The 72,089-nt window shown below is 44.7% G+C and overlaps 1 protein-coding gene across 1 annotated transcript; it reads right to left on the bottom strand.

The window, feature by feature from the left end:
• Positions 1-1,810: 1,810 nt before the first annotated feature.
• SLC15A5 (solute carrier family 15 member 5) lies at positions 1,811-49,361 on the bottom strand. Its single transcript, XM_083402170.1, has 10 exons — positions 49,335-49,361; positions 46,098-46,546; positions 44,127-44,349; positions 33,271-33,440; positions 29,078-29,298; positions 27,746-27,932; positions 21,397-21,585; positions 17,863-17,994; positions 4,450-4,558; positions 1,811-2,691 (listed from the first exon to the last, which is right to left on the bottom strand). The coding sequence occupies exons 2-10, from the start codon at positions 46,468-46,470 to the stop codon at positions 2,544-2,546; spliced, it is 1,752 nt and encodes a 583-aa protein (XP_083258296.1). The 5' UTR covers positions 46,471-46,546; positions 49,335-49,361; the 3' UTR covers positions 1,811-2,543.
• Positions 49,362-72,089: the final 22,728 nt, after the last annotated feature.

Genomic DNA, 72,089 nt, shown 5'->3' on the forward strand with positions numbered 1-72,089 from the left:
GGATAGCTTAATCCCTGCCACTGATCTCTCTTCTCTCGCCCCCCCCCCTCATTCTACCTGAAACAATGTCCCACATGCTTTATCTTGCCGGTAGTACCTGGGAAATGGTTCAAATTCTTTTTTTTAAAGAGCACTTCTTAATGTCATCCAGCAGATACATTTAACTCATTCAGAGTAGGCTTGGTAATTTACAGGGTGGGTGTGTTTTTTAATGAAGTTTGCTTTGCTGTGCAGGCTGAAGGGGTTTAGCATCTGGTTCGTGGGTTTGGGTTGTGGTCACTCAATAATGGCTATCGTCGTTGTTTAGTCGTTTAGTCGTGTCCGACTCTTCGTGACCCCATGGACCAGAGCACGCCAGGCACTCCTGTCTTCCACTGCCACCCGCAGTTTGGTCAGATTCATGTTTGTAGCTTCGAGAACACTGTCTAACCATCTCGTCCTCTGTCGTCCCCTTCTCCTGGTGCCCTCCATCTTTCCCAACATCAGTGTCTTTACCAGGGAGTCTTCTCTTCTCATGAGGTGGCCAAAGTATTGGAGCCTCAACTTCACGATCTGTCCTTCCAGGAGCACTCAGGGCTGATTTCCTTAAGAATGGATAGGTTTGATCTTCTTGCAGGATTTGTCTTTCCAGTGAGCACTCAGGGCTGCAATGGCTATGGCTACACTGGATTAGTCGGGGCTGTAGCTCAGTGGTTACAGCACCTGCCTGTGGATGCAGAAGCTCCCAGGTTCATTCCCTGGCATCTTCAGGTAGGTCTGGAAGAGGCACCTGAAACCTTGCTATCCTCCTGCTGCAGTCCAGTACAGAGCTGATTCTCTATTTCTATTTCCATTTCCATTGCTTTCAATGTTTGAAATGTCTCTGAGTGGCTCCGGGCATTACATAATGACTTGAAAAGACAGGGAGAGGAAGCATGAGACCCTCAGTGTCAGGCTTCAGGGTATCAGCTTCCTCCCCCATGGCAGTAGATAAGCAGAACAAAGGAAAAGGAGTTCTACCCGGACACTTAGGTCCAGCTCCGAGGGCCTTCTGGCGGTTCCCTCACTGCGAAAAACCAAGTTACAGGGAGCCAGGCAGAGGGCCTTCTCGGTAGTGGTGCCCTCCCTGTGGAACGCCCTCCCACCAGATGTCAAAGAGAACAACTACCAGACTTTTAGAAGACATCTGAAGGCAGCCCTCTTTAGGGAAGCTTTTAATGTTTGATGCATTACTGTATTTTAATATTTTGTTGGAAGCCACCCAGAGTGTCTGGGGAAGCCCAGGCAGATGGGCGGGGTATAAATAATAAATTCTTCTTCTTCTTCTTCTTCTTCTTCTTCTTCTTCTTCTTCTTCTTCTTCTTCTCCTCCCAGTCAGAAGCTTTCACTGCCCCCTCCATCCCGATTAATATATGTCACTCCTACTTCTCGTAATCTGAGCTTGGAGCCGCTGTGTTTTCTATTCTGACACTTTCTGAGCTCTCTGGGACTTTGGGGAAGGGTGTGTGTGGATACTATCCAGAGACTGTGAATCTGTAAACTCTCTCCTAGTGTTCCTTCTGCTAGCTCTTCCCCATCCAGTATTTCCTAGTTTCTGAAATACCGTATTTTCCCGTCTATAAGACGCCCCCATGTATAAGACACCCCCTATTTGGGGGGGACTCAGATTTAAGAAAATGGGGGGAGATGTATTCATGTATTAGGCGCCCCCTAATTTTTGACATTATTTTTTAGGGGGGAAAACCTAGTCTTATACACAGAAAAATACGGTGTGCCCCTCTGCAAACCACTGGTCCAAATCTATACTGTCCTCCTGCTCCTGGGAAGATTCAGGATCAGGAGGAGGGAGTGGCTCCAAACATTTTTCCTCAGTGCAACCCTCCTCAGAGGACACTCAGCTACAGCCTTCTCTAACCTAGTGTCCTCCAGGTATTTTCAACCACATCTCCCATCAGCCCCAGCTATGTTCCTGCTGCTTCTCATGCGCAAGTGGACATCTGCCTCTTGCTGCTTTGCATACCATCAGCAAACACAGGTTGGAGTGGTTGCTGAGAAACTTATCAGCCACTCAAATGTATTATTAGTGTTATTACCACTACTTCATGCTTCCTACTCCTTACTGCTGACTGCCCTGCCTCAGTCGCCTGGACTTTTTGCTCAACAGACACAGATTCCCAACCTTCTGGAACAGGAAACTTACACGGCATTGTGACGCAAGAGATTTTATTATATGCAAACGTCATTTTCAGAGTGAACTCTTGCACACACATGGAACACAAAGTTGTAAGTATTCCTCTTGCCCACTTACAAGGCACCTGTTGGGGTGTCTCAGTAAAGGGAGCTAGGCATATGGAAAGCTAAGGATCGGGGCCGAAGTCTGAATGCTCTCGCTGAGATTCCAAATGTTATCTATCTTATGAGGACATGAAAAGGAGAAACAACAATCCATTTATTGTTAAGTCAGTTCATAAACACAGACAGGAATGTATCATTAAAATCTGACAGACAATACTCTGGTGACTGACTGCGCCGTGTGACCAACCAGTCATTTTCAGAGCACGATTTCACAGGAGAGTCTCCACGGGAGACAAAGGAGAGGGACAATCCAGGATGCTGTCATAAAATATAAGCGATTTCTCATGCTGTAAAAGTTGCTCTTGAAGAAGACTCCCTCTGTATCCTTTGTCGTAGTCCTGCTGTAGATTAGTGTACCTGCAAAGCAAAAAATAAATTAAATCTCCTTTGATGATGATGATGATTTATTATTTGTACCCCGCCCATCTGACTGGGTTGTCTCAGCCACTCTGGGCTGCTTCTATTGTATAAAGACATTTGAAGTGCAATGTAATACTGTCTGGATATACCAGCCGTGTTTAATGCCTTCAAGAGTCCAAAAGGGAAAGAGTGATGATGATGATGATGATTAAGATTACTATTACAGTGGTACCTCAGGTTACATACGCTTCAGGTTACAGACGCTTCAGGTTACAGACTCTGCTAACCCAGAAATAGTACCTTGGGTTAAGAACTTTGCTTCGGGATAAGAACAGAAATCATGCTCTGGCGGCACAGTGGCAGCAGGAGGCCCCATTAGCTAAGGTGGTACCTCAGGTTAAGAACAGTTTCAGGTTAAGAACGGACCTCCAGAACGAATTAAGTTCTTAACCCGAGGTACCACTGTATTAAATTTGTATACCGCCCTTCATCCAAAGATCTCAGAGTGGTTCACAGCATAAAAAGACAAGATAAAAACACCAAACACACAATAAAAACAAGAACAAAGCAACATTCCTCCCTCCCACAACACATTTAAAAGGGCATTGGATGTCAACCAGCCCAAGGCCTGGTTGAAGAGAAACTTCACAAAAAAGGAGCCGCTGCAGAAAAGGCCCATTTTCATTTTGCCATCCTCTGGACCTCTTGTGGAAGAGGCACATGAAGAAGGGCCTCCAATATGTTGAACTGCCTCATGCAGAGTCAAGCCAAAGGTCTAACCATCTCAGGATTGTGACTGACAGCTGCTCACCTGTTACCTAAGATGGGGATATCGGGGACCTGTATGCGAAGAAAGTCCCTATTTCTGTTTGTGTTAAGCCTATTTCAAAAGGAATGTTTAAGCCCGTCTGATACAGCTGTGTATTCAGGACCATTCGGCTCTGTTTCCCATCCCTGTTCACTGTAGCACATGTGAAAACCCCCAAATCAACCTAGAACACAGCAGCTAAAACCAGCATCCTTTGCAGCAAAGGCACTGTTTGGTGCATGAAGCACTCAATAGATTGTAACTGAAATTACCTAAATGCATCTAAAAGACGGGATTGTATGCCCCAGGCCAGCATCTCTGCAGAGGGCATTCCACACACACACACACACACACACACACACACACACACGTTCCAACAATCATTTAACTTAACTTCTTATCTTACACAATATTTTAGACTTCTGTCAAGAACCTCTGAAGATTTCCCATTCTTTCTCACTTGTTCTGCATTTCTTAATTTCTCTATTACTTTTAATTGTCCTTAACTAATAATTCCTTTGAAAGTCTTCCTTGCAATATCTCACCAAGTCCTCCTTACAGAACTTCTTGCAGTCCTACTTGCGTAATCTGTTTATCACAATTGCTTTTCAAATAATTCAAATATTGCTCCAGTCCTTTAAGAATCTCTGATCCCGCAGGTTTCGAATCCTTCCTGATAATTTATCTAACTCTGCATAGTCCATTAATTTCATTTGCCATTCTTCTTTTGCTGGTAATTCTGCAGAGGGCATTCCATCAGGAAGGGCTACCACTGAAAGGGCCCTCTCTCTTTCTAGTGGCTTCTCACTTGGGAACTTGGGGAAGGCCCTCCAAGAGAGATATCAAGCCCCTGTCTGAAAATGCAACATCACATGTGAATATTCATTCCCTCCAGGCTGGTCCAACCATGCGTCAAGATTTCATGTGCTGAATATGCAAGGACTTACCTGTGTGAGATGGTCCAGAAGCCTAAAGTGTTTATCATCATTAGTGAGGCCAAAAAGAAGTAAAACCGCTCTAGTCTACCTTCATTTAGAACATTTGGAAACCAGTCACCTGTTGGGGAGAAAGGAGAAAAAACTGTATTTAGATGAGCTCCAAGAGAGTGGAAACAGAGTGTAGAGTGTCAAGATATTTGAAGATGGCTAACATATCTCCTCTCAGTCTCCTCTTTTCCAGGCTAAACATATCCAGCTCCTTCAAGCACTCCTCATAAGGTCCATTTTCCAGGCCCTTGATGTTGGTTGCCCTCTTCTGCACTCATTCCAGCTTGTCAACATCCTTCTTAAATTGTGGTGCCCAGAATTGGACACACTAGTCCAGGTGTGGTCTGACCAAGGCAAAATACAGTGGTACCCTCAAACCTCAGAAGGGTCCCTTGACACAAAGCATGAGATTGCCAAATGACATGCGTGTTTCATCACAAATAATAATAATAATAATAATTTTTAATTTATACCTCGCCCTTCCTGGTTCAGAAAACCGGGCTCAGGGCAGCTAACAACAAATTTAAAACAATTGATGCAACAAAAAACAGCATAAAATACAGTATAAAACGTTAATAACAATAAATTCAGAATTCAAAAATCAATTTAGGGGGAAAATCATTTCCATCATTTCACTTGTAGCGTAACAAATACCATATGGAGTGATTTACAAGTTAGAGCAGGGGTCAGCAAACTTTTTCAGCAGGGGGCTGGTCCACTGTCCCTCAGACCTTGTGGGGGGCTGGGCTATATTTTGAAAAAGAAGAACGGATTCCTATGCCCCACAAATAACCCAGAGATGCATTTTAAATAAAAGCACACATTCTACTCATGTAAAAACACGCTGATTCCCGGACCGTCCGTGGGCCAGATTTAGAAGGTAATTGGGCAGGATCTGGCCCCTGGGCCTTAGTTTGCCTACCCATGAGTTAGAGCGTAGAAGAATATGCAGTTGTAAATGTTTAAAATGGGACTCCATGGAGGGGGTGTGGGGGAAGTCGTGAGATTCGGAGGAACCTCTGTATATGGACTTATATTTGGATTTTTATAACCTTGTATTTGTAAAATCAAATAAAAATTATTTCAAAAAGATCCTCTCTCTGGCACCCCTAAGCATGCATGGGAGGTCTTAGCAGGTGCCAAGGAACATGGCCCAATGGCAGCACAGTGCTCACGGGCACCATGTTGGAGAATCAAATTACATCTTGAATATACAGGAACATTTGCAGTGGCAAGCACAGTAGAGGTAGGAATGATGACCGAGTTTCCACTCCACGACTTGAGGTAGACACAGCACATCATTGTAGGTTTGGAGGTGCTTCCATTTGGCTTCCTCTTTCATAACGTGTACAATATTTGTGTACATACAACCCCACTTGTCATGCGAGGCGTGGAGGTACTTCAGAGCCGGGAGAGACTTTGGAGGGTCCCCTCTTGTTGGAAAATACGTGCAAACCAGTTTTGCACACCAGTTCGTGATGAAGGCCAAACTGGGAGGTTTTTTTTTGTGATATATGATTTTATTGACATGTGTATACAGGCTGAGCATCATGTTACAAGTGTGTACATGGATTCCCATGTGTGCAACCAGCACTCATGTTTGTTGATACACACACTGCTGAGAAGTTTAGGATCTTTTGCTGGAGTTCTAATGCACACTTGTCTACGGACATGTGTTTCACCCTCAACTCCATGCCCACAAGTATAAGACAGGAGAGCTCACATCATAAACTCTCCAACAGATCTTGGTTCCTCATTTGATTTCTGGGTGAGTTCCCAAAGTCATAGCTTTGGTTTCTGAACAAATCAAACCTCTGTTTCTTCCCAACTGCAAATGAGCCTAGATAATCCCCATGATGTGTCTTCCATTCAGTGAAGGGGAAGGGGGCAAGCTTGCCCTGTCCTTCTGGAAGCATCACTACCTGGTTGTTTCTATGGCAACACACCCAGTATCTTACCAACTCTTTAGACATGTACAAAGGATGCTTAAGAGGCTGGACTAGGGCTATGAATTTAGCAAACAGACTAGTTTGACCACCAGGCAGTTCCTTATACTACAGACTCACAACGTACAGAAATAAAACCACAGGCTTGGAGGGAACCCAAATATATCAGTCAAACAACTCCACAATTCTATAACAGTGCAACCAATATTTTTGAAAGGCCAAACTGGGAGTTAAGGTGTAAGAGCAGCTGGGCCTGTGGGGTGAGATGTTTCTGCCCTTCTCTTGGACAACCGCAAACACAACTTTGTTAAGCAATCTCCTCCACTGGATCAACAAGAATAAGCTGTCAGTTGCCAGCCGGGTGCCAGCAGAGTTTGCTCTCGCTCAGTTCCTCAGACAAAAACTGCCTTCATTTGTCAGGGAGCAGAACAGCAGCACCTCCTCCTCCACTCCCCTTGTCTTACTCCTCAAAGATGCAACAGACTGAGCCGAACTCCCAGAGCTAGGTTTAAAACATATCATTTAACACTGTCAGCTGACTGAGAACCTAGGAACTATATACTTCCCCCTTTAGTAGCTTATAAACTTTTAGAGCCATCATTCATAATCAAGCAGCTTTTCATTTTACACATCCCAGCGGCTGCAAGGACTCGAGAAGAGAATAAGTGTGTCTGACGGCAAGGAAGGGTTTTATATGGGTCCCTGTGCTACAGCTTATGGGTGGGAGGGAAAATCTATTTTTTGTTTGCATATTAATGAGAACTGACTTAAGTTGCACTTCTCAAACCAATATGCAAAGCGAAGCACAGCTACCTTTGAAATTCGCACACTTCTGAATTTTGCGACACAGTTCTCCAACAACAACAAAAGGCATATAATTCAGAAAACAAGAAACAAAAATGCATTGTGTTGGGGGAAAGTGTGTGCATTAGGAAATACTGCATACAAAAATGTGACCATTAGGTGTAATTTGCACTGATGCATGTTCAAAAGGTGTTTCTTTTTCTTTCTTTTTTTTAAAAAAAAGATTGCTGCAGAAATGCAGAGAGCTGAATTTAAGACTTCAAAAAATGAGAAGTAGAGAGGAATTGAAATAGACAGATTTGCTCATCCTTAGACACAGTTCATTTTGTTGAGTTCAACAGAAACTGGCTAGAATAGGGATCAGGGAGGAAATAGTTTGAACCACTCTTTGCTGTGGACTGACTGAATTTGACATTCTCAAAACTACTAGTGGATCAGAAGGCAACTTCCAGTCAGATCACACGTTCCTCCAGATTTTGCAATGCATTTTTCATGCGTCAAAGTCATGCTCAAAAATACATATTTTGCGTTAATGTACATGGAAGCATCTTTTTTTTTAGAAAAGTGTGTATATTTTATTTTAAACATGGATATCTTATGTAAATAGTGCACACAAAATAGATACAATGAACAGATCCAATGCACTGGAACAAATAAGACCCAACAAATTAAGCTGCAATAGGACGAAAATAGGATGGAATTAGATGCCCAGTCCATCCCAAACTGAAGTTTAGGAATGGGAACTAGAAGCCCCAGGGGTTGGCATGTGTGGAGCAAAGTGGCAGAATCTTCACACCAAGTTGTGAAGCCTGTTTGTTATAGACTCACTTTGAGCTCACAAAAAGTATTTGAAACAGATTTAAAATGCTCATAAGAATAGGCAGCTCTATGGGCGGAAGTGACATGCATATGTTTGGAAGTGTATATCAGAAACAGACCCCAGACTCAAGTTTTGAAGGTTTTCTTAAATTCAACTAAAGGCCAACAATTATTGTTCATATTAACTTTGCTCTGGAAGAATCATTGATATTTGTGGATGTTCACATACTCCTAAATCATAGCCCTGCAATGTGAGGACTAAGAGACGGGCAACAAAAGTAGATTCTGTTTGCCCTTATGGTGGCAAAGATACATATACTGCAAAGCTGGAATGACAAATAACCTCCCATTCACTACTCAGTCATCCGAAGATCTCACTGCCCTTTCTACATTTGAATACAAGGCTTATAATTGCCAATCTAATTTAGACATGTTTGGACATATTGACTTCCTATATTAATCTAGGCTTTTAAGTTAGGATTGATGGAATATTCCTCCTGTTAATGTTAGATGGCAATGTTTTTAATCTGGCTTTCTCCCCTCTTTCCTTCTGTTTTCTTTTCAAAATAATAATCATCATCTTTTAAAATATTGATCTCATTTTTAACCAATCTGGCTTTTCAGCAACCATGTAATTCCACTTTAGGAAAATGCTGGTAGCCAGGTTCAATCGGAGACTGAATGAGAGGATCACCATCACACATAGCTATATTTTTATTTCAGAATTTACCTGTCATTGTAAAGTCTATCAATGGTGGCTCACACCCAAATGGAACATAAAAACAATGTTAATCATATTCTCATTTTTAAAAACCCTCCACACATTATAAAGATTTTAAACAGTAGCAGCTAACACAATACACAGCACTACACATATTATTTAGGTGTAGCCCAGAGGATAGCTCAGTTGGTAGATCATGAGACTCTTAATCTCAGGGTTGTGGGTTTGAGTCCCAGTTTGGGTGAAAGATTTCTGCATTGCAGGGGGTTGGACTAGATGGTCCTTGTGGTCCCTTCCAACTCTATGATCCTATGAAAAGCAGTGGGGAACCGCTTGAAACCCAGTAAAATAGAGACCACATAGGGATGGAATTCTACCGATATGGGGCCACCACTGAAAGGGCATTGTTTATAATTTGATGGATCTTTTTGGTACACCCATGCAGAGTGCTTCTGAGATTGATTGTAATGCCTGGGCAGGTTCATATGGGTGTAGCTGATCCTTCAAATAACCTGGTCCCAAACTGTCTAGGGCATTGAAGGTTACCAGCAGCACCAGAACATAGTAAGCTGCCTTATACTGACTCAGACAATTGGTCCATCTAGCTCCGTGGCTCTGCAGATTTCAGACAGGGGACATTCCCAGTCCTACCTGGAGAAGCTAGAGATTGAAGCTGGGACCTTCTGCTTGCAAGGCAGATTCTCTACCATGGAGTTGCAACCTTTCCCTGAAATTTAAACTGGACACAGAAACAAGCAGGGGCCAATGTATGTCCAGAGATTGCCATAAGTCCAGATTTTCCCAGACATTACTGGGATTTCAAAGGCGGAATTGATGTCTGGAGGGAATTTCCAAAAGGTGGTGCTTTGTCCTGGATCTTAGGCAAGTCAAACAAAAAAAGTGTTTGGGGTCTTCCTAAAAAATCTCAACAACTTTCGGAAATATGGCAACCCTAAATGTACCTGGTATGCCATCTGGTCCCTACAAGCACCCAAGCAGTTGCAGTCGGTACCAGTGTAAGTTTCAGAGCAGTCTTTAAAGGCTGCCCCATGTATGGGGCATCCCAACAGCCTAGCATGAATGTAATCGGGCTCTTATAACCGAGGTGAGATGGAGTCAAAAAGGAACCGGTTCAGGGCAGTCTCCTTCACTCTTAACCTCCAACCCAAACCCGAATGTACATATTTGCACTTCAACTTTTTAGAAAAAAAAACTTCTCTCCATAACAAGTAGCACAGGGGGATAGGTTTTGTCATGTGTCTCATTAAAATGTCAAGGGAGGTAGAAAGAGCCTTAAGAAATCCACTTCCCCAGCTTGTACTGAAATATCACTGTCACCCGTCATCTGTTTGCACTCATCAAATTCCCAAGAAGTCTTATTTTATCATATTCACACCATCCTTCATAGATACATTTTAAAAAATGATTAACGCCACTTAAGGCGCCGGGTGACTATCTTACCCACTTTGCCAGAAAAAATGCAACTCTAGACTAACAAGATTCTACGGGATGCAAATGAGGCTGAAATATCCTTGTCTGAAAGTTCTTCAAAATTCTGCGCCATTGTGGATCTGGGAAATTTGGGTTCCAATCCCCAAACCAGAGTGCTAGACCCGTTGGATGGACCTGGAGATTTGACAATATGCTAGCATCCCTTCCGTAGCAGGACAACCAACATAGAGTTAACTGTAAGCCTTACTGTAATGCACAGATGCATGAATTAATCTTTGGCACTGGTGGCTGGGGACCATTTGTACTGGCAGGGTGGAAGGTAGGGAGATGAACAGTAGGTGGCGCCAGAGCCAATGCCATTGTAATTCTAGTTTCCCCCTCATCCTTTCCTCTGCTGAATTGTACAAGATCAAAAGGGAGACTAAGGAGGAGGAAGCTTATAAGCAGTGCTACCCTCTGGACTGGTTGTAATAAGGCAGGCAAGTGGAGGGCGGTTGAAAGTTGGCGGTGCTCCAAAAGGTCGGTCTCAATTGGCCTTTATCACTCAGCCCTGTCCTTTCCCACCAACAACATGAGTAATGTATTATGTTTACTATGGTTCAGGTATTGGTGCTGGAGGAGACTCTTGAGAGTCCCATGGACTGCAAGAAGATCAAACGCATCCATTCTTAAGGAAATCAGCCCTGAGTGCTCACTGGAAGGACAGATCCTGAAGCTAAGGCTCCAATACTTTGGCCACCTCATGAGAAGAGAAGACTCCCTGGAAAAGACCCTGATGTTGGGAAAGATGGAGGGCAGAAGGAGAAGGGGGCGACAGAGGACAAGATGGTTGGATAGTGTTCGTGAAGCTACCAGCATGAGTTTGACCAAACTGCGGGAGGCAGTGGAAAACAGAAGTGCCTGGCGTACTGTCCATGGGGTCACGAAGAGTCGGACACAACTAAACGACTGAACAACAATAACAACAATGGTTCAGATATTAACAAAGTTAGTTGCACTGAAGATCCACTTAAATTAATAGGACTCTTTGCTCTAGGCAGGAAAAGCCAGTGCATTCCCCAGCAGAAGGGTCTCCTGCCTCTGCCTGAAAACATCCAGTGAGGGAAAGCCTACCGTTCCACCAGATAATTGGTGTTAGAAGTTCAACAGCAAAGATATTACAAGTGCAGCTCAAGGGTTAATTCTTTTTGTGTTAAAGTCAATGAGGTAGGAGGCAGGCAGATGGAAGTGTGGGTAAGAAACCAGCAGTGAAATAAACTTCACAGATGTAATATATACCCTGACTGGTTATGTAGTTCTGTGAGAGTTTTCCCTCTGTATGTTTAGTTGAATGTCTCCTTGACCTGTACAAGGCGTGAAGTAAGAAAGAGGGCTGCATTTCTTTCTGGGCGACCTTCCAGGTTCCGCATGCCGGTGGTGGGTGACGACAAAGGCAAAAGTGGGCAGAGCAATGCATGTAAATTTTGTACACAGGCGCTCAGCACACTCCTGTTTTTGCTACACCCAGGCCAGCAAAAGGCATTATCAGAGTTCAAGGACTCATTCAAGCTGGAAGAAAAACACTCTAGGAAGGTTGCAATGCTATTCTTCCAATAACAAAGGGAGGTAAGAGATGGTGACTTGCCCATGAACACTTCATGAGCTTCATGGCCGAGCGAGGACTTGAACCCAGTTCTTCTGGGTCCATGCCCAACATTTGAACAATTGCACTGTAACGGCATGGGTGCACGTACTGCAATACCTGAAAGCACAAACGGCTCCTCTGTCTCAAAGTTATTTCCCCTCTGAAGTGCCTATAGGGTGTTAAGAATCCTTAATTGCATCAAAGAAAGAAAGAATGAATGAAAAAGATCTTGTGACTCGACACATTTGCAGAGCAGCAAAATGGCACCGCATTAACATTACTTAACATGTAACATTTGCAACACACGCCCGCTCTCGCTACGCCCACCTCAGCTGGCAGAGGATGCATTACAATTTCTTGGCACCTTGGGGAGATTTTTGACCTTAACATTTAGCAAAGAGGAGAGCAGTAAAAATGATAAATTAATTTAAAGGTGGGGGGGGGGAGAGAAGAGGGGTGAAAACAGTTGGGAGCGATCAGGTATCAGAAAGAAAAGAAGGTGAAAAGTGAGCGGGGAGTTGGACATAAATTCTCAGATATTTAAAAAGCCTGCCATAAAGCAGATTCAAAGACAACACTTCCCCGCAGTTACTGATCCTTCTTGCCCCAAACACATTTCCCCTGCTTGGGGAGAGCCATAGCTCAGTGGGAGAGCATTTGCTCTGCATGCAGAAGTTCCCAGGAACTCTGGAATTGTAGCTCTTGAAGAGGAATAGGGGCTTAACAAACTACAGTTCCCAGAATTCTTTGGGGGAAGCCATGACTGTTTAACGCAGGGATGGCCAAACTTGGCCCTCCAGCCGTTTTGGGACTACAATTCCCATCATCCCTGACCACTGGTCCTGTTAGCTAGGGATGATGGGAGTTGTAGTCCCAAAAACAGCTGGAGGGCCAAGTTTGGCCACCACTGGTTTAACGTATCACAGTGCTTTAAATGGATGGTGCAGAAGCAGCTGTTAGGACAACTAGCTGCTAACTTGGTCTGATTTGGACTCTTCCCTGGCACAACTCTTACACCAGGGACAGTGTTCCTCAGTGGTCAGTTACACTGTCTCACTAGCATACCTTCCAACATCCTGCTGATGAAATAGGAGCATGGCTGGGCCACTCAACACTCTTTAAATGACCCACCCTCTGCCAATGCCTCTCTGCTTCCTCCTAAGTTACATCCACTCCCCTCAGTGACCCTACCTTCCCACTGGACAGCTCAACCTACAGGACCGCCTCTCCTGGTATGCCCCACGGAGGACCTTAAGGTCCATAAATAGCAAGACTCTAGAGGTCCCGGGCCCTAAGGAAGTCAGATTAGCCTCAACCAGAGCCAGGGTCTTTTCAACAGTGGCTCCGGCCTGGTGGAACGCTCTGTTTCATGAGACCAGGGCCCTGCGGGATCTGATTTCTTTCTGCAGGGTCTGTAAGACAGAGTTGTTCCACCTGGCCTTTGGCTTGGAATTAACTTGATTCCCTCCCCCTATTTCTTTTTCCCTTTTTCCTTCTGTGATGGAACTCCTACTTGGGGACTTCCCTGGCTTTTTCTGGCCCACGTAGGACCAGTCTGGATAGTTGGCCTTAGTGAAGACTTGACGTTTTCATCCCCAAAAAAGTTTTAGAGTTTCTGCTGAAATAAGGCTGCATTTTAATCTTGTTTTTTTAAGTTGTGTTTCAATCCATTGTTTTATATTTGGTGTAAGCCGCCCTGAGCTTGGTCTTGGCTGGGGAGGGTGGGGTATAAATAAATTATTATTATTATTATTATTATTATTATTATTATTATTATTAACAGAGACCCACCCCTCCTCACTTGGGTCCCCTGTCACTCAGATCCCTCCTCCCTCAGGGCTCACTACTCCTCCTGCCTCTGTGTTTGCTGTCATCATCACTTTGGTTGTTTTGTCCCAACAATTGCTCTCTGGCTCTCTCTCCCACTCCACCCACATGAAGGCTGCAGGGTTTGTTTTGCTTCCAGGTGAAGTTTTGATAGGGGTGGGGCTTCTGGAAGTGGGCACCACTTGGGCCACATGGCACAGAGAAGGAGAAAGAGAAGGGGGCAATGCACAGGCCCAAAGAGAGAGTATGGAATCCAAAACACGTATTTTGGTCCCACGCTCTGGCAGGAGCCAACTGACTTGTGTCAGAGTGCAGGAGCCCAAATGGGACATCCTGGGAAAGAATCAGAAGCTGGAGTGTACAAATATCTGTTGGAAATGTAAAGAAAAGGAAGGCACCTTCTATCATATGTGGTGGAAGTGCAAGCTAATAAAAGCATTCTCGGAAACCAGAGGCATATCCACTGGGCATAATAGGGAGTGATATCCCACAGAATAAGAAAAGAAATTTTATATGCCACAGCAGCAGCTAGAATAGTTTCAGCCAGCAAACGGAAAACCAAGGCAATACCTTCTAAATAAGAATGGATTTATAAGCTAAGTGAATACATAGAGTTGGCAAAACCAACAGCAGCCATAAGATCCCAAACATATCAAAATTTAAAACTAGGATGCTGCTAGCCCAGAGTTGGAAAGAAGACAAGTCCCTACCAGAGAAGAATGGCAGATCAAGTTGTTGGACTACGCTGAAATGGCAAAAATGACTGGAAAAATCAGGAAGACAAAAATTTTAATAAGGAACAGGGGAAATTTACAAGTTACCTTGGAGACCACTGCAAACAGTTAAAATTGTTAGCGGGCCCGCAATAACACTTGTAATGTAACGAGAACTATGGATACAATGGAGATATATATATTTTTTTATTATTACTGTATTATCAAAGATGCAGTAGAAAGGGTTTGACAATGGGACCCACAGAGGGGGAGGAGGGAATTTCACAGATTCGTGGAAATCTTGTACTTATGGGAGGTGTTGTGGTATGATTGTAAATTTGAATATGTAAAATAAAAAAAAACAATTTTTTTTGGGGGGGATTAGAAGCTGGAGTTAATTCTGGGGTGTCCCATTTAAATCAGGACAGTTGAGCAGTATGCACTAGAATGAGGAAGGCCCAGGTTCAAATCCTTACTCAGAGACACAAAGCTCACTGGGTGACAGTGCCAGACTCCCTCTCCTCCTCCTTTTCTCTCTCAGCCTACTCTACCCTAGGCTGAGGAAAGGTCATAGCTCAGGGGTAGCACATACACTTTGCAAACTGAAGGTCCCAGGTTCAATCCTTGGTAGGGCTTGGAAATCTCAAAGAGTCCCTGCCAGTGTTGACAGTTCTGACCTGAAGGGCCCATGGTGTGGATTCAGTATAAGGCAGATTCCTCTGTTCCTACCTCACTGGGGGTTGGTAAGATAAAACGGGAGAACCATAAGTATGTTGCCTTGAGAGAGAGAGAAAAAAAAGTTTAACAGTTTTCATCCTAAATTTGTGGATGGCCAGTTTGCAGGGTTGGCTAGAGAGGCAGGTCAAATGGGTGATTCAAGAGGCAAATGCTGCAGTGGTTTCACAAAAATTGCTTCACATTTAACAAATAATTGCATGTCAACAGATATTTGATACAAACAGTACCTGGTACTCTCAGAGCACCGCCTCCTCTAACATTCCACCATGTGAAAAATAGGTAAACTCTGGGTTGCCCCCTTTGTTAGTGCAACCCAACTCCCTGGAACCACTCTGGCATCTCAAGATGATCCAGAGAGTTTAAGAGACAGTGCTCCTCTAAAAGCTACGCAACTTTAAAAAGCTGTTAGTGGCTTTTTCAAAATTTCTATAAATCAGGGCTGTCCAACCGGACGACCGCAATCGACAGGTGGATCCCCGGATGATCGTGGTTGATCATGGGATCTTTATCGCTTGCATTGTTTAGAATCATGGCTCCTCCCCCCTTGGTCATTCCCTGCGTCTAGTGCAGGCTTCCTCAACCTCGGCCCTCCTGATGTTTTTGGCCTACAACTCCCATGATCCCTAGCTAGCAGGACCAGTGGTCAGGGATGCTGGGAATTGTAGTCTCAAAACATCTGGAGGGCCGAGGCGGAGGAAGCCTGGTCTAGTGTGAGTTCCTTTGTTGTCTGCTGCGTTTGTCTGTTAGCAGTTGTGTTGTTGGTGAGCCCCCAAATCTCAACAGCTTTGACCTGCTCCCCTAAAAAAAGCTCAGCAACTCCCCCACCAATGGGTAGATCACTGGCAGGTTTTTTTCCTGGGAGGAGACGTCTGTCTATGCTGTCTCTTGGGAGTTGGACGTCCCTGCTATAAACGAAGAGTGAAGCTGAAATAGATGTGCAAGGGTACACTCAAGTTGCTAAACCGAAATGTGATGGACACTTCTTGGTAAGGGAAGGGTCAAAGTTGGCAGATGATTGGTGGAAATCTCCTACAGCATAGATATGGTTACTTTAAATATAATTACATTTCTTGAAATGTACGAATTCCAGGCTTCTCTATCCAGCCGCCAAGACTCTCTTCAGAAGGTCAGCCCCACCCTCAAGGTATCCTCCAAACTGACCTCACCCCTTGCCAACTTCATAATATTAGTGACTTTAACATAAACCAAGTTGAAAGAGTGATCCAGCAAGCTCTTCTCAGGTTCTTAACACCACCCGTCCTACTATACCATGGTGATGCTTAATCAATGCTCATCTTTTTTTTAGTAAAGATCTCCACTCCACTTTTAGAGCTTGTGTTTCTACATTAAGCTGCATTTTCTTGTTGTTAAAAAACCCACCTCTCAAAATACATATTTAAATGTGCATTTTGATACACCTAAAGTACTAGGAATTGCATTGCAATATTCAGAGATGTATAAGGGATGCAGGTGATGCTGTGGGTTAAACCACAGAGCCTAGGACTTGCCGATCAAAAGGTCGGCGGTTCAAATCCCCGCGAGCTCCCGTTGCTCGGTCCCTGCTCCTGCCAACCTAGCAGTTCAAAAGCACGTCAAAGTGCAAGTAGATAAATAGGTACTGCTCTGGTGGGAAGGTAAAGAGCATTTCTGTGCGCTGCTCTGGTTTGCCAGAAGTGGCTTAGTCATGCTGGCTACATGACCGGAAGCTGTACGACGGCTCCCTCGGCCAATAAAGCGAGATGAACGCCGCAACCCCTGAGTTGGGTCACGATTGGACATAATGGTCAGGGGTCCCTTTACCTTTACTATACAGAGATATGCAAAACTTGCTCGGCAGCGTAGATCCAATATGCACAGGAACACAGGGGTGCCCACTGTGGTGCTCTCCAAATGTTGGAACTTTGTTCGACTTCACCCCCATAAGCCCCAGTCAGCATTCAGGGATGGTGAACATCTGGAAGGTACTGTGCCTAAGAGGTGTATATCAAAACCTTTCCACTTAGGAATTTGCAAATATCCTCCCTAGTTTTTAGTCTAGGACTACTGCTACTATTTTGGACTATGTCTCACACCAATCTGGAAGGCACCAGTCTCAGGAAGACTGGCTTAGTTTCTCAACTTTAGCATCCCTGGTCACAGAAATGCAACTGAAATGAATTAAATCAGAATTGTCTATAATAATTGAATCCAAAATAACGTAAGAGTGGTAAAATTAATGCACCTCTGAATACACCTTCAAGGCAGTTTTAGGTTTCGTAAGAAGCTCTGAGAAAAGAATGTGATTTCTGGTATTTTGCTCATCCTTAGCTCAATTCTCGTTTAAACAATTATTTGGCAAATAAATATCCTTTGTATACATATGTGAGGGGAAAAAACCTGCTCCGGTATTCTAGTGTAACCCGAGAATCCCTAGCTCATTTTCCAAGTGGAAGAGAAGGAAGTCCTGTATAATATATAAATAAATGCCACCCACACTAATTATTCTACCTATCAAAATAGGAATGATTCATTACATTTTGATGAATCCGGCTGCAACTTAGTGACCTACCTTAATCACGAAAAAGAGATCAATACGCTGCTGGCAGCTAGATTTTGTTATGTGCGTCTAATGGAAGTCAATGGCCAATAGGAAGAGGGTAAAAATCCCTACTGAGAGAGCAGTGCTGGGTGGGGTGGGAGAGAGGGAGGAAGGAAGGCACCCATCTTCACTCGGCTTAAAGGCTGTTTTACCTTGTGAGGCGGTGTAAGCTGCTTGAACAAGTAAAGCCTCCATGATGCAGCCAGCTCCACTGAAGAAAGTCAAGGCTTGCAAGGCAACTCCACGAATTCTGCCCGGCACAAACTTGTATGTAATGAAGGAACCTTTGAAGAAGAATGAAAAGAAATAGGTAGGGCGTGATTCCCTGGTTGGGGCGCAATGGTGCATTATCACAACTGCCTGCTGGGAGCGATATTTTATGTACAGTCATACCTCGGGTTACAGACGCTCCAGGTTGTGGTTTTTTCGGGTTAAAAGGTAAAGGTAAAGGTACCCCTGCCCATACGGGCCAGTCGTGTCCGACTCTGGGGTTGCGTGCTCATCTCGCTTAAGAGGCCGGGAGCCAGCACTGTCCGAAGACACTTCTGGGTCACGTGGCCAGCGTGATGAAGCTGCTCTGGCGAGCCAGCACCAGCGCAGCGCACGGAAACGCCGTTACCTTCCCGCTATAAAGCGGTCCCTATTTATCTACTTGCACTTGGGGGTGCTTTCGAACTGCTAGGTGGGCAGGAGCTGGGACCGAATGACGGGAGCTCACCCCGCTGCGGGGATTCGAACCGCTGACCATGCGATCGGCAAGTCCTAGACACTGAGGTTTTACTCACAGCACCACCCGTGTCCCTTTTTTTTGGGTTACGGACCACCAAAACCTGGAAGTACCGGAACGGGTTACTTCCGGGTTTCGGCAGTCACGCATGCACAGAAGTGCTAAATCGCACTTTGCGCAGAAGCGCCGAATTGCAACCTGTGTGTGCGCAGACGCGCCACTGCAGGTTGCGAATGCTGTGGGTTGCGAACGTGCATCCCACACGGATCACGTTTGCAACCCAAGCATCCACTGTATTGGATTTATATCCTGCCCTTCCTCTGGAAGGGCCCCAGGGCAGCAAACAAACCCCCAGGGCAGAACAAATGCCCAGTGCCCAAGTATTGCTTAAGGTAAATTAAGCTCCATGTACTCAGGAGGGGACAGAGGCAAAATTGCAGTGCAGGGATCGTTCTGGGTGGGGGACCTTTGTTTGCTCTTGTCAGGGTTGGAGTCAGATGCAGGTCAGCCGAAAAAGCAGAGCCAGTGAAGTTAACTTTTTATTTAAGGCAACAACCATACACTCAGCAACAGGTCTTGCCCTGTGGAGCAGTTGCCAGGATTGATGGCCCCTGCCTTCTACCCCCTTTAAGGCTCCTCCTCTGCCAGATGTTTCCCAAGCAGTCTCAAACTGCGTCTGGGCATCTCCAATCTCTGTTGCATCCTATGCATCGCTCTGCAAATCCTTGGAGACAAGGGAGAAGGGGAGCTTGTCTCAGTAGGAGAGGCAGGCTCCCTGTACTCTTCAGCAGCCTCTTGTCTCCTCCTCTGCTTCAGCCTCTGAGTCAGAACTGCTCCCTGTCACAGGCTCTCCCTGCTCACTAAATCCCATTGCCCCTTCAGCAACTATTCCCACTCTTCTCCCTCTGACTTCTCCCTAGTGTCCCACCACCAATCCCTGGGCTCTGAGCCTTTCTTAGGGTTGCCATACGTCCAGAATTTCCCAGACATATGCAGGATTTGGCTGTTGGGAACTGCGTCCAGGAGTACATCCCTGAAATGTCTGGGAAAATCTGGACATAAATCCAGACATATGCCAACCCAGATTGGAAGTGGTTTTCTGGGGGGAAATAGCTCTAAAACCTTAAAAAATGTTTTTGCAGAAGCAGCTCAACAACTTTTCTGTCTGGATTTTCACATTCTGAAATATGGCAACCCTACCCTTGTCCTCTGGGGTTCCCCTTGGGGGTTCTGGTGCCTCCCACCACTTCTTGTGATCCAGCCAGTCCCTGACAGCTCTCAACTTGGAACCTGTCCCACCATTTGCCCTTAGAAAGATCAGGAATGAGGAGCCTGCAGTCCTTTGCATGCTGTTGGACTCCAACTCCCATCAACCTCATTCAGCATGGCCAGTTGTCAGGGATAGAGAAGCTGTAGTCCAACAGCACTGGGAGAGCTACAGGTTCCCCTAAAGCTGCGTTAAATCCGTAGCATTCAAGATGGGTGCCGCTGTGTGAGACTGACCCATGGGAAAAGGTCAAGCCTTAAATTGCCACTGAACTATTACACTCTACGTGGGACTACCTCTGAAGATGACTCAGAAACTACAGCTAATCCAGAATGCGGCAGCTAGACTGGTGACTGGCAGTGGCTGCCGAGACCTTATCATACCAGTCCTAAAGGATCTACATTGACTCCTAGTATGTTTCTGAGCACGAGTCAAAGTTTTGGTGCTGATCTTTAAAGCTCTAAATGGTCTTGGCCCTGTATACCTGAAGGAGCACCTCCACTCCCATTGCTCAGCCCTGACACTGAGATCCAGCTTTGAGGGCCTTCTGGCAGTTCCTTCACTGTGAGAAGTGAAGTTACAGGGAACCAGGCAGAGGGCCTTCTTGGTAGTGGCACCCACCCTGTGGAGCACCTTCCCGTCAGATGTCAAGGAAATAAACATCTGACTTTTAGAAAGCGCCTGAAGGCAGCCCTGTATAGGGAAGCTTTTTAATGTTTGATGTCTTACTGTGTTTTAACTTGTTGGATGCCACCCAGAGTGGCTGGGGTAACCCAGTCAGATCATATAAATGACTACTACTACTAGAAGAAGAGGAGGAGTTTGGATTTGATATCCCGCCTTTCACTCCCTTTAAGGAGTCTCAAAGCGGCTAACATTCTCCTTTCCCTTCCTCCCCCACAACAAACACTCTATGAGGTGAGTGAGGCTGAGAGACTTCAGAGAAGTGTGACTGGCCCAAGGTCACCCAACAGCTGCATGTGGAGGAGCGGGGAAGCGAAACTCTTATGCAGCCTAGGATCCACGTAGCTACGGGACCGCCTCTCCTGGTATGCCCCGTGGAAGAAGAAGAAGAAGAGTTTGGATTTGATATCCCGCCTTTCACTCCCTTTAAGGAGTCTCAAAGCGGCTAACATTCTCCTTTCCCTTCCTCCCCCACAACAAACACTCTGTGAGGTGAGTGAGGCTGAGAGACTTCAGAGAAGTGTGACTGGCCCAAGGTCACCCAACAGCTGCATGTGGAGGAGCGGGGAAGCGAACCCGGTTCACCAGATTACGAGTCCACCTCTCTTAACCACTACACCACACTGGCTCTCTACTACTACTCCAGGCAAGGACATCTTCTTGGCCGCTGAGCCCCATGGGGTGACATCTCTGAACTTGCTTTCCGCTCTAGCATGGGAGGTCCTGCCTTTCTCTAAATGGATGGAAAGTCCCACTGGGGGTAGTAAATGAAGGATTTTCTCATGACCGCAAAGAACACTTGTTCGGCGAGCGGCAACCACAAGAATGACAAATTAAACTCTTTCCATGCCAGTGATGAATGAGACTGCTCAGAGAGGCTGTGGAACAGCGCCAGGGGCGAAGACTGCGACGGAAGGTGCTTTGGCTGTCCCTGTTCAAACAGATGTCATCCTGTGCTGAAGCCAGTTGCTTTTTAGGCTAGGAAACGAAACAAAAGAGTCCCCTTACAGGTGGGAGTTGCCAGAGCTTCTGCCAAGCCGAGGAAGATGTATTGTGGGGCCAGATGGATGCACGGCATGGAGGAGACGAGGAGGACTTTGCCTGAAAGAGTCTGTTCCACCAAAGGGAAATGCTTCCTGTGTACCTCTAAAAACCCAGCAACCATCACAGAGAGGGTGGCAGATGCGTAACCTACAACTGGGTACAAAAAGGCACAAAGCAGGCACAGAATCATTTATAAAACCATACCTTGCTTTTGGAATTGCACCTGATATACTGGAAGACAATGAACACACTCCATTTTGTACTCTGATAAATATTAGAAACTCAGAACCGAATGTCTGCAATCCTAGATTTTCAGCCGGCAAAAGGAGGTCATTTCTCATCAAACAGGGCAACTCTAGTCACATGTCTACTTGCATGTAGGCCACCCATGCCTAGCAGGAGTGGGGCCTCACTTCTGGCTTTGTTCCCAAACATCACATCTCCACAGATAAACACCCTCTGACCTTCACCTGGCTACCTACCTACCTACCTACCCATGACTTTTTTTCCACCTAGAACTCACCGGAACTGAGTTCTGGCGCCACTTTGATGCATCACGGCACCTCTGTAGCATTGTGGAACGGTGGCACGGCACCTCCTCATATAGGGCTGCCTTTAGATGTCTTCTAAAGGTTGCATAGTTACATATTTCCTTGGCCCAGGGGGTCAATTCCATACCCTCCAACATTTCTCTGATGAAAATAGGGCCAATGTAAGGAAGAGTGGGACATTCTAGGCTCAAATCAGAAACCAGGACGGCTTCTGTAAATTTGGGGCTGTCCCTGGAAAATAGGGACACTTGGAGGGTCTGGAAGCTTAAGCTTCGTTAGTTTCATAGTAGCTCCACCCCCTAACCCTCCATGGGGCCTTTTGCCTGACTGGAAGGTAGAGACAGAGGTGTGTGCAAGTATGTGTACACACCTACTTGCCTATTGCAGACATCCATTGCCCCACCCACATTCTCCTCTGGCTCCACCCACCACAAGTATGGGGCTCCCCAATAAGGACTGTGGCCCATAAAGGGAAAAAGGTTCCTGCAGTAAGATAACCCAGATAGGGTGGTAGGACCAGATTCCTTCCATCTGAGCCATGACAACTTGACAGAGCATCACATCTTCTCTTGAAGGTCCACAACCTGCCCAGGATTCTTCCACTTACATACCAAAGAAAGCATTCCAGGGTTAGCTTCTTATGCCCATTAACTATAACCTCCCAGACATTCTTTTCTAAAAAGCTTTCGCAGTGCCACGCCAGATACCTTTTGAAATGTTTAACCTCTCAAACTTTTGCAGCATCATTAGACTTCAGAACTTCCAAGCTGCAACTTGGAGAACCACTATCATTGCTATCTGAACGTTCTTTCCTACGGTTCAGTGGAGAAACTGTTTTATTTCAAAATCCCAAGTAATTGCCACCTTCTGTTCCATGCGCTTCTACTTTGCGCAAAGCTTTACAACAAACTTAATGAGGCTAATTCGAGTCAGATTAATACTTCCTGTCTTTTGGCACTGGCTGCACCACATGCAATTGGGGTCCTCAATTAAATACTAGGAGAACAGGAAACATCAATTCCTAAGTGTGCACGTCTGTTTTAAACTGCGAGGCAGGATGGGAAGAGCAGCTCAGTTGTTAAATTCATGCAGAAATGAGGAAATTCGCATCTCTTCCCTATGTTCACTGAATCTTAACACTGAGGTCTGAAGGGGCCAAAAGGAATCCCTGTGTTGGAAACCTCAACGAGGGCTTAGGGCCCTCGTATCTACGGGACCATCTCTCCTGGTATGCCCTGCAGAGGACCTTAAGGTCCATGAATAACCATAGTTTAGAGGTTCTGGGCCCTAAGGAAGGCAGACTATCCTCCACCAGGGCCAGGGCCTTCTCAGTGATGGCTCCAACCTGGTGGAATGCTCTGTCCCATGAGACAGGATTTCAGGATTTAATCTCCTTCTGTCAGGCCTGTAAGACAAAGCTATTCTGCCTGGCCTTTAATTTGAATTCAGCCTGATCTTTTATTTCTCTTCTCTTCCCTCCCCCTCCCCTTTTATGAAGATCACCTGCTCTGAGACCCCACATCTAATACTCCCCTGGCCTCCTCACTGGCCCAAGCAGGACCAATTCAGCCAGCTAGCCCTGGGGATTATCTAATTGATTTTTGATTTTTATTGTTATTCATGTTTTTATACTGTATTTGATGCTGCTTTTATAATTAAGTGTTTCAATGTGTTTTAAATTTGTTGTTAGCCACCCTGAGCCTGGTTTTTGAACTGGGAAGAGCGGGGTATAAATAAAAATTTATTATTATTATTATTGAGATAGGTCAGACAATGCAAGGATGCAAGTTCATGGTCCAAACCAGTGCTTGGAAGGCTCATCTTATTTCATAGATATGGTTTTATTTCTTAAATTTCTGTCCCATGCTTCCTTCCAAAGGAGACCAGGGTGGCAAACACACAAATGATGAGGCATCTTAAAAACAGTTGCAGCACAGATGCAGACTGGTGAAGATCTCTACTTAAAAGCTTGTTGGAAGAGGAAGATCTTCACAGTAGGTGGTCGAAAAGTCAACAGAGATGGTGCCTATCTAATATTCAAGAGGAGAGAATTCCTACATTGTGCACAGTGGACTTTCCGGCATTGCAGGAGGGTCTCACCTGCAGAATGCAGTGATCAGCTGGGTATATAAGGAGTGAGATGATCTTTCAGGTATGCAGGCTCCAGGCTGTCTAGGGATTTATACACCAGAATCAGCACCTTGATTCTAGCCTAAGGGCTCATCTACACATAGAAAGCATGGGTCCTTGAGGTTTTCTGCTTGTTCAGTGCTTTCCAGGCATGGGTCCAAGCATCTTCCTGTTTGCCCTGCCACTTCCCTTACTCTTTACCGCTGGATCGGAGCAAATGTCAACCCATGGAAAAAAATGATTGATGTCCACTCATCAGAGTTGCTCAGAGTGGCTGGGCAACACAATCAAATGAGCAGGGTTGGATACAATTAATAAATTATTGCTGTTGTTATTGTTCCAAGTCAGCAGTAAAGAGCGGATTTTCCCTGGGAGAAAGCAGTGGGATGAGTAGAAGTGTGGACAATGTTTTCAGAAGTCGGAGTTAGATAAGTTCCTATTAAAATTCAAAGTGAATCTATCCCCAACTCTACCTGTAAGTCAGGTCAATGTTATCCTCAAATTGCAGACAGTGCTGGTGGAAGCTGAGACTGAGTCTTGGTCCCAAGGCCACCTTGTGATCATGCAGCAGGAGCAGGATTTGACCCTGGGACTTTGGGGCCTTTGCCACTACCCTATACTATGCATAGGTGTTTGATTGCATCTGTATTGGAGACATTTTCCCCACCTCTAGTTCACCACACCATTGCTTGGATTGAAGTTTGACGGATTATCGCTTTCCCCTCCATACTACTCCTTCATAACTCAACAGAATGGGATGAGGATTCTTTCGTGTAACAACCTTGGTCAACAGTGCAGTTGAAGACCAGGAAGCAGGCCACAAATAGAATCCTATTCTCACTCCCAAAACACACAGCTGCGCCTAAATATTCAGAAGGTTCCAAATTGGAGCAAATATATTCGGTGCTTTAGGCAAGGTCTAAATGTGAAAATTGCATGCAAAAGACTGTCATGCCCTTTGGAGTAGGATCATTCAGTGGATGACATGGTAGTGGTGGGAAGGCAGTACAAGCACATTATTTTGAGAACATCCCCCCCCCCAACATCCATAGTTTCCAATCCAAAAAATACATTTGCCGCCTGGTGGAGCAGCCGGCTGCGAGAAGAAGAGCTAAATGAATGGGTTGGTGAATCATCGAATTCATAGAATCACAAAGTCATCTAGTCCAACCCTCTGCAAAGCCACTTCTGACCTTGGGAGGAGGTGGTGTTGCGGGCTTCATGCCCCCAACACTCACGTGGAGGCTGGCTCCCAGCCCCGCATGAACAGGGGATCCTCTGCCGCATCATTTACCTGGCCAGCCAATAGGCTGGCTCAGGGGGTGTGGCTTGCCGCATTTAAGGCAAGCGCGACAGAGGAGTGTCCTCTTTGCTGCCAATCTTGGAGATCTCCTGGATCACCTGCCGTAGAATGCGTTGGGCAGAATTCCTGCTGGCAGTAAAAGCTAGAGCCCATTGGATGCTTTAGTTATCCAATTGGGAGAAAATGATTTGGCTTATAGGAAGGGCGTGGACATAATGTGGAACATTTACAATGATTTTGATGAATTGAGGATTTCTTTTCCTAAGCTGGTCATAATTTGGTCATCACTATTGGAAAGGCACATTTGGAGGGATTGCAGATGCCCTATTGCTATAAACAAATCCAGAAAGATTCTGGAACGCTCGGTGGCTCGTAGAGTGGCAGAGCTGGGGGGACGAGTCATTGACCATCCCAACATCCAATACAGCAAGGTGGCCCTCTACCGCGAGGATGGCGTACATCTTTCCAATGAGGGAAACTATGTTTGACTGGCTGACATATCTGCTGGGATTAGGGATTGGTTGCAGGTCTGAGGGTATTGGCGGCGAGCTTCGCTCGAGTGGCGGTTAGGCATTGGTAGGGGTATTGTTATGTAGATGAATGGGGGGGAGGAGCGCTATCACCTCCCCCGGATAATGAAGGGTAGTCCGGTAAAGGACTCCAGGGGGTGTGGCCACGTCCGAAACCTATGGAGGCCAGGTGACCCCTGCTGGTGTTAACCCTTCCCGGCCTTCAGGCTGACGGACTGAAGCCGGATAGTTGTTAGGACCAATGCCTAAGGCCAATACCACTCATCACCTGTTGGTTAATAAAGTTGTGGCCAATTTTAGCCCATTAACCTTAATTATGTTGTCTTGTGTCTTTATTTTTGCTGGGGGGAGGCGGGAACTCGCCACACAATGCAGGAATCGCAGCCAAAGAATCCCAGACAGATGGCGACCCAACCTCTGTTTACAAACCTTCCATGAAGGAGAGTCCACCATCTTCAAAGGGAGCCCATTTCACTATTGGGCAGCTCTTGTCAGAAATGATGGGGAGGTATGGAGTGGCAATCACATCCTCTCCCATTTCGTCTACACTACGCTTGAATGGCATTATTGACTGTTGCCCATTGGGACTGATAGGATGGAAGATAGAGTTGTCAACGTAGTCTATGAAGGTCTGACCTCTGGCGCCAATTCTGCTTCCCTGAAAGGTGTTAATAGATCCCTTTCCAGATGATGTTCCCCCCAGCCCCGTACTTCTTCATTCAGGGCAAGGTGGTGTTTAACGAAGCTGGTGGCAAAACACTGGGCTTAGATGCGGAAAACCCATACTTAGTTTTATTTATTTACAGTACTGATATTGGCGGCCCAGCAACAAAATTCTCCATGTAGCTCACAGAAAATGTCAGATCTCTGCTCAGCTGTGAGTTTGCTGGATGGCTTGGGTCAGACCTCACCTGGAGTACTGTGTCCAGTTCTGGGCACCACAGTTCAAGAAGGACACTGACAAACTGGAACGTGTCCAGAGGAGGGCAACCAAAATGGTCAAAGGCCTGGAAACGATGCCTTATGAGGATCGGCTAAGGGAGCTGGGCATGTTTAGCCTGGAGAAGAGGAGGTTAAGGGGTGATATGATAGCCATGTTCAAATATATAAAAGGATGTCACATAGAGGAGGGAGAAAGGTTGTTTTCTGCTGCTCCAGAGAAGTGGACACGGAGCAATGGATCCAAACTACAAGAAAGAAGATTCCACCTAAATATTAGGAAGAACTTCCTGACAGAAAGAGCTGTTCGACAGTGGAATTTGCTGCCAAGGAGTGTGGTGGAGTCTCCTTCTTTGGAGGTCTTTAAGCAGAGGCTTGACAACCATATGTCAGGAGTGCTCTGATGGTGTTTCCTGCTTGGCAGGGGGTTGGACTCGATGGCCCTTGTGGTCTCTTCCAACTCTTCTATGATTCTATGATTCTATCATTCTACCATTATCTCTCAGCCTAGCCTACCTTTCAAGGATTGTTGTGAAGGTACAAGGTGTTTAAGATCTCTTTGGGAGGAAAGGAAAACTGCAAAATGCAGTGAACAAAATAATTGTATTCCCAGCGTAAAAACACACATTGCTCAGGTACTGAAGATGTGCTTCATAATGAAGGCACCACCTTACAGATATACTGTCAAGGAAAGGTAAGAATCAATGAAGCCACGATCAATTATACCCAAGCGTTTTAGTTAACAGATCCTCCGCATCACCTCAAAACAATTCATTAAATTTACAAATACTGTTTGGCTGCCGAGAAACACAAAAACCAATAGCTCTTGCACATGAAAATTAGCGTATATTAGTACTCACCAATACAGACTGCAGAGAATCGTCCACTTGTTTCAGGACTAAAGAGACAAGTGTTGAGACACTCCAGCACAGGAACCAGAATTAAGAATGGCAGGATGCTTATCACATTCATGGCTGCTACTGGCAAGAGAAACCCATTCAGATTCAAATTTGAATTCATTGCCTGCAGATAATATCCTGACGGTATCTACGTCAAAAGGGGGAAAGACCATAACATTTGCTTGTAGGCATAATCGGCTTCTGTTTATAGGGGGAACAGTTCTCCCTGTTTTGTCCATGCCCATTTTAAAGGTGAATGCTTTATTCTAGGTCGATATAGGAGAAATGAGAAGGCTATGGTTGAAGCAGGCACAATTTATTTGCTTTTTTGTAAGGATTGCCAAAGCAAGGGGCTGTCTCCTCCTTCCACGAAAGTGAATTCTATAAATTCAGATTATGCATTGTGTGAAGAACATCCTATTCTCAGTTCTGAAGTCAATGCCAGGCTGCCTCAGCGTAGGACCCCAAATTCTACAATTAGGGATGGAGGAGCCTTTCTCTATCGCCAGCCATAATCCTACAAACCAAAAATCATCTCAGTATCTGCTTTTGTTTCTCTGTACTAAAAAGTTGCAAGCATTTTCGCCTTTTCTCACCAGGAAGATGCACCCCAACCTCTTGATTATTCCATTCCCTCTTTTTTCCTATAGCCATATTTCCCTGCAGGGGGCACTTAACAGTTCAGTTCCAAGATACTTCCATGTACTTCAGAATCTGCTGCTGCATAGTCCCAGCCGCATCGACAAAGAGCCTGCAAGGATAGTTCCTGGTAGAACCACAGCCATTGCCCGCTTTCAAAACTACAAGGCTGTGAGTGGTCACCTTTCAAATTTACGAGATCATGAGCGAAACAGTAGTTTTAGATTGAATCAGACACAGCGTTGAAGTATGACAGGATCTTGTGGTACAATGACCTATAGTGGCCGTTATGCCCTTCAACTGCCCTGGAAAAACAGAGAAATCTAGTTTTTCCCCATAAGAGCATAGCTGCCATTTGGGGTATCACAATACCATGTCATGATCTCACCCCAGAAAAAATGCTTTTTCCAGGCCACAATCCCATGTGGCACCTCAAAACACATGTTTTTGGGTGCCATGCCTGGGAAAAAAAGTTTTTCCGGGGTTGCAATCTCACGTGGGTCATGTGACTCACACAGAAGTGAGGCCCTGGAAGATGGCATTCCCATTTTTCGTTGTGGTGTGTTGGAGGGCATGCATTATATTATAAATCTGCCTGCTCTGGGATTGCAATTCAAAAAATGGATTTAGAGCTACAAGGAGTCACACCCTTACCTGTACAACACATATCCTATAGAGGATTTGGAAGGCAATGAAAGGGAAGAGACGGACAAGCAATTTTGTGCTTTCCACTTGAGTTTCACTGTACTGGCCGCCGTAGTTCTCCTTGGCATGGTCTAGCCAGTTTGTGACATCCCCACTGAAGTAGCGGCATTTTACACAGCATACTCTCAGTGCATTAGCAACGACGCCACAGACTGTCAACAGGCCATTACCTATGGAAAAGTGAGAGAAGCCAATGAACCACAACAGAGTCATTGAATCATCAAACTGTAGAGTTGGAAGCCCAACCCCCTGGGAAAATTATCACAACATTTTCTGAGATTGCAACTCTGGGAAGGAGCTGAGGTCTGCAGACAACACCAAGGACCCCTAACAAACCCTTGCAAAGAGCTGTACGAATAGTGGCGCTATGGTCTAAACCACTGAGTCTCTTGAGCTTGCCGATTGGCGGTTCGAATCTGTGTGATGGGTTGAGCTCCCATTGCTCTGCCCCAGCTTCTGCCAACCTAGCAGTTTGAAAACACACCAGTGCGAGTAGATAAATAGGTACCACTGTGGCGGGAAGGTAAATGGCGTTTCTGTGCGCTCTGGTTTCCGTCACAGTGTCCCATTGCACCAGAAGTGGTTTAGTCATGCTGGCCACACGACCCAAAAAGCTGCCTGTGGACAAACGCCAGCTCCCTTGGCCTGAAAGCAAGATGAGCACTGCAACCCCATAGTTGCCTTTGACTGAACTTAACCGTCCAGGGGTCCTTTACCTTTACAGCTCCATATATAAATTGGAGTTGGCTCTGGAGTAGCGAGTATATATGTGTAATACATACCTACCCAAATATACACACAGTTGTTGGACTTCGGTGGCTACATTACAGGATAAGATTAGAATGTTTTGCAAGAGATACTCCTCTCTTCTCGCTCTTTCTCCTGAAAAATCTTGGCTCCAGTATTCTATTCCTCTGACCTTGAACTAATCTATATTACTTAATTACGGTTCTTAAAAAGTCTACATGGCTCTCTAGATGATTCCCCTCCCCTTCTCCCAATCTTTGGTCAACTGCCAATTGTCAAAATTACAGCTAGGTGAAGAAATGCAAATGAAATCCCTGCTTGACATATGCATGGCCCACATTTGGAAAGGGAGAGAAAAGCTACCTTAAAATAAAATGCAATCATTTCTTTAAGGTCACCTATGGACTTGAATTATTGACTTGGGGGAAGAATTCCAGACGACTCATCTGATTGGAAGAAGCCAAAATAAGGTTATAAACTCAGCTATTAAGAAGAGGGGGGAAAGGAGCTAACTCAAGCTGCCTCCTAAAAGGGAAAGAGTGAAGCAGGAGAAGAATGCCAGCAACAAAAAAAGTACAAACCAAACTGCAGCAAAAACGAAGACTTGCGCAATTCTAGAGGACGTAGTGCTGAATGCAAACCTAGGAAACTTAAATCCCAGTGCCGCTACAACTCCGCAGGCTGATCTTAAACAACTCATTTTTAAAGATGAACTACACTATGACCATTTGGGTATTGAGGCCCCGTGACCACCCTGTTCCCTAAGGTGCAAATAACTAGACAACACACGGCATATTGGTTTGGGATCAAATAAGGCCACAACTTTATTGGCTACAGATGTGAGGTTTGGCCATAGGCATTGTGGTAAACAACTGCACATGTCATTCCCACCCATCCAATGGGAGTGTTTCTGAAGACAGCCATACTTGCCTATGAATGTTGCACCAAAATTTGTTCCCCTCTTTCATAATTTTTCCAATGCAATTTCTGTTCTCATAAGTTTATGAAGAATGGTTGAAATAAAATGTGCAAGGTTTATTTTAATTTTCATTTTTTTGGCACAGTGCTGTTTGTTTGCTACAATAAACCTCCAGTATCTCTTTCCTATATGCCCCATTCTGGTTGGAAGGAACACAGGCACCTTTGTTAGCAGCAGAATCGAAACTGCTCATTTCATCTGCTATATATAACAAAATACCAGATTGAAGGTAACCAAGGGGGTGGGAAGAAACGAGTGGTGTTTTCTCAAGAAAGTCTTGTCCTGTTCTTAGTGGCCAAGATATACTCTATTTGCTGTCTTGAAAAATTAACAGAAATTAACAAGATTTATTTTTAAGCAATTATGGGGAAGAACGCCAAGACATTAGCATATTTGCCGGCAGTCAAAACAACACAATACACAGACTTAAGGGCCTGTTCTGCCATAGAAGTTCTTACTGCCTTCTCTGTCATCCCAGAATGCAAACAGCAAAGGCAGCCAAAAGGTAAAGGCAGATATAATGATATTAAATGGATTGGAAGCAGGCTGGTAATAAACCCGGTCAGTCCAGCACCACTTCCACTTAAGGCAGGCCCTACAATGCGGCAGACAGAGGCTGCCTCAGGTGGCAGATGTTGAGGTGCGGGGAAGGGACAGAAATACCCCTACCCTACTGCCCAGAAGTACAGTGGAAGATACTCTCCTTTCACCAGTATCAGAGTAAGGTTCAACTACAATTCAACTTGGCTTCTGTACATGCCTTATGTAAGGGTGCCATCTTGTCCTTCGCCTCGGGCAGCAAAACGTCTTGAGCTAGCCCTGCTTCCACTGATGACACCACTAGAGTGGCTGGTTGGAATCCCAGCATGCATTGTCACACTTTGACTAGGTGGCCTGCGGCCCTACTTAGTCAATTGTCCATGTCCTCCCTCCATTGTTAGGTTTCTTTATCTTTGAACTGGACTTGGGCCAGACTGTGTTATGAAATTCTATTCAATATTGAGCCAGAGCAAAATTCCAATGCATAGTTAGCAGAGTAAAAACTTAAACACATTGCAAGATTCCCCAGAAATAGACCAGAGGCAGTTAATATTTCATCCAGCAGAGCTTTACTGCTACTGAAGGCAAATGAGCATAATGGTCACAAATCCAATACATTCAGGATTGGCACTGTCCATCAGAAATCCAGTTGCAGCAGACTTAACTTAAACTTACAATAACTTATAATATGTCTAAACATTAACACTAAGCATACTTTGTACAGAACACCACACCAGAAGGAAAAGAGATAGAAAGAGAAAGTGAAACAGAGGCTCCTTCTGGCCTTACTTTTATAGTCAGCAAGACCTTGACAGAAGAGATAAGTTTCAAGTTCAAGTTTTATTGCGGCAAAAGCCAGTAACACTAAACACCACAAAATCAGACAAGAAGAATTCAACAATGACATCAGAAAAGAGAGAGAGAAAAAAAAAGGATTACACAAGGGAACTTCGCATTGTGCCATTCAATAGAGGAGATTTACGCTTCCTGATTACTAAAGTGCAAAATTTGGCCACCTCATATGATATTAAGCATGAGGAATCTTCCAGAAGGTATTTTCGTAAAATTTCAGGGGAGGGTTCCAAATAATGTTCTAGGGGTGTGAATTTTGATAAAAGCGGTAAAATAAGTTGAACTCGTTCTTCACTATAAAATTTGCAAAATAGAAGGATGTGTGTGATAGATTCTACCTTATTAGACATACAAGGGCAGAGACGCGCATGCATTGGTACCTGCGTGAATTTGCCGTACAGCACTGCTGAGGGTATTGTCTCAAAGCGGGCTCTAGAAAAAGCCCATCTATAAGCTTTGTTAGTGATGTTAGTTAGGTAAGGAGCAGCTGCAAAATTAGGCCAAGTTTTTAAACATCTATACGTCTCCGGGAGTAGGGCGTCTACAGAAGAGATAACAGAACCAGTTTAAGCCAGCTGTACTCAGCTTCTCTGAAGGAATAACCCAAACATCATGAACCTTCTGCTTGTTTCTTTCACACAGAGAAGCTTCCAGAACCCTCTTGAATTAATTAGAACAGGAAAGATCTCTACACATCAGATCAATATTTTCAGCACCCAGTAAATGTAAACTGACAGACTGCCCTTCAAACTCTGGACTGTAATGTAGATACATGACCATCTTAAGCTAATGGCAATACTCAGGGCCTCCAGGATTTTCCCAGGTGGCCTTGATATGCCAGACTGCAATATGTACCCCGGCAATAATATTTCACACTGGAATATATGCTTTCGGACCCCCCCCCGAGTACAAATTAAATAGATTTAAACCTGCAATTTTTAGAACTTCAAAGATTTTCTTTCTCTCCCGCGCCCCAAATTTAACCACCACCACCAAGGATTCTTCACGTAATTTACTGGGTTACCTTTTGGGGGCTGGTAAATCATTTCACTGCGTGCCATATGGATGGTGATCAGCGCCATCAGGACAGACACAAAGGGGATAAGAAAGCCAAGGTTTTTGGCCACCGACTGCTGGATGTATGAAATGATGACCAAGACAATGGCAGAACTTAAATTTTCCAGCCAATAAAACCTACAGGAGAAAGGAAAAGCAATGTCCACAAGAGTCATTTTTGGAGAGATGGGAAGAAGAACCATTATTCATTAGAAGATATCAGTTTGTTTTAAAATTACATTCTTTCTGGACTATAGTTTTGGGGGGAAACAGGTCCATTGTTGGTAATGTCCTGTGCCTTCTTTTCCAAATTTAAGGCAACAACTCCCAAGCTACACCAAAATACTCCCGTTAATCAACAAAGACCATCCTAGAAGCTCAGATGGAATTTTGTTATTTCAAGATCTTATGAGTGTACTCCATTTTTGCATGGGCATTAAGAAGTGCCTCTGTGTTCCCTTCCCTGGTTGGCTGTTTTCATATATCCTCTCTGTTTATAACCAGGAAACTGAATGGTTTGGCCAAAGAGTCACAGAAGTGTTGAAGAAAATAATTCCAAGTGCATTGAAGTCAAATATTTATTGGCATCACCAAATCACACAATAACCCCCCCCCAACTAATAGCACAATCTATTGCAGCTTCTAATCCACTGTCGCATCCGATTTATTTTACAGTAATGACATGATAACACTAACTGCAACACCCGCTACCTATAAGACGATCCTACTAATTTAGAATTCATCTCAACACTTTAAAAACAGAGCCAACCATCCCCTACTTTCTGACATTCTTCATCCGGCTTCATTGTTCGAAATCACACAGGCGATATGGGATGCATATGCAATGAAAAAGGGAGAACCTACCAAACAAATATATTTTTCAATATTTACAGATAGATAGATGATAGATAGATAGATTGATTGATTTCTATGTATCTCATGAATCTCTCAACAGAAACTCCTACAATTTGTGGAGGTTGTTTTCCCATCCAAACAGTCAGACACCCAACCACCAGAGTTTGCTATTAGAGGGAAAATATGCTGATCTGCTGCTGCAATGTTTAGTCAATCAACCAGTTAAAAAGGTGCCCCAGTTTAAAACATCAGGCACTGGTGCTTTTTTAAATAAGTGTTTAAATACAAGAATTGCAAGTGACAATTGCCATCTGAAGAAGAGGCATCCCCTTTCCCCCACATAGAAGAGAATGCCTCTTAACATCTCTGACACAGACGTCAAGTTACAAAGAAAGTAATCTTCCCTTCCTCCAGAACAATCTTTTTGTTCCTATGGAAGTTCATGTTGCTTTCGTCCAATAATCAGTCAATTAAAATTCATACAATTAATCAACTAAGATTTCTTTAATCATACTGACAGCCATAATTCTGAAGCTCCCCCCCCCCACTCAGTAATTTGAGATCAAGAGTTATTTAAGGACTCCAAAGGTCAGGGCAGAACCTTTACAAGTCGGAAGCCCAGAGAGACCATAAGAATCCCCAGGTTGGCTTTAACTTTGAGCAAAATCATCTTTCATCTTGTTAGAGCAAAGAATGACAGCGGATGAGTCAGAGCAGAGCAGAACATCCGCACAGAGAGCCTGGCGGAATACAGACAGCAGGCAGCCAAAGGGGGAGAAAACAATGACAGACCCAATTTGAGTAAATTTAACACTACCAAGAACCCTTTGGCGGCTGTCAGGGTGGTATCAAAATGTCGGGAGCACCAGGAAATGGAGTTTCCCCAAGGTCACCATCGAAAGCTCTGAAAATGTCAACGCTGTTTATTTACTTAGGACCATTTCGGCTCCCATTAAACACACGTATGCAGAGGCACACATTTGTATCAGCCATGTGAGCTTATCTCGCTTGGCTTGAAGATGGCTCAAGTTTGCCACAAGGAACAAGGATGAGTAACAGTTCTGACTTCACTCAGAGAAATGAAGAGAATCTTGCATACTCAGTTTAGAGCCATTGTGGTGCCGCGGTGAGAGCATTGGACTAGGATGTGGCGGGGGGTCGGGTTCAAATCCCCACTTGGCTGTGAAGCGCACTGGGTGGCCTTGGGCCAGTTACACGCTCTCAGCCTAATCTACCTCACAGGGTTGTTGTGAGGGTTAAAGGAGATGGGTGGGAGTCATACATGGCACTTTGAGACCCTTGGAGAAAAAGGAGGGGATATAAACCCAATAAATAAATCCATTGTCATCAGGGGGGTAATTTAAGATAAGACCATGGCCACTGGTCCCATCACATCCTGGCAAATAGAAGGGAAAGAAATGGAGGCAGTGAGAGATTTTACTTTCTTGGGCTCCATGATCACTGCAGATGGTGACAGCAGTCATGAAATTAAAAGACGCCTGCTTCTTGAGAGAAAAGCAAAGACAAGCCTAGACAGCATCTTAAAAAGCAGAGACATCACCTTGCCGACAAAGGTCCGTATAGTTAAAGCTATGGCTTTCCCAGTAGTGATGTATGGAAGTGAGAGCTGGACCATAAAGAAGGCTGATCGCCGAAGAATTGATGCTTTTGAATTATGGTGCTGGAGGAGACTCCTGAGAGTCCCATGGACTGCAAGAAGATCAAACCTCTCCATTCTGAAGGAAATCAGCCCTGAGTGCTCACTGGAAGGACAGATCCTGGAACTGAGGCTCTAATACTTTGGCCACCTCATGAGAAGAGAAGACTCCCTGGAAAAGACTCTGATGTTGGGAAAGATGGAGGGCACAAGGAGAAGGGGATGACAGAGGATAAGATGGTTGGGCAGTGTTCTCGAAGCTACCAGCATAAGTTTGACCAAACTGCGGGAGGCAGTGGAAGACAGGAGTGCCTGGTGTGCTCTGGTCCATGGGGTCATGAAGAGTCGGACACGACTAAACGACTAAACAACAACAACAAGAAGACATTACACCTACCCGCACATAATGTCAAAAAAGAGGCACCCTCTTTTCTGCACATCTTCCCCTCTCCACAAATGTGAAATAATAGAAGGCATGTTCTGATCATGCCTCCCACTAGCCTGGATGTGGGTGGGTGGTAGTCAACTGCAATTTATGCAGAATAGACCGACTGAAATTAATGAACACGAGTCAGGGTGCGTCCCCCCTCAGAGTGCAGCGAAGTTGTTTTTCTGGTGCATTTCACAGCTCTTCCCACACCTAGCTATTCACACCAGCCTGGCTTCATTTGTTTCTGTGGTGTGGGGGCACACCACACCTTGACTAGAGATGAACTAGGAATGGCTTACAGACTCCAACTGTCAGGAAACTGGTTTGAGGACAACAGTATTCTGCAACAAAGCGCAGGATACATATGCATTTTGGAAACATGGTGAGTACACAGTAGACAGAGGTGTGAACACAGTCTAAGTCATGGTCATTCTCTGAGGAAAAAATGTAGTTTAACATCACCCTGCAAGTGTAGAAACCTGTTAGTTTTGATTGGATGAAATGTAACCAACTGTGCAAAAACTGAGTCACATCCCTGTCCACTCTTGGCTCTGGCCCTCTCCATCACTGGAACATGGCCCCCATAAAGTTCTCTATGAGGAAATGTGGCCCTTGAGATGAAAAATCTCTTCACACACACCCAGTTCAAAGCAAACTATGCTGGTGGCCATCACCAGAACTTGGGTCAATGAATTACATACGTTAAAATTATGGAAAAATGGAAAACCTTACGGGACTTGCGACTCTCGTTGTGGTATAAAATATATGGAGTTCAGCGCTAGCTGAAAAAGCAACTCATAAATTACATGGTTGCCGTAGGCTTGGAGGATCCTGAAAAATTCCATGCTGTTTGGTGAGATTTTATCATAGATGCAACCAATACATAGGATTCCCTCTCTGCTACACAACGTGAAATTTGGTTTTCCTAATGGTCTAAATTACTTTAGTTACCTGATTCAAATCTCTTCCATTTGCATTTGTACTTCTATGCTTCAATGAAAAAACCAAAGCTGATGGGCATGACTAACTTCAGTAATTCCAAGGGGCCTACTCTAAGTAGGACTTACTTGAATGCCACCCTATGGGTGAGATTGACCCAACCGGTTCTATCAGCAGAAGCCCTGCAAGAGGGCGCTCCTCCCGCTCCTTCACTCATGTGCCTACTGCACCCCCAAAAATTGGGTAAAGGGGTCAGGGGAATCCCCAGGACAGCATGCAGAGGGAGCAAAGGGGGGAATTGTTCTGTCTAGAATGATTGCACAGAAATAATGACTGGAACAGAAAGAATGAATTCCACCCTATATCAATATCAATACCCCATGTAACAGGTGAGAGAAGGCAGCATTGGGCAGAGGGCTATTGCCTTCAATAACAATAACAGCCCTGTGTTTTTCAGAATACAGTGGTACCTCAGGTTACAGATGCTTCAGGTTACAGACTTCGCTAACCCAGAAATAGTACCTTGGGTTAAAAACTTTGCTTCAGGATGAGAACAGAGATCGTGCGGTGGCAGCGGGAGGCCCCATTAGCTAAAGTGGTACCTCAGGTTAAGAACAGTTTCAGGTTAAGAACAGACCTCCAGAACGAATTAAGTGCTTAACCTGAGGTACCATTGTATCTATTTTCACATTTACTGTTTTGTTTTTTAAATACTCTCTATTAATTTCCCCCATAGTTTAGAAAACAATAAAACATAATTGGGTGAATCACATTTTGATGGAAAGTAAATATAAATAATATAGATAACTAATGTATCATAGTTCACACAAGGAGTACAAACATAGGACACGAGCTAAAAAGAAGGGAAAACGGGGAGGCATTAAAAATAATAATAACTCTTGAAAAATCATACCATTTTCACGCATTCCATATATCTGCTGAGACTGGTGTCAAGGAGTGTGGCAGCCGCGTAGTTTCTTACTACTGAACAGGGCGAAGAACAAGGAGTACTGTATTGGACCAATTACTTATAATGCTGCTTAGTTCTTTCATTGCGTCTTTTAATATTGCTAGCCTGAGAGCAGAGACTGACTTGTTTTTATTGGCCATTCAAAAGCCAGACCAGGAGACTTCTCAGTTGAAGGGTGGGTTAGAAACTTTTTCAACAATATATAAGTATGGCATTGCTAAGCAAGCCTTCCAACAGCTAAAAATTAACCTGAAGGCAATGATATAGGATTCAAAGCCCAAGGTTTGCTCAGAGTGGTTGGAATCCTTGATGCAGCAACAATGACTCAACTCTTTTTTTAAAAGGGGGGTGGGAAACACAGCCAGAAGCATGCTTTCCTTTTCAGAGAGGGAGAAGGGAGAAACTCCCCCTTTAAGATGATGCTTAGCACCTTCAGTTTCCATAAGCATTAATTTAGCAATGTGCTTGCCAATTCAAAAGATTGATTTTTTTTTATTTTACTATTACAGTTTTCGCTTTTCAGCCAAACTGAGGTGTGTCATTTGAGACAGCCATTACACATGCTCAGACAACGACAACTTCATGAACAGGTGTTTGAAGGAGGTTGCAGGTGCGGGGAAACCAAAAAGGTAATGCACATCAGGTGAAGACATCCCTGGCTCCACTCAGCAAATGCAATGTGAAAGGTGGCAGACAAATACAATCTCACTGCGTTTTAAGCTTCTAAAGTGCACATAGCCTATGGGTGCATTCCGACGTGGAGAATATTGCATAGTTTTTTCCTGATTATACAGTGGTACCTCAGGTTACATACGCTTCAGGTTACATACGCTTCATGTTACAGACTACACTAACCCAGAAATATTACCTCGGGTTAAGAACTTTGCTTCAGGATGAGAACAGAAATCGTGCTCTGGCGGTGCGGCGGCAGTGGGAGGCCCCATTAGCTAAAGTGGTGCCTCAGGTAAAGAACAGTTTCAGGTTAAGAATGGACCTCCAGAACGAATTAAGTTCTTAACCCAAGGTACCACTGTAAGGCTAGTGCTTCTGTCCTGTTTTCTAACGTTGCTTTCACATTGCAGCACATTTTGTGATATGGAACTGTGGGTTTTTGACTGACATACAGGCAATGACCAATTGACATGCGCCCAATTGACGCATGACCGGTCACCTGTGCATCACACCGAAGCCAGAAGTGACTTTAAAAATGGCAAAAACAGCCCCAAAAGAGTCCAGAAAGGGCAAAAAAGCATGAAAACAGCACCTAGTAATTGCATGAGCCTTTGCAAGTGCAATCTCAGACCATTGAGGCCTGTGGAGAGTTGGAGTTTGAGCAAGGAGATTTGGAGGGAGCGATTATGATGGAGTTTGGTGTTTGGGAAGTGCTGCTGGTTTTTAAAAGGGGTTTCCAAGGTTTTCAGAGGTTTAGAGTGTTTCAGGCTTTTCCAATGGTGTTTCAAATATAGTGGTACCTCGGGTAAAGTACTTAATTCGTTCCGGAGGTCTGTTCTTAACGTGAAGCACCACTTTAGCTAATGGGTGCGATTTCTGTTCTAATCCTGAGGTAAAGTTCTTAACCCGAGGTACTATTTCTGGGTTAGCGGAGTCTGTAACCTGAAGCGTCTGTAACCTGAAGCGTATGTAACCTGAGGTACCACTGTATATGAAATTTCACATAAACGCACGGTGCCTCGGAACGTAACCCCTGTGTAAATGGGGAGTTTCCTATACCAGCATGTTGTGCTCCATTTCAATCGCATCAGTGGGCACGGTGTGGCACAACAGCAAATATCATTGGATAATGCCACTACTACCCCATGAAAACAGAAGGAAAGAACTGCATGCCAATCTACCACCCGAAATTTCACCACTTTACCCCTGCAGTTTTCTGGGTTAAGAGAGCAGCCAATGGATTTTTCTGGAATCAGGTAACACAGAAATGAGCTCTAAACGCGCATTTACACCCCCATAGTTTTCTGAAAGTGGCTTTTGGCTCAAACACAATGCAGAAATTAACAGTTAGAGAGGCGTTGGGAAAATGGAACAAACTGCAGTGCGGATGCAGCCTATGTCTGGGCTGCAGGCCTGCTCGTGAGGGGACCAGCCAATACTTCATCGCCTCCTTTCTCCTTGACTTGGTGATCGTAAAGGCAGACAACACTCTGGATGCAGAATTGATGGTCAACGTAAAGGCCTGCATTGCTAGTGAATTATCTTCTCAAAGCATATAGCTAAATTAGACACATCCTTATGACCGGCTATCAAGTAAAAAGAAGGCCTGAGCTATAATTACGTGCACTTACAATGAAGAGGCCAAAGACTAAACTTCATTATGCTAGATTTAAGATCGGAGCCATGTGTCCTTTCTTCAAACCACACAGTGCCGGAGAAATTAGCTTTTTATTACCTGCCTTCCTTTGCCCTGCAAAAGCCCCAAGCGCCGCCCCACTCGGTTTACCCCAAGGGTACATTTTATATGCATTAATCTTTCCCTTTGTAATCAACACCAGAAAGTGTCACTTTGATTAAACAAAAAAGAAAAAAGGAGAGAGAAAAAGGCTCCTCTGAATTACTAGGACTGCAGTACAATAAATTCTCTTGAGCTATCGCTCAGATTGGTCTTCAGACTTAATTCTCCAGAGTCTTATTTAATCAAAATGATGTTGCTAATTAAGGATTAAAACCTGGAATTTTATTTATTTATTTCAAAAGGGAAGATTTTTTTTTTTTTGCTTCCTTATTCTCTCCTTCGGGTAGGTCAAGGAGAAGGAATTTGCTCAGAGGAACCAAACCATCTTGCTACCTTCTGCAAAGCTGCAATATTTAAGAATGTTTGGATTTAATCCAATGACGGAGATATACATATAATTGGGGAGGAGGGGGTGTTTATAGAAGCACTGAAAATATACTTAGAAAACTGTCCGACAATGGAAGAAAGCCAATATATTGCTACTGATAATTTAATTATCAATATTAAAAAGTTCAGTGGTATTAGTGAATAGAGATAAGCAATTTTCATTACCCTATAGATATCAATTGACTTGCCAATGCCAGGACACTTGTGTGGCCAACAACTGTTTTGAGAATGGCCATAGTTCAATCATGCAATTGTCACTATATGTACTTTTCTGAATTTTATTTCGTTCTGACTCCACTGCTTACAGTTCCTTCCTCCCAGCCGTGTGCGTATGTGTTGATGAACTCAGCTGTGAAACTGCTGTGAAACTTATGTCAGGATAAATTTGTTACAAGAAAACAGAAGAGGGGGTCCCCAAATGAAAATAACAGAAAGCCCAAGTCTCGGGGACCCAGTTACAAAAATAATATGCTTTGTAATTGGGTTCCTTTGACTTGGTCTCTTTGTTATAATAAATTTGCGAGCCTTCGTGGTGCCACAAGGCTCTCTGCTGTTGTTTTTAAAAAATGGTATGCAGACGGTAACGCCTTTGGGAAAGTATTTTAATCAGAGGTAACTAAAATGTATGTGTTTCATATCAATGCAGATGAGAGCCATGCAGAGAAATAGGCATTTATTATGACCTCTGCAGGAAATCTATATGGAGCTATTCAAAGTTTGTAAGTCATTGCGGCTAGGCTCCCTGTACTATTTATTAACCCAGAAAGAGGTTGGCTGGTGTTCGACAATGCGATCATTCATATCTATGAAATTATTTCTTACATTTATGTCCCAGCTTTTCTCTAAGGAGCTGAAGATGATGTATGTGGTTTTCCAACTCCCATCTCACTTTACCCTCACAACAGCCCTGTGAGGTAGGTTAGACGGGAAGATATGACTGAGCTTAATGGCTGAGAGGAAGATTTGAAACTACTCTTAGTCCAGCTCTTAGTAAAAAGAAAGGTGAAGGTAAAGGACCCCCAGACGGTTAAGTCCAGTCAAAGGCGACTATGGGGTTGCGGCACCCATCTCGCTTTAAGGCTGAAAGAGCCGGCGTTTGTCCACAGACACCTTTCTGGGTCATGTGGCCAGCATGATTAAACTGCTACTGGTGCAACGGGACACCGTGATGGAAACCAGAGCACACGGAAACACTGTTTACCTTCCTGCCGCAGTGGTAACTATCTATCTACTTGCACTGGTGTGCTTTCAAACTGCTAGGTTGGCAGGAGCTGGGACACAGCAACAGGAGCTCACCCCGTTGCCGGGATTCAAACTGCCGACCTTCTGATTGGCAAGCCCAAGAGGCTCAGTGGTTTAGACCACAGTGCCACCCGCATCCCTATCCTTGCTTAACACAACAATGGTAGCCATGCCTCATGCACGCCTTCCCAGAGCTGCACCAGAACAAAGGTGGTTCTTCCTTCCCTTGGGGAAGGTCTATAGCTCAGTGGAAGAGCATCCGCCTTGCAAGCAGAAGGTCCCAATTTCAATCCCTGGCATCTCCAGGTAGGGTTAGGAGACCACAGCGCCACCCCTGTCCTCACTCTAACCACTTACAACCATGTCAACTCTTCCACAACTTTCTATGCCAACGCATCTCTGTTATGATACCTTTTCAGTAACATCTGCTTGTTTAAATGATAATTAATTTGGCTTGCAAGAACTGTGGAAATATTAGCTGTTATGTTGCCATGTTCTCTGATGTTGCACTGGTAGAAGGCTGCTCTGAGAAAGTAGAGCGAGTTGCTGGTGGGGAAACTGTCCTCAATAAACACACGAGATGTAACTGGCTGTGTTCTTAGATAAATAAGGTATGCTATTCATTGTATCAAATTGTAAATTTCAACAGAAGTAACTCATAAAGTTCAACAAACGAACAAAGCAGAAGACCCAGTGGATCAGATCATTCTTTAGTCAATTCATGCATAAGGTCCATCCATGTAATGGTGTCTATTTCACCTGTCTGTTCATGAAGTCCAAACAATTCACATGACAGGCTGTTACATTTCCAGAAAATCCTTTCACAGAGTCTAGACAAGGATTTTCGGAATATTGGCCTTGTTTCACCATCCTGGGCTTCTTCAGTAGTTAAAGCACATATGTGATATTACAAGACAGTGGATCTTATAGCATAGTAGTAGCTGTGGTAACTGCTTTACATGACCACAGGTTTGTTTGTTGTTGTTTTGTGGGGAAACTGTGGCATTTCAAGACGAGACCTAGGAGAAGCTAGTAAGCCACTACGTATTCCCTGGATTTTCCAGAATGTTTGCTGAAGTGAATATACAGTAGTACCTCGGTTTAAGAACAGTCCTGTTTAAGAACAATTTGGTTTACAAACTCCGGAAAAGCAGAAATAGTGTCCTAGTTTGAGAACTTTACCTCAGTCTAAAAACAGAATCTGAATGGTGTAAGCGCACCAGCAGCAGGAGGCCTCATTAGGGAAAGCGCACCTCAGTTTAAGAACAGTTTCGGTTTAAGAACGGACCTCCGGGATGGATTAAGTTCGTAAACCAAGGTACCACTGTACTAGGAATGCAAGAATGCACCTGTTGCATGCTGGGTACTCAGTGGAGCCAATAAGGCCATGTGCCTTTGGGAACTTACAAGAGGGATATGAAAAGGATGGTCACCCCCAGTCATTTGCCATTAGCATCTGGCAACTGAGAAGTATGGACCCTCTGAGCAGGGATGTTGCATTTAAGGGCCAACCTTGATGCAAAGCTAAACACACTAAAAAAACCCAGTGCTCAACAGCCAACCCAATATCCCTGTCCACAATTGTTTGGTGGAGATTTTAAAACTGGTGGCCTTCCAGTGGGGCAGTCTCACATAGGAGCACCTCAAGCACAATGGAAGGAATAAGGGTTTAAAACACATGGGCTGTGTCCCTGCAGAAGCGCTTGGACTACAACTCCCATCATCCCTGGTCCCTGATCATGCTGACTGAGGCTGATGGGAGTTGGAGTCCAACAACATTGGAGTCAGGATATTTCGTCAGCTACCAAGATCTTTCAAAGCAACACCCCTTCCCCACCACTATTTCCCCAATTGCAACAGCGGCAAGCACTGACCAGTTGAAAAACGACAGCAGCTCCTTTTCTCTGTATGCATCAAGGTCGTAAACGCTCAAGGGGCACACGATGGCTCTTATTCCTCCTGAGCCAAGGCAGGTGGCCGACAGCCCCACGTAAAAGAGGACCTGCTGCTCTCTTCTAGCCAAGGTGTGGAGGACGTAGTGCTTATCTATGAAAAAATCTTCAAAGGGGAAGGCGACGACAGGTAGCAGGGCTGTACCTGCAACATGAAAGGCAGTGTGTGTGAGAAGGGCAGGATGAAAGGGTAACTAGGAAAGGAAAGTATTCCTTATGACATTTTTTTAAAAAATAGGGGGACAGTTGTGTAACCAGACTGTGTTAAACACCCAAAAGGATTTGCCAATTCTCTGTCTGCTCCCACCAGCATCATCGAAAGGACTATCAGGCTGCGCACACACTAAAAGGTAAAGGGACCGCTGACCATTAGGTCCAGTCGTGGCCGACTCTGGGGTTGCGGCACTCATCTCGTTTTATTGGCTGAGGGAGCCGGCGCACAGCTTTCAGGTCATGCGGCCAACATGACTAAGCCGCTTCTGGCGAAACCACAGCAGCGCACGGAAACGCCGTTTACCTTCCCGCCAAAGCAGTACCTATTTATCTACTTGCACTTTGACGTGCTTTCGAACTGCTAGGTTGGCAGGAGCAGGGACTGAGCAACGGGAGCTCACCCCGTCATGGGGATTTGAACCGCCGACCTTCTGATCGGCAAGTCCTAGTTTAACCCACAGCGCCACCCGTGTCCTGCTATACCTTTAAAGCATATGTGCTCGTCCAAGCCCACATTTCCATAAAGTTCGCACTCCTGTCTCAGCGACATCTACGCTGGCTTGGTCTTGTCCACAGAATGGAAGATGGAGGGATCTCCAAGGATGTGGTCAACAAGGAGCTGGCTTCAGTCACCAGCCCTATTGGCAGATCAACTCTATGTTACAAAGGTATCTATAAATGCAACATCAACCCCGCCATGGGGGAATCCCTTGCAGATGACTACAGTGGCTGGAGACAGGCAGTCAGGTTGTGTATCCACAGCAGTGACCAGAGGAGGAATGACCGCTGGGTGCAGTGCAGAGAGAAGAAATGCCATGGTGCATCTGCAGTAGCAGAACCGGATGCCTTTATCTGCCTCTGCTGCAACAAAACATGTCTCTCCCATATCTACAGCCAAAGGCACACTCCTCCATTGCCTCCCAAGACAGAAGGATGCCAGCAATAAGATGTACATTCTTTCCCTCAAAGGATTCTGGGCACTGTAGTTCACACACGTACACACACACCACAGAGTTACAATTCCCAGAATTCTTTGAGGAAGAAAATGTGCTTCAGATGTGCTTTAAATGTATACTGCGCACACAGCCACAGTTGCAGCGCATGCTACATCCATGGCAGAAGGTGCTCTATTGCTGCACCGCTGTTTTTGTCCAGAAGCACCCAGAATAGTTTGGGAATCCATCATCTACATAAATGACAATCAAAGAAAACAAATAAAGTACCCCAATCAAGTTGCAGGGATTGGAGAATATTTTCCATTCTTAAGTTCACATTTCTACAATACTGGAAATCACAATAGTGATTTTCTTTTTTAAAAAAAATGTTCTTGTGAAAATTCATCAGCATTTCAGTTTAAGTCATCTAATACACACGACTGTATGCAACTCCCCCTAATATACATACCATTGCAAAGCAATGCTCCCTATACAATGCATTGTTGCATGTTATTTCCACTTACATCCTTTAAGCACAATATACCAAGCACATGCATTTAGTAGACATTAGCTGCAGAACTGCCTTGCGAAATTGCAAAATTCGGAGATGTGCAAATTTAGAGAAATGGCCTAGTTTCGGTTTGCGTATTGTTTGAAGAGCCCAAATTGGGTAGGTTCGCCTTGGGATGCTAACTGTGTCTGATTTCATCCCCACCCCTGGGAAGTGGTGCTACCAGATACCTACCTACGAAATGCAGAAACGCACAGATATACGCCAGTTTGCTCCGTCCCACCAGGCACTGGGCAAACCAGCCCATCAGAAGCGGAGCCACCATGCAGGCGCCTACAAAGCAGAGATTGATCGTGGCTGCCTGGTGGTTGGGATAGCCAAGCTTGATAGTGCAGAAAAGGATCATGTTGCAGACGATGCCAAAGAAAGTGAACTTTTCGCAAAGCTCCACGAGAAGTAGCCAGATTGTCCCTTGGATTTCCTTCCTTGGCTTAGAGCTGGAGACGCCATCGCTGTCTTGCCTGGCTGGGGGTTTTCTGTCCTCCTTCGTGGATACAGTGCTTGGCAGTTGCCCATCTGGCATGAGTTTCATATCTACAAGAGGCATCACTTGCTGTTGCTGGAGGATAGTAGCTCGGGGCAAGGCAATCTTTTTTGTGTGAGCGCACTTCAGTCACCCGCTTCTGTAACCGGCACACAAGTGAGACTGTTGCGTTAAATTCCACATCTCACCACAACAATTCTCAGATCCTCATCTTTTACAGATCCATGCCGTCTACACTAACTTATTTGAGCAGGCAGGTTTTTCAGAAACCAATCGGTTTAATTAGCTCGTTATGTGGCAAACACGACCTCCCCCCCCCACTCCGACCGCAAAGCAACAATTGCCTATTAAAATTATGTGAATCCAATAGAAAGTGCAGCAAACTTTATCTGCCCGCTACAGATAAAGGTTTAAATACCGAGGAAAGCTAAAGCACCTCAGCAAAATTCAAGCATTGGGATCAAGGAAAAAATAATGCAGGGCTAATATTCCAACGCTTTTAATTAAGCAACCGCGGATGAAACTGGGAGCAAAGCGATAAAGACAGGAAGGATGCACATAAGCAAATGAACAATAGCTTATCGTTATAACATTTCTTGTTATTATTCGAGTTAAATTGAGATAAGAAAGTTAATTAGGAGGGGGGGGAAGTATACGCCACTACATTTAAGTGCAGTAAGTCGTATCTCCGTCAGAATCCCTCCTGCCAAATAATTGCAATGGGCTAATGAAAACAGGGTGGGGGTGGGTATCGTAAGGGAAATCTCCCTGCAAAATTTATCTGTTTTGACTGTGTTCTGGTCGCAGCTGTTTGCTGCGATTCAGAAGGGAGAAAGTGCCTTCTTTTTGGAGGGAAGCAATGGTCAGAGGCAAGCAGACAAAAATTAAAACTAAAATTAAGAAGTGAATTCCATGCAGAAGGACAGCAGCCATCGTGGGCTGACTGGGGCAGGCTGTTACATAGAGGCTCGGAACCAAACTGACTGCTGTTCTGAATCCGAGGTTCAGGGCGATGCTGCCTGAATCCCATGTTGAGAAAGGCTGCTGCTGCACTTGTTGCAAAAGCTGGCTGCTCCTGGACTGTGGATGCTGTCCACCCCTGCATCCTACACTCAGTGTTGTGCGGATGTGCGAATAAAAGTATATATCATAGGGCTGACATATGTGTGGTTTGTCACAAGACAGCGGTTTGTCCTGGATCTTTGGCAAGTACAGTGGTACCTCAGGTTACGGACGCTTCAGGTTACAGACTCCGCTAACCCAGAAATGGTACCTCGGGTTAAGAACTTTGCTTCGGGATGAGAACAGAAATCACACAGCGGCAGCAGGGGGCCCCATTAGCTAAAGTGGTACCTCAGGTTAAGAACAGTTTCAGGTTAAGAATGGACCTCCAGAATGAATTAAGTTCTTAACCCGAGGTACCACTGTAAACTGGAAAAAAAATCACAGGTTTTTTTGGGCTCAACAACTTTCGTGGTATCTTGGCTTTTCCTTTTTGTATTACGGCAGCCCTAATATATCATAAAGATACCATAGTCACATACACAGCACACATATGAAGCACTACGATACCAGTTTAATAGCCATGGAGAATCCTATGAACTGTAGTTTGTTACAGGTGCAATAATAATAATAATAATAATAATAATAATAATAATAATTTTTTACTTATACCCTGCCCATCTGGTCGGGCCTCCCCAGCCACTCTGGGCAGCTCCCAACAGAATATTAAAAACACAATAAAACATCAAACATTAAAAACTTCCCTTTACAGGGCTGCCTTCAGATGTCTTCTAAAAGTCAGATAGTTGCTTATTTCCTTGACATCTGACGGGAGCTCCACAGGGCAGGCGCCAGTACTGAGAAGGCGCTCTGCCTGGTTCCCTGTAGCTTCATGTCTCGCAGGGAGGGAACTGCCAGAAGGTCCTCAGAGCTGGACCTCACTGTCTGGGCTGAATGATGGGGGTGGAGATGCTCAGGTGTAAGGAGTGTTCATCTTATAGAGCTACAATTCCCAGAGCCTCTAACAATCGACAGTTCCCGTGGTTCTCCATGGCATTTAAAGTGGCATAAGAGTGCTTTAAATGCATGGTGTGAACGTGATGTTAGGCTGCTTGGTCTCCAAGAGTCAGCGAACTGCTGGGAAGGTACAAGGAGAGCAATATGGGAGGCAAGGGCTTTGCGGAGGCAAGAAATGAATGCACAGCATCTTTGCAGAGTGAAAAAACCATGCAAAGACATTCAAGACACAGCCCCATCACTCACCACTGGGCAAGCATATAATTTTTTAAAACATGCGTTTCAAACATGCAATTTTATTGCACATGCTTGTTTTAAAACCACCGCTTTTGTTTATATTTTCGATACGTTTTGTGTCAATTTGTCTCCAATGTTTGATTTACAGGTGTTTTAAATAAATACTGCCTATTGGTGGTTTGTTTTTGTTTGTTTTGCAAACTGCTTAGAGGCTTTTGCTGAGGAAGCGGTCTAAAAACCTTGACAACCAAATAACAAAATTAAATTGCCTTTTTGCAGGGGTGGGGAAGTAGGAGGCTGACAAGGAAATCTAAAAGGCCCATTCTCCAGTTCCCTTCCATTTTAGTCAAATCATAAATTCCCCATATATATATAAGGAGCTAAAGGGACTTGTCACAAAATCTAAGGGGTCCCCTTTCCCCCCCCCACAATTTAGGCACCTTTAATCAACTCTTAATTTCAGACATATACTTCTACACATTTAAAAAGAGATACAATTCTCCCTGAAGAACTACCAGCCCTAACATACAACCATGTCAGGCCAGGTCTAATTAACAAAAGAAAGAAGACAATTAGAATCCCTGAGTGGTTTTTTTGGAAACCTGGGTCAGGGAGAGATCTTTGGAGGAACAAACAGGGGTCTAATCCTGCCTCTAGAAGTTTTCCAGTACCTGATACAAGCAGCAGTTGTGGTCTGGCCTCCCTTCTTGCTGCCAGTTTCAGCTTCTGACAGTCGAAGCCTTCAGTTCCAAGACACTTCCCCCCCAAAGGCCTAATCCTGCACTGATTTAAGCCTCACTGGGGAAGATTTAAGATTGACTTGGGAGTGAACCCCAGTGGGACTTCCTTCCAGTAAACATGCAAAGGTCAGAGCACTCTTACCAAACCTGCAGCATGAGACCCGAGAGAGTCAGCAAGCCGGGTCAAACCACCCTCAGGATTTACATTCCACATTTATAGCCCCTGATACCACATAGCAGGCTTACTCCAAAGCAAATCTCATGGAACTGAATGAGACTTTCTCCCAAGTAGGGAAGGTGCACTGAATATGTCCATTTTGGTTTCTCTCAGTTTCTCTCTTTTCCACTCTCGCATTCCCACATTAGTTTGCAAATTAATTCATTAGCATCTGACTGCAAATTTAATGTAATGTACTCATTTTTGTATGCCGCTTTGTCCAACATATGCATTTCCCCTAATATATCTCTGCAATTTTTTTAGTAATACAGTGGTACCTCAGGTTAAGAACTTAATTTGTTCTGGAGGTCTGTTCTTAACCTGAAACTGTTCTTAACCTGAAGACCACTTTAGCTAATGGGGCCTCCCGCTGCCGCCACATGATTTCTATTCTGATCCTGAAGCAAAGTTCTTAACACGAGGTAATATTTCTGGGTTAGCGGAGTCTGTAACCTGAAGTGTATGTAACCTGAAGCGTATGTAATCCGAGGTACCACTGTATATTCATTTCTATGTGGCATTTACTCGCGTATATGCACATTTATATGTACATGGTACTCGATTGCAAAATTTGACAACATACGAATTTTGAGAGGCAGCTTTGTTTCGGTTCACATATTGTTTCATGAAGTGTGAATTAGGTGGGTTTTACTTTAAATTCAAATTGAAACAAAATTCTCCTCCATCCAGACTTGCAACTAGTGTGCATGGGATTGCAGCCAAGGGCTATAATACATCCACATTTGCTCGGAAGCAGCCTATCAAATTTAAACATTTTAAATCATCGATTTTAACTTTTCTGTTAATAATTTCATTGTTGCGTCCTCTTCGTAAACTGCTTTGAGGTTCCCCTCCCCTACAGTCTAGTGGTGCAGCATAGTTCCAAATCTGAAAAGAAAACATCGGTGGGTAGCTCTGTGTATATTTGCAAGAAGAAAGATTTAAGCTATTTCGCAATGTTCTTGGAAGTCTGTTTGAATCAAACAGGGAGGGGGGAAATTAGGTACAGAGGGATGGGCGATAATTGCCATAGACAAGAGATATGTGCTAAATCCTTCCTCTTTGATTTCTAGGAGCCCTGTTCTCTTTGGTTACTGAGATTTCATTTAGAGGACAGCCTGTGTGTGTCTTGAGTTATTATTTGGCGCCATAAGGTCTAGAAACTCTTAGAGAAAAAGACTGGATCTAATGATGCCTGATTAACACCAGACACATACCTTCCAACATTTCTCCGATTAAAATAGGGAAATCCTATTCCAATAATAATAATAATAACCACTCACAATAATGATAATAATAAACCCCGCCCATCCGACTGGGTTGTCCCAGCCATTCTGGGCTGCTTCCAACATATATAAAAACATAATACAACATGAAACAACTTCCCTAGACAGGGCTGCCTTCAGATGTCTTCTAAAAGTTGTATAGTTTCTTGGCTCATGGATTGCATAAGTCCATACCCTCCAACATTTCTCCAATGAAAATAGGGACATCCCAAGGAAAAGTGGGACATTCCAGGATCAAATCAGAAATCAGGATGGCTTCTGTAAATCCAGGACTGTCCATGGAAAATAGGGACACTTGGAGGGTCTGTAGATGTGGTGATGGGCAAACTCCCATTGGCTTCCACTGATTTTTTTGTGGTCCTCTAGACTAAACCACAGAGCCTGAGGCTTGCAGATCAGAAGGTTGGCGGTTTGAATCCCCGCGACGGGGTGAGCTTCCATTGCTCGGTCCCTGCTCCTGCCAACCTAGCAGTTCAAAAGCATACCAGTGCAAGTAGATAAATAGGTACCACTCCGGTGGGAAGGTAAACGGCGTTTCTGTGCACTGCTCTGGTTCACCAGAAGTGGCTTAGTCATGCTGGCCACATGACCCGGAAGTTGTCTGCAGACAAACGCCAGTTCTCTCGGCCAATAAAGCGAGATGAGCACCGCAACCCCAGAGTTGTTCGCGGCTTTTATCTTTACTTTTACCTTTAGCCTTTCCTGAGCCTTTTCAAATGCGAGAATCACCAAAAACAAGAGGGTTAGGAGGAGCCCTTGCTGTCTGATGAACTTGGGAGAAGGAGGTTGGAAGGCTGGCTAGCAGTAGTGACGGTGGTCAAATCCAGATAGGAGCTCAGACTCTGCTTTGGAACTGTCTGGGTTTGCCTCACACCGGGCATGAGGCACCAGGGATTTTCCCAGTCCAGACTTTGCCCCCATTGCTAACAGGGAACAAAGCCCCCTTCCAACACACACACACACAATCATAGCTGTCAACTTTTCCCTTTTTTAAAGGGAAATTCCCTTATTCTGAATAGGATTCCTCACAAGAAAAGGGAAAAGTTGACAGCTATGCACACAATGCTTGTAGGCAGATCTTTGCTCAGTTACTGAGAGACAAATGCTACTAAGTTTGAAGAGACTTACTTCCTAGTCGGTGGGCTGCATTGCCTCAGAGACCAATTTGCCCTGCTTATCTTCACACAATGGGACGTGGGTGGCGCTGTGGGTAAAACCTCAGTGCCTAGGACTTGCCGATCGCATGGTCGGCGGTTTGAATCCCCGCGGCGGGGTGAGCTCCCGTCGTTCGGTCCCAGCTCCTGCCCACCTAGCAGTTCAAAAGCACAATTAAGTGCAAGTAGATAAATAGGTACCGCTTTATAGCGGGAAGGTAAACGGCGTTTCCGTGTGCTGCACTGGTCCCAGCTCGCCAGAGCAGCTTCGCCACACTGGCCACGTTACCCAGAAGTGTCTCCGGACAGCGCTGACCCCGGCCTCTAGAGTGAGATGAGCGCACAACCCTAGAGTCTGTCAAGATTGGCCCGTACGGGCAGGGGTACCTTTACCTTTACCTTATCTTCACACAATGCAGCTCCAGACCCTGGTCTTTGCACAAGCGGTTGTGGCAGAAAGAGCAGGCAGGCACAAGCAGGAGAAATACTTTTTTCAGATTGGCTCAAAACACGTTTACAAACTGAGTCTGGTGGGGCTTACTTTCAAGTAAGTGTCTTGTAGTATACCACTATGCAAGCATCTTGTGTTTCCCCATCTGCAGACTTTCCGCAGCAAAGCTTGTCTAGCAACCAAAATCACAGAGGTAGGATATCCCTTCTGTCAATCGGTTGCAGACACAGAGAGATGCCAAGTATTTTGTTCTGATAAGGCTCCTGTGCTTTTAACACATATCTGGCATGCAGCTGGTGAAAGATTTCTCCTTGTCAGGTAACTGTTAAAGGCACACACACTAATTGAAAGTGGCTGTATTGGGTCCATAGGATCTAATCTAGTCTATGGTAGGAAAATAGTGGGCAAGCTTTCAGATCATTCAGAACTCTTCATCAGGTTGGCTGGAAACTTTCAAAGAACTCAAATGTTTGCTCACATTTTGGTTGTGTATAGACTTGCTGCGTATTTTGGTAAGAATTCACAAAACCTGGCAGAAGTGAGATATAGGAAAACTGGAAGGTTTTTGGAGTATCTGGAAAGTTTGTCTATTAGGCGAAATGAAGGTCCTAGCTCATAAAAATAATGAGCAAGGCTTTTCAGGAAAGGCGATGGAGGCTAGCTCTTCCTTTCCCTAGAATCCTAGAATTGCAGAGTTGGAAGGTACCCTGAGGGCAATGCAGGAACCCTGCCCACAGCCGTCCCTGGGTGAGCTCGAACCACCAACCTTCTGGCTAACAGAAGGTTGCACTGACCTATTGCACCACTTATTTGGATAGGGGAAATTCACAATTACCCTGCCCAGCCATGAGGTTCTTGGTTACTTTCACACCATGCATTTGAAGTGCATGTTTTCTCCCAAAGAACCCCCAAAGAATTGTAGTTTATGCCTCCACAGAGCTACGATTCCCAGCACCCTCAAAAACTACAGTTCCCAATATATATATTTTTCTTTTCTTTTTTTGCAGAAGCCACATAATTTTAATGTCTGTTGTGGATGTGACCCTGGTCTTTTGGTCCAGCCATCTATGCAGCTGGACTGCTATGGCCCAAAGAACAAAGACTATGGTCCCAGGAAGACGTAACAGAAATGGATATAAGTTCTATTGAAATGAGAAATACCTCCTAACAGTGCACTCTGAGCAGGATGCAGGGAGAGATAAGATGTTAATATAAGACACAAAGAAATAAAAACTTGGAGGTTCTCTTTATTTATGGCTGTAGGAGGTTGGTTTTATTTATGGCTGTAGGGACAACACATAATAATTAAGCTTTTTTTAATGATGTAATTTAGTCAGAAGTGATATTTGGTCACAGTTCATAAATCCACAGTCACTGAAGGATTCTCAGGACGCAAAATACCACCTCTAGAAGAGTGATTTTCCTGAGGACTGTAGCAGGGGAAGAAGGGGTTAAGCACTTCCCCCACATGCCTGCTCTGATACCATTATTGATTATTACCCCCTCCCCCACAGCTGATCCAATTTGCATTTGTAAAAACAGGCATGTTAAAAGCAAAGATACGCTGGACGTCCTGTCTACTTTTCTCTTCAAATACTCAACTATACCTCAGGCCAAGCAAATGACAGCAAATGACAATACCTGACAGCATTGTAATCTCAGTGAAAATCTCATGGGTGGGGTGTAGATTCCCCACCCATGCTTACCTTAGGTCAGCTTCACAGTACATAGTTATGGCTTCCCACAAGGAACCTTGGGAACTGTAGTTTGTAAGGGTGCTGGGAATCGCAGCCCCTGAGGTGGAAACTGCAGTGACAGTAACTCAAGCAGTGACAAAGTTTAAGATCAACTGCAAAAGAACAGCCTTCCAATGGCAGTGGGATGGAAGTAAAGAGGAAGAGGAATTAAATCAGACATAGGGAATCTTCAGCCCTCCAGTTGTTCTCACACCACACCTCTCATCAACCGTGGCATTGCTGATGGGGGAGCAGATGATGGGTTTTTTTAAGTCCAGCAACATCTAGAAGATCACAGGTTTCCACAGCTGCTCATGAGGCAGGGAGTTCCACGTGCAGGACACTGCCGTAGGAAAAGGTCTCTCACCTCTTGCTACTAAGCAGTCCTCAAAATATGCACAGGCGGTTCTGTCTTAAAGGACAAACAAATGCACAAAGGCAGAAAAAGTCACTCAGGCAACTTGACCTTAAGCCATTGAAGGCTCTAGAACAGGGTTTCCCAAACTTGGGTCTCCAGCTCTTTGTGGACTACAATTCCCATCATCCCTGACCACTGGTCTTGCTAGTTAGGGATGATGGGAGTTGTAGTCCAAAAGCAACTGGAGACCCAAGCTTTGGGAAACCTGCTCTAGATATCTTGGCCACCGCTTTCCATTGTACCAACCGCCAATACAATAAAGGGTCACATGATCCCAAACAGCTGGCGTGGGTCAAGTGTTTGGCAGCATCATTCTGAGCCAACGGAAGTTTCTGAGTAGTGTTCAAGGGCAGCCCCACATAGAGTGCAGTGCAGTAGTCCAAAAACATAACTGAAGCATGCAAAACCAGGGCTACATCTGACCTCACCACGAATGGGCACATCTGGTGCACTGCTCTAAGCTGGCTGAAAGCACTTTCCGGGCCTATAAACACAGACACTTATGTTTTGGCACATATCCATATTCAGCAAAGGTTGAAGTCCATTCCACCGTTCCATGATTTTTGGCACCATTGTGCTTTCCTCTCAACTGGCACCTGCTTTATTATTTCACGTCTTTGCTCCCTTTCTCTTTCAGCCTCAACCCAAACATATATAATTATATCTGTGCTAGGCAGTTTTTCATATGTTCACAGGCTCTTGTCTTATTGCACCTATTTGACGGTTTTATAATTCAGAGGTAATTGCATTGCAATTATTTTTCATGATGCATGGTGAAGTTTTATATCGTGGAGTTGGCAGATATTCTTTACGATGTTGTTTTCTCTAATGGGTAAATTAGACCTAGTTCTATCATATAGAAAGATGGCTTTTTAAAAATCCCATGACAAACTATAGATTGGAGAAAGCACTCAAGATCCCCCCCCCCTTGCATCTGCCAAAAAAGGGGGAGGGATATGTAATTATGTGATCAAGTAGTGCCTACAAGTAAAATAATACGATATGTGCATCTGGTTCCACTTGTCATCTGATAATGATGGATAGTGTCCATTCACAGGTTGGTCTCATGTATAGAACTGGGAAGGAAAATCTCCTTCCATTGCCAGCTATGTTACTTTAATTAGGTTTACGTCAAGTAGGCACCAATTCCTGGGAATCGTAATTGGTCAAGGACTGTTGTGCTCCTCTCTTGCTTGTGGGCTTCTGATAGGCATCTGATTGGCCACAAGATGCTGGTCTGGTCCAGTTCTTATGAGAGGCAGTGTGGTGTAGTGGTTAGAGTATCAAACAAGGCCCTGGATGACTTGGTTCAAGTCCTCACTTGGACGTGTAGCTCAGTTGTGAGTTGATTTGGTGCAGACTTGGACTGTAACCCTAAGAACTAGCGTAATAGGGAATCAATCTCATGAAAGTTAGTGGGATTCATTTCTGTATACAGTGGTATCTCTGGTTGCAAATGGGATCCGTTCCGGAGGCCTGTTCACAACATGAGCAGAACACAACCCGCGTCTGCGTGTCTGTGTGTGCACAGATTGTGATTTGCTGCTTTTGCGCGTAACGGCATCTTGCGCATCTTTACATGCATGAGCGGCGAAACCCGGAAGTAACCCTTTCCGGTACTTCTGGGTCGCCGCGGGACGCAACCTGAAAACGCTGAAGCAAACGTAACATGAGGTATGACTGTAAACTTACAAAGGGTCACACTGCCCCACACACAACACGCCATTTGGAAGCATAAGATGTCAAGGAGCTGTCAGGGAGCCAGGTCAACCACAGGAGAGGCACACATATGGGCGGCACAGAATGCAATGAGTTCTTTATTAACAGAAAATGCCAAAACTACAGAGTCCTCTGGTCCGTATAAATCCAACTGAGACATTGCTGAAACTGACCACTAGCTGCACCCTCCCCCTCTAGCCTCTCACTCTGGATTCCTCCCAAGCAGAGGGTGAGCTCCTCCTCTGGGACTCTTTGCTCAGCAACACGCAGGACTCTCCTCGAACGGAGCGTCAGAGGGGGAGGATAGTCCGCAGGACTGTGACTGTCTGCACTCACACTGTGACTCTCAGCCTCTAACTCTGTCCTAGAAGGCCCTCCTTCTCCTGACCTTTGATCGCTCAAATCCCCTACTTCTAGTACATAGCTGACAACTTTTCCCTTTTCTTGCGAGGGATCCTATTCAGAATAAGGGAATTTCCCTTAATAAAAGAGAAACGTTGACAGCTATGTTCTAGTACCTCCCAGCTCATCGCTTCTGCAGACTGCTCTTCAGTGTCCCACAACGAGGATCCAGGATCTAAGTAATCATCTTCTAAGCTCTTGGGCAGGTAGCTCCCACCACTCTTCCTCATCCAGCCAGTCCCTGACAGAAGAGCTTTGTTGGATCAAAGGTCTGCCTAGTCCTTTGACCTTCTCTCAGGGAAGCCATGACCAGAACAAGAGGAGGAGACCTCTCCCATGGTTGCTTCTCATTAACATGTACGTAAGCGGCATCTATCTCCTGAAACCTGGAGGTAGCATCTAGCCATCATGGCTAGAAGCCACTGCTCCCCTTATCCTCAATGAACGGACCTCTTCCCTTTTGAATCCACCTAAATCTCAGTGGCTTAATGTAACTAGAATACCTGTCACTTTCTGAAAATCAAGCCATGTTTCCCAAAGCTTCCTTCTTTTATTTTGATGCATATGATTTCCAAAATAAAATAAAAATAAATTGTTTGTTTTTGTCGGAGATGTGCATGTTTGATCTCCCTCTCTCAGCAATAGGTAATTTAAGCTTGGATAAAACACAAGAGCAATTTATTGCTTTTAGTACGAAATGGTTTATAATTAGTTCTGCGCTTGGCAGCTCTGCGATGGATTGAAATAGATAGATCTATATTTACCAAGACTCCCACAACATTTTGCAGCCGGGGAAATGCGTGTTTACTCAGAAGTAAGCCCTATTGCTTTGAATAGGACTTCCTCTCAACCCATGCATAGGTCTGCCACCTTAGGAAGCTCATGACCTTGCTGACAGAAGCAGAACTCAAAATCGGGTGTCCGTTTCTGCCAAATTCTTTAATGAATGAGACATAGGCATTGCAAGGTTTAAAGATGAATTGCATGGCTAGGCATGAACAGATGAGAAGGGTGGTCACAAGCCTTAGTGTGGCAAACTATAGGCCTCTCTGGTCTTGGCAAGCAAATGGACACGCTCTGAGCAGGCTGGTCCTGTGAGGTTTGTTCATTCTGGCACTGGAATCTCTGTGTCCTTGGTGATGGGAGTCCCAACTCAACATCCAGTTTACTTTCAGGCTCCTCCTCTGGAAGAAGCTCCTTACTGATAGGAATGACGGGGAGCTTCTGGGAGGAGTCTGATTTCAGGGTGCAGGACATTTTTGTGATGACCCGCTTGAACCTTCCCAGCTAAGATTATGCATATGTTGACTGTAGAGTGTGTGTACTAATGGAAATGCTCTTGCACACTCTTCAAAGTCTGTCCTGTACAAGTCATACCTTGGATCTCAAATGCCTTGTCTCCCGGACAAATTGGCTCCTGAATGATCAAAAGTGTTCCAGTGAGTGAGTGTTCCAGTTCTCAAACGATTTAGTTCCTTTCACACCAGATCACACCAGATCATCCACCTATGTCCTCCAAATGGGTTGTGCAAGCCCTCATCCCCAATTAGTTATGGTTCAGATCCAATCTAATCCAAATTCATAAGTCTTCACCTCCATTCCTCCCACTGACTTGCACTGGCAATAATGTTTTTGTTTTTCCACTTAAGCACATGAAATTTGGAGACATGGGAGCTGCTCCAGAGGGGACTGATCCCACCAAAAGGCAGATAGGTCCAGGGGATTATGTGCTAGGTAAAGGTAAAGGTACCCCTGACCGTACGGGCCAGTCGTGACCGACTCTAGGGTTTGCGCGCTCATCTCGCTCTAGAGGCCGGGAGTCGGCGCTGTCCGAAGACACGTCCGGGTCACATGGCCAGCGTGACTAAGCTGCACTGGCAAGCCAGCACCAGCACCGTGCACGGAAACGCCGTTTACCTTCCCACTAAGTAAGTGGTCCCTATTTATCTACTTGCACTTAGGGGTGCTCTCGAACTGCTAGGTGGGCAGGAGCTGGGACCGAACGGCGGGAGCTCACCCCGCCGCGGGGATTCGAACCGCCGACCTTACGATCAGCAAGTCCTAGGCACTGAGGTTTTACCCACAGCACCACCCGCATCCCCTATGTGCTAGCCCAGAATTAAATTATTATTTTTAACAAGAGCATACAGCCAACTGAGTGCTCAGTCCTGCTGGCTCTCATGCTTCTATCTGGCTGTGATGTAGCTGTGAGAGATGCTACCTAGATGCCTCATGTTAGCGCTAAGCTTTATGGCTTATACACTCACTGTATGTGTGCTGCTTGTGCACAAGTCAGAGGCACACAAGTACTTGGTGTGAGTACTAATAAAGGCAGATACAGAAAACAGCTGTATGTAAAATGCAAGCCTAACCTTAAAAACTAGGGCCAAAATGAGACGTTTCACTGCCTAAGAAACTGACCAAATCAGGTAGCTAGCAAACAATTATTTATTCATTTCTTTATCAGGATAAGGATGAGCCTGGGACTGAGTGGGGAAGGATGGAAAACAAGCAGGTATATAAGAATGGCTGGGTACTGCTATCAACTATAAGCAAAAGAGAAGCTGAGCAAATGAACAATGATGGGATTGGTTGGGAAAGGATGGGAAACAAGCAGGTACATGTATAAGAAAGGTTGGGTAGGGTTGTGAAGGATAAACCAAAGATAACCTGAACACTTGCCACCAATTAAATTCATGTTAAGATTCCGAGAACTTACACAAGGAGGAGAAGCAGTAAGAGAAGTTGCTTTTTAAAAAAACAAACAAAAACACTTCACAATCCCTCCCCAAGCACTGAACATCATTTCCAGGCATTGGCTACCAGTACGTTTCCGAGCACAATTCAAAGTGTTGGTGTTGATCTTTAAAGCCCTAAATGGCCTCGGTCCTATATACCTGAAGGAGCATCTCCACGCCCATCATTCAGGCCGGACACTGAGGTCGAGTGCTGAGGGCCTTCTGGCGGTTCCCTCACTGCAAGATGTGAGGTTACAGGAAACCAGGCAGAGGGCTTTCTCGGTAGTGGCGCCCACCCTGTGGAACGCCCTCTCATCAGATGTCAAGGCAATAAGCAACTATCTGACTTTTAGAAGACATCTGAAGGCAGCCCTGCTTAGGGAAGTGTTTAATGTTTGATGTTTCATCGTGTTTTTAATATTCGGTTGGAAGCCGCCCAGAGTGGCTGGGGAAGCCCAGCCAGATGGGTGGGGCACAAATAATAAATTATTATTATTATTCCAAAGGAAACACGAACCTTGTGTAAAGCATGCCTAAAACTCACTGGAATCTCCACCTCGGGGTGGTGTGTAACAGTACAGAAGTTACAAGCAGAATAGCAAATGTTTCTTCCATTGAAAGCAGCTCAAAGCTCATAGTACGAGCTCCTTTCTTAAATTGCCTCTACAATGAGGACCATTTCCCTATCTATCCGAAATTCAGTGGATCTCATGCCCCAAAGGAGTAGCAGAATGCCTGAAAATTCAATGACATTTGGATGGAAAACACTGAAGCTAAAAGCAGCAGAGGAGTGGCCAGTTCTCCCTTTGGAGTCAATCAGCAAAGACTACAGTGGTACCTCGGGTTACATACGCTTCAGGTTACATACGCTTCAGGTTACAGACTCCGCTAACCCAGAAATAGTACCTCGGGTTAAGAACTTCGCTTCAGGATAAGAACAGAAATTGTGCGGTGGCAGCAGGAGGCCCCATTAGCTAAAGTGGTGCTTCAGGTTAAGAGCACTTTCGGGTTAAGAACGGATCTCCGGAACGAATTAAGTACATAACCAGAGGTACCACTGTATTGAAAATTATAGAAAAGAATTAACTTGTTCCGAATCAACGGCAAAGCCAATTGAATTGAGGAAGGAAATAGTAATGAAGAGAATATTAATAATGAAAATTAACTGAGAAACAAAACATCCCCTCATACACCTCTATAAATGACAAGCAGAGACGCTAAGCGCCAGAACAACTCAGCAAATAGTAACTCGTTGCCCTTTATGAAGAGAGAGAGAGAGAGAGAGAGAGAAAGAAAGGAGAAGGGGAGGGTCAACCATATCAGCAGACTTTCCCAGGTCTTTGGATGCTACTTAAGAAGGCATTATCAGCCTTTTGGGGCCAGTGGGTGCATTCAAATTTTGAGAAAGTGCTGCGGGAACCCGTAACAAAATGGCTGCTGCAAGGGCTGTGGCATAACACAAAATGGTTGCCACAGGGAAAGGAGCAGAAAAAGAGTCAGGAAGAAATAATGGCGTGCCCCCCAATCAGTTTTATCTGACAGAGAATCTCCTTGCATCTCTCTGCTGTTCACAACAGATGGGTCTCCATTTGGAAATAAATCCTATTGAGTTCAAGAGGGCTTGCTTACTGGTAAACCTGTGTAGGATTACAGTCCAGATTTTTCTGCTTCTCTTTTTAAACACAGACAATGAATGCACCACACGGCCACCTCTCTATTTTAAAGGTTAGTGGTTGTGCGTGCGCGTGCTTTTACTTAAAAAGCATTATTTTTAAGCATCAGTACCTAAGGCTTGATCTTTCCATTTGACAGCAGGATGTACATTTCAATAAAAATCATTTGCCATTTCCATTCCAAAGTTTCTAATTTTCTCCCCAGGATGGTATCTTGAATTTCTTTTCATCTGTCATGTCGGCAGAAGAGCTGACAGCCCCTTGCTGTTCTTTTCAACCTCCCTGTAAACTTTTGCTGCTGTTGCTGTTGTTTGAGAGAGTTTGGTGGCATCTGCCTCAGCCCAGGTCCCCTTGCTCATCTCTTTAACTTCATGGTGACCCTCAGAAGCATGAGAGGCTGCTATAAATGAGGTTATATCATTGGCCCAACTAGCTCAGCAAAGTCTATCCCAGGGATCGCTGACTTCTCTGAGTTTGTGAACTTGTGAACTGGAGAAGCTCTGGAGAAACTAGAGAAAAACAGCTTGCAAAAGTATGCTAGAAGTGAATACAAAAAGTTGTTATTAGGAAGAAATTTGCACTAAAATGCTGATGAATTTACATGAATAAATTCATATACACACACACACACACACACACTCATATATACAGAGGTGCCTCACAAGTCGAAATTAATTCGTTCTGCGAGTTTTTTCGTCTTGTGAATTTTTTCGTCTTCCGAAGCACCACTGTGTATTGACGGTTTCCCATAGGAATGCATTGACGGCTTTAAAAAAAAGGCGCAAGACGTTTTTGTCTTGCGAAGCAAGCCCATAGGGAAATTCGTCTTGCGAAGCAACTCAGAAAACCAAAAACTCTTTCGTCTTGCGAGGCATTCGTCTTGCGAGGCATTCGTCTTGCGAGGCATTCGTCTTGTTAGGTACCACTGTTTACACACACACACACACACACACACGCAATGTGGGACGCGGGTGGCGTTGTGGGTTAAACCACAGAGCCTAGGATTTGCCGATCGGAAGGTCGGCGGTTCGAATCCCTGCAATGGGGTGAGCTCCAGTTGCTCAGTCCCAGCTCCAGCCAACCTAGCAGTTCAAAAGCACATCAAAGTGCAAGTAGATAAATAAATACTGCTCCGGCGGGAAGGTAAACGGCGTTTCCGTAATCTGCTCAGGTTCGCCAGAAGCAACTTAGTCATGCTGGCCACATGAGCCGGAAGCTGTACGCTGGCTCCATCAGCCAATAAAGCGAGATGAGTGCCGCAACCCCAGAGTCGGCCACGACTGGACCTAATGCTAATGGTCAGCGGTCCCTTTACCTTTACTTTATACTCCGCAAATTCCTGCAGAGCTGTGGAATAATGAATTTAAGATTGGAAAAGTGAGAAACCTCCCCTCACCTCAAAAAGGATATTATTGAGTTGGTAAAGATTCAGAAAAAGGCCACCCAAATGATTGATGGGATGGTGTGACTTCCCTATGAAGAACAGTTGAAGCATTGGGGGCTTTTTAGTTTAGAGAAAAGGAGAGTAAGAGGTAAAATGATAGCCTTTTATAAAATTATGTGTGGCATGGAGAAAGCGGATGGAGAGAGGGTTTCTTCCTCATCTTTCATAACACCAGAATTCGTGGACTTCCAATGAAGCTTCAGGTTGGAAGATTCAGGACAGATTTTTTTTAAGTACTTATTCACACAGTACATAGTTAAAACTGTGGAACTCACTGCCACAGGAAGCAATGATGGCCACCAAGTTAGATGGCTTTAAAAGAGAATTAGACAAATTCATCCAGGAGAGTGCTATCAATGGGTAAAGGTAAAGGTAAAGGATGCCTGGATGGTTAAGTCCAGTCAAAGGCGACTATGGGCTTATGGCACTCATCTCGCTTTCAGGTCGAGGGAGCCGGCATTTGTCCACAGACGGCTTTCCAGGTCATATGGCCAGCATGACTAAACTGCTTCTGGTGCAACGGAACACCGTGACAGAAACCAGAGCGCACGGAAGCGCAGTTTACCTTCCCGCTGCAGTGGTACCTATTTATCTACTTGCACTGGTGTGCTTTTGAGCTGCTAGGTTGGCAGAAGTTGGGGCAGAGCAACGGTAGCTCACTCTATCGCGGGGATTTGAACCGCCGACTTTCCAATTGGCAAGCCCAAGAGACTCAGTGGTTTAGACCACAATGCCACATGTGTCAATGGATACTAGTCATGATTGCTATTGACTGCCTCCACATGCAACTGGCTGGCCACAGGATGCTGGACTAGATGGGCCTTTGGTCTGATTCAGCAAGCTGTTCTTATGTTAACCAAGAGAACTGAAATTGACAGATCCACCCGTCCCTACCTCGGAGAAAGCATAATTACTTCTGAGTAGGATTGTGTTGCATGATGCTTCCACCTGCTGTCGAGTCTCCCTGCTATTCCTAAACACAGAGAAATAAGAGGGGCTCATCAGGCACTCTGCTGACAACCCAGAGATAGGTAATGATAGCAATCTTCCTGATAATGATCTGACATCCATTTAATGTCTCTTGTTCTCAGATCGCTGCAAACGTTGCACAACTTCATCCCTGGGAAAAACCAGCTTCTTTGCATAACGTTAGGCAAAATCTATAGAATTTCACAAGGAGAGCACTTTGGACTAGGCTTGATTGAAGAAAGTTTTTTATTTTAAAGATTTACAGGCAAAAAGCCCTCACCCCCCAAGAAGGGCGAGATTAAAAAAAATAAAACAGAACTACAATCCAGTTTTCAATAAAATACCATAATTTATTACAGTAGTTAGAAAGATCTCAAGAGTCTGACCAAGTGATCCATAAAATTGAATAAGGCTGCAATCCTATTAATGCTTCCATGGGAGAAAGCTCCTGTTGTACACAGTGCAGCTTACTAGTGAGTAGGCATGCACTGTAAATCACAAAAACCCCAACACTTAAAACCAGCATGAAGATAAAAGGTAAAGGTAAAGGGACCCCTGACCATTAGGTCCAGTCGCAGACAACTCTGGGGTTGCGGCGCTCATCTCGTTTACTGGCCGAGGGAGCCGGCGTTCAGCTTCCGGGTCATGTGGTCGGCATGACTAAGCCGCTTCTGGCAAACCAGAGCAGTGCACGGAAACGCCGTTTACCTTCCCGCCGGAGCGGTACCTATTTATCTACTTGCACTTTGACGTGCTTTCGAACTGCTAGGTTGGCAGGAGCAGGGACCGAGCAACGGGAGCTCACCCCATGGCGGGGATTCGAACCTCCGACCTTCTGATCAGCAAGTCCTAGACTCTGTGGTTTAACCCACAGCGCCACATAGCAGATAATAATTCCAAACCAGGATGTATTATCAAGTCCTACGGTCATGCACTGGTTCGATGCAGAGGAATGGTGAGAGGAACCAGTTGGGGAGCCATCATGGGAAGAAAGTTCAGAGCCAGGGGATTGGTGGTGGGACAACGGTGAGTCGTCAGAGGGAGAAGACTGGGAAGAGGAGGTGTCGGAAGCTGAAGAGGTAACAGGGCTTAAAGAGCTGGAAGAGTCTTTGGCAGAGAGAGTGTTGTGACTCACAGAATGCTGTGTGAGATAGTAAGTCTGCAGGCTTGAGTTTGCTAGGTGACGCAACTGGCTGATGCAATCAGCCTGCGATGCTTTCTGTGGAAGTGCTGGGTCAGAATGATTCAGCAGTAATGTGCTGTCAGTTGACTAGCTGTCGTTGGTTTAAAAGAGAAACCTGTCCAGCAGTAAGTAGGTGGTGCAGAAGAGTGTGGTCAGAGAGGGAGAGAGAGTTTACCTATTTGCCTTAAGGTGCAGCCAGGTACTGTTTGACTGTATGAACTGCTCATGTATTATAGCCTGTAGATATTTGTATATATAGCTCACAATAAATATACTGCGCTGAAGAGCCTGGAACATTTCTGCTAAAGCGTCGCAAAGAATTCGTGACAGAGAGGTCCAGAATCAGAAGCTGAAGCAAGAGAGTGAGAAGAGGGAGGCCGAGAGGCAGAGATGAGTCCAACTGCAAAAGAGGCATAGGTGTCTCCCCCTCCTGCTGCAAAAAGCTCCCCTCACCCATGGTCTCCCAGAACCAGAAGAGGCATGAGAAGGACAAAGGAGAGATTGGCAACACAGCGATCATTTTTATTTTGATGTTTGTCAAAATCTTATTTTTGGAAACTGACCTGGAAGTTGTGCTAAAGGGTGGCATATAAATTTTTGAAATAAACACAGCACATGGAATGGCGTACAGTGGTACCTCAGGTTACATATGCTTCCGGTTACATACGCTTCAGGTTACACACTCCGCTAACCCAGAAATAGTGCTTCAGGTTAAGAACTTTGCTTCAGGATAAGAACAGAAATCAGGTTCTGGTAGTGTGGCGGCAGCAGGAGGACCCATTAGCTAAAGTGGTGCTTTAGGTTAAGAACAGTTTCAGGTTAAGAACGGACCTCCAGAACGAATTAACTACTTAACCCGAGGTACCACTGTACAGCCATACCTTGGTTCTCGAATGCCTTGGTACGTGTACATTTTGGCTCCTGAACGCTGCAAACCCGGAAGTAAGTGTTCCGGTTAGCGAACTTTCTTTGGAAGGTGAACGTCCGACATGATTTCCAAGGCTTCCGATTGAGAGCAAGAAGCTCCTGCAGTCAATCGGAAGCTGTGCCTTGCTTTTTGAACATTTTCAGAAGTCGAACGGGCCTCCGGATGGATTCTGTTCGCAGTGGCGTAGCGTGGGTTGTCAGCACCCGGGGCAAGGCAAGTAATTTGCGTCCCCTAACACGTGGATTTGCTCCCCCTAACCCTAACCCCCAGATGTTGCGCCCAGTGCGGCCGGCCCCCCTGCACCCCCCACGCTACGCCACTGTCTGTTCGAGAACCAGAAGAGCACATGGCAGGCTGGTGGCCACACTGAACAGGAACACTCCATGGTGTATCATTTTGTTACAGGGCCTAATTAAATGCAGCAGTGTGGAGTGTTCCTGTTCAGTGTGACAGCCACCCCCTCTTTCAGAACACTCCATCCCATGCCTCCTGATAATCCACTTTTGCCGCCTGACGGTCAGCATTCCATGCCCAATGAGCATGCTCAGTTCTCATTTGAGTATTTTGCAGGGTTGCGGTAGTCTTCTGGGAAACCCAGCCAGATAGCCAGGGTATAAATAATAAAATTCTTCTTCTTCTTCTTCTTCTTCTTCTTCTTCTTCTTCTTCTTCTTCTTCTTCTTCTTCTTCTTCTTCTCCTCCTCCTCCTCCTCCTCCTCCTCCTCCTCCTCCTCCTCCTCCTCTTTGATTCTTTCCCCTTCAGATTATTTTCCCCTTCAGATTTTTTTGTACTTCTGCAATCCTGAGTATCCCTTCTTGTACTTCTCTGTAGCGCTGTTTTGGCTATGTAAGGATTCACACTTGGAGAATGAGTTCACTGTTCGTATATACAATACGGCCAGAGCCGGATTTAGGTTTGATGAGGCCCTAAGCTACTGAAGGTAACAGGGCCCTTTATATGTCCAGCTGTCCTCTGTCAACAACAAATTGTCACTGTTTTTTGTGTTGAATATATGCTATATAGTAATTTAAGGACCTAATAGGTATCTTAATTCATTTGCACATAACAAAATATGCATTTTATCAAATGAATTGTTGAACTGAAAGACAATTAAGAAGAAGTATATTAATAGTGCTAGGGACATGGGTGGCGCTGTGGGTTAAACCACAGAGCCTAGGGCTTGCCGATCAGAAGGTCAGCGGTTCGAATCCCCACGAATGGGGGAGTTCCTGTTGCTCGGTCCCTGCTCCTGCCAACCTAGCAGTTCGAAAGCACGTCAAAGTGCAAGTAGATAAATAGGTACCACTCCAGTGGGAAGGTAAACAGCGTTTCCATGCACTGCTCTGGTTCACCAGAAGTGGCTTAGTCATGCTGGCCACATGACCTGGAAACTGCACACCGGCTCCCTCGGCCAGTAAAGCGAGATGAGCGCCGCAACCCCAGAGTCGGTCCCAACTGGACCTAATGGTCAGGGGTTCCTTTACCTTTACTATATTAATAGTGAATTGGGGGGGGGCAAGAGAGTGGGGCCCTAAGCTATACAGTGGTACCTTGGGTTAAGAACTTAATTCGTTCCGGAAGTCCGTTCTTAACCTGAAGCACCACTTTAGCTAATGGGGCCTCCTGCTGCCGCCACGCTGCCACAGTGCGATTTCTGTTCTCACCCTGAAGCAAAGTTCTTAACCCGAGGTACTATTTCTGGGTTAGCGGAGTCTGTAACCTGAAGCGTATGTAACCCGAGGTACCACTGTAGCTTGTTTAGCTTATACGTAAATCCGGCACTGGATACGGTGAATGAAAAGTAGTAAAAAAAATTGCTGCCATTTTTGTAGAGTTTTGATGTGACATTCTTTCCAATTCCTTTCCCATTTAATCATGACTTATTTGACTGTTCATCCTGTTACACCCCCCTCCCCCGTTATCTCAGCCCCAGTTGAATCATCAAAATAGCCATTTGGTCCCAACGAAGATGGAATTGCATCACTTTTCTGGGGCGGACAATTCAACAGGGTTTCCGTCCCGCCCATGCCCACTCCCCGTGAACTGCATGTCATGTTTGTTGTAAAAGATGCGGCACTGTCAGTCAACACACTTGTTAAAAACACAAGTGAGCTATGGAAGAATTAATCGACTGCCTCTTCCCCTCCCCCCCTCCTCCCCCTCCCACCTAAATATAGTAATAAGTAGAACATTGACCCGGCAAGGCAGCAAGCATGGAAGAAGGTCTAATTCGAAGTAATTAGCAATCCATCATCCCCACCACCGCCCCTGAAATGTTTATATTGACCTTGGGCCAAATGCATCCCAGGTAGAGCAGCTGTTAATCCTGAGTAATGCTCAGGCCATCTCCACCAAGGCTGGTCCCGGGAGAGGGGGGGAATGCTAAGATGAGTTTGGAAGGGTTCAGAAGAAAGCAAGAGAGTTTCAGGCGCAGGGCAATGCACTAAAACACATCCACGCAGGGATCCAAATGGCACAAGGTGCAAATTCAGTACCAAGAAAGCTGGATTTTGCAACCTGGATAAATTGCGCAAATGAAGCTTCCAAAGATCAGCTTCGTTTTAATGCTGGAAATGGGCTATTTCTGCTTGCAGACCTGGAGGGGAAAACAGAGCTGTGCATAGCATTGAAACCTTGATTCCAAGCTGGCTTGTCTGATTTTATTCCTCAGAGGTTTTCAAGTCAGTCCTTGTAGGTCTATAGCAGGCATAGGCAAACTCGGCCCGCCACATGTTTTGGGACTACAACTCCCATGATCCCTAGCTAACAGGACCAGTGGTCAAGGATGATGGGAACTGTAGTTCCAAAACATCTGGAGGGCCGAGTTTGCCTATGCCTGGTCTATAGAAATATATTTTCCCCATTTTTTAAAAAAAATGTGCCAAAGAGACTGTGCTTGTGGAAAGCCAATGTTTCAGGGGGAAGGCCTTTGAGCAACCTTTCTCCATGGCAGGGTAGTTTTCTTTCTGCAATAATCTTTATAAGTTCTTTTAAAAATGTGGGAAATTCAAACATGGAAAAGGGCCACCTGTATTGCGAGTGGTACATTCCTAGAGGACAGAACCACATTGCTTGCTGCAGATTTGCTCTTGGTCCTTGATATGAGAGTTGTTGTTTATGATTCTGTGCTCCCATATGTAAAAACAAATAAAACCCAACAGCCCACTCTGCACATAGAAATCTAGCATCTGTTATCATACACACAGAGACACACCAATACTAGTTATAAAATATGAAAGATAACCAGAGCAAACCAAGGAACACATGATGATTAAATGGGTTCAATACAGAAATAATATCCCATTCCGTGCCTGGGAAAACCTTTAGAACAGAGAACATAAATTTTCATTAAATGTAGCAATTAGAGGGAAATGTCATAAGATCATGGCAGGGGGCTATACTCCTGTGGTTGTAATAAATAAAATACATACAAATTATTCAAAGCTTTGTTGGAAATGCAAAAGGGCAAGTAGGTGATTTTATATATATATGTATCAAAAGGCAAAGGCCAAAAGGGGAGAAATTATTGGGAAATGATTAGTAAGATGATAGAGAGGATAATGGGGTACACTTTATTCCTTTCAACCCTCTAATTTACTAAGTTATGTAGATTGGTTTGTTAGATTCAAACTTAAGTGCACATGTTACCTTCAACAGAGGTACAATCTGTGCTCCTGTGTGAAATTACAAATAGTTGAGCTGCACACTCGTAAAGTTATTCACATGCTATCTTCAATGTGTGTAGAGCCAGTGTACATGTGTACACAACAGTTGAGCTGTACAAAACAACGTGTGCAGTCTTGCACACAGATAGCTGTGCATGTACAGAGAGTGTTCAGAGTAACAAGACAACAGAGAGTAATGCTACTAGTGTGATCTATTTGTATAAAAAACTGAAGGTCAAATACGCTGCCTTTGATAAAGGACTGGTTTGACAAATTATAAAATTATGCTTTGATGGCAAAATTAACATATTAAAGGAAGGCAGAGTCAGAACAGATCATTGGGTATGTTTTACTGAGCGCTACTGATGTACATCAGTGCATCTAAATATACATTTTGTTTCTCTTTAATTTAGATGGGTTATTAATAGATTGCATGGCGACAAAGCAATGCGTTCCCCTGATCCGAAGAGCCGATATGCTTTTGTGTATGAAAAATAAAGAAAATATTTACGCTATTAAAAAAAGAAACATAGCCTGCCAGGCTAAGCCACTGAAGTGGGGGCAGAGTAAACTCTTGAGTGAGCACGTCCGTAATGGAACTGCACAAGCCAAATTCAGAGGGGAAATTTGCACTAAAATACTGGTAGATTTTCATGGGGACTTTGAAAAAAAGGGGTATGGGGGAGAAATGAAATAGTGGAGATTGTGAGGGGATTGGCAGAGGGAAAAACATTTAAGACATTATAGGTATGAAAATCTCTGTTTTTTGTCACTTTGAACATTCAGCTTGAGGATGACTTCTGTGCAACTTGCAACCTGCACTATGAGCGTTGAATGGGTCCTAATAAGGCTTTTACATTACTGACCATGTAATTTTTTTTCTAAGGAACGGACACAGCTGCCTGAGTTTCATAAACTTATTGCACACTGTTATCTTAGTATACATCAAGAACTTTGCAGCCATTCAACCTGCTGTTACAATCAACCAGCCTCAAGACCACACCTTACAGCATGGAAGCATTGGCTGTTGAAGGTCCTCTTCCCTGAAATTTCCCTGTTGAAAATATGGATGGGTGAAGCCATTAATCTCAATTTCTCATTTTTCCATTCTTAAATTCAGTTGATGACAGGTATTTTGTGGATCTTTCTTCCATTTGCAACAACATTTCAATTTCTGCAGAGTTAGCATCCACTGGAAGCAGGAATGAATGGGTGAATTTTTGTTTCTCTCAGTTTCTCAGTTTGCCTCATTTCCATATCAGCCTGTGATTTCTTTATTTTTTAAGTCCTCGTGGAAATTCATCGTGGAATTTATCCTAATGTTTGTATGCATTTTGTACTGATATACGTACACATTTTTGCAAGCAGTTATCTCTAAGACGCTGTATTTTTGGTTTGTTATTTTTTACTAATTGAGACATACGTTTTAATGCACACGGAACTCTAGTTTATGCATTTGTGCCTGCATGGCTTGTCTGGAGAACTGCATCACCAAAATTCAGAAAAGTGAGAATTTGGAAGGATCGCTGTGATCCGGTACACATACTGCTTTGGGAAATATGAATTTGGCAAGTTCACCTTGAAATGCAAACTGAATTGAATTCCTGCCCACCCCGGTTGCAAGACAGCAAGAACTTTCACACCAAGGTCCAGCACCTAAAAATAGACTTCTGCTGAGAAAGCAACTTAGCTCTATTTGCCTTGTTTGAGTTTCCCAACCAAAAACTTTGACCCCTTGCTATTTATCCTGATAAAGTATCACCTCCACCCCAGGGAGGGCAAAGATATCTCCACAGTGAGAATAGAGGGCTTCGGGAATCATGATTATCCTGTAGTTATAACATTTTGAACATGATCTACTTGAGGTTATATCTTGGCGTATTTTTAAGTCTTGCAGTTCTTAGTTGTTTTACCTGTGCCCTTTTTTAGGAGATACAGTCGTACCTCAGAAGCCGAATGGAATCCGTTGCGGAAGTCAGTTTGACTTCCAAAATGTTCGGAAATCAAAGCGTGGCTTCCGATTGGCTGCAGGAGCTTCCTGCAGCCAATCAGAAGCCATGGAAGCCCCATTGGACATTTGGCTTCCAAAAATAGTTCACAAACCGGAACACTCATGTTCGAGAACTAAGCTGTTCGAAAACCAAGGTACGAATGCATTGTTGTTCAAATGTGTTACTTAAAATGTGGAAGAATACCGTATTTTTCGCTCTATAAGACGCACAAGACGCACCTAGTTTTTGGAGGAGGAAAACAAGAAAAAAAATATTCTGAATCTCAGAAGCCAGAACAGCAAGAGGGATCGCTACACAGTGAAAGCAGCAATCCCTCTTGCTGTTCTGGCTTCTGGGATAGCTGCGCAGCCTGCATTCGCTCCATAAGACGCACACACATTTCCCCTTACTTTTTAGGAGGGAAAAAGTGAGTCTTATAGAGCAAAAAATACAGTAATAATTATTGATAAAATGAGGTGGTGGCGAATTGTGTGTACTGTGGAAGGATATTTTCAGGGGGATAAATAGCTGGCTCATTCTAGTGAGCCAGAGCTATCCACTCTGTTCCAAAAATGTTAATAGCTTGGGAATGGCCAACTGGTTGGCACCAATTTTCTGCCCTCTTTATGTTGGTAACAGCCAGTGCCAAAAGCTAAGCAGATCCATTTATACTTTTTCACAAACTCCCTCTCTCAGTTTCCCTGCCTCCTTG

The sequence above is a fragment of the Podarcis tiliguerta genome (genome assembly GCF_965153285.1).
Source record: "Podarcis tiliguerta genome assembly, chromosome: 10".
Classification (NCBI taxonomy): domain Eukaryota; kingdom Metazoa; phylum Chordata; class Lepidosauria; order Squamata; family Lacertidae; genus Podarcis; species Podarcis tiliguerta.

What these genes read in the sequence shown, in the direction of transcription:
- SLC15A5 (XM_083402170.1), bottom strand. Translation starts at nt 46,470, where the DNA reads ATGCCTCTTGTAGATATGAAACTCATGCCAGATGGGCAACTGCCAAGC. An exon ending in CTGCTGTCGTTTTTCAACTG is followed by an intron (nt 33,441 to 44,126) that starts GTCAGTGCTTGC and finishes TTTCTCCTGTAG; the next exon opens with GTTTTATTGGCTGGAAAATT. An exon ending in TTCTGGACCATCTCACACAG is followed by an intron (nt 2,692 to 4,449) that starts GTAAGTCCTTGC and finishes TTTGCTTTGCAG; the next exon opens with GTACACTAATCTACAGCAGG.